At 39.2% G+C, this 70,777-nt stretch overlaps 7 protein-coding genes and 2 long non-coding RNA genes across 24 annotated transcripts in view; 2 read left to right on the top strand and 7 right to left on the bottom strand.

Annotated features, from left to right (window-relative positions):
* Positions 1 to 374, bottom strand: part of LOC129776923 (peripheral plasma membrane protein CASK) — an 858,562-nt gene extending 858,188 nt beyond the window's left edge. For 4 of the 15 annotated variants that reach the window (XM_055782870.1, XM_055782878.1, XM_055782933.1 and 1 more), the window contains exon 1: positions 1 to 374. This exon is cut by the window's left edge and continues 2,101 nt beyond it. The gene's annotated coding sequence lies outside the window, so the exon portion shown is untranslated. The other 11 variants (XM_055782906.1, XM_055782888.1, XM_055782942.1 and 8 more) reach the window with 4 other exon arrangements.
* Positions 375 to 7,122: 6,748 nt separating this feature from the next.
* LOC129767900 (nuclear pore complex protein Nup107) lies at positions 7,123 to 10,249 on the bottom strand. Of its 2 annotated transcripts, none has more exons than XM_055769174.1 (4): positions 10,070 to 10,249; positions 8,711 to 10,006; positions 8,053 to 8,653; positions 7,123 to 7,993 (listed from the first exon to the last, which is right to left on the bottom strand). In XM_055769174.1, the coding sequence occupies exons 2-4, from the start codon at positions 9,926 to 9,928 to the stop codon at positions 7,188 to 7,190; spliced, it is 2,625 nt and encodes an 874-aa protein (XP_055625149.1). In that variant the 5' UTR covers positions 9,929 to 10,006; positions 10,070 to 10,249; the 3' UTR covers positions 7,123 to 7,187. The 2 variants fall into 2 exon arrangements, with proteins under 2 accessions (XP_055625149.1, XP_055625158.1); XM_055769183.1 differs by having other exon boundaries at positions 8,711 to 9,993.
* Positions 10,250 to 12,328: 2,079 nt separating this feature from the next.
* Positions 12,329 to 12,799, bottom strand: LOC129771938 (uncharacterized). The gene is made up of 2 exons (XR_008742508.1): positions 12,701 to 12,799; positions 12,329 to 12,641 (listed from the first exon to the last, which is right to left on the bottom strand). It is a non-coding gene; the product is annotated as an uncharacterized LOC129771938 (long non-coding RNA).
* A 6,540-nt stretch (positions 12,800 to 19,339) lies between these two features.
* LOC129763014 (cold-inducible RNA-binding protein B) lies at positions 19,340 to 21,336 on the top strand. The gene is made up of 5 exons (XM_055761715.1): positions 19,340 to 19,533; positions 19,619 to 19,961; positions 20,023 to 20,428; positions 20,484 to 20,582; positions 20,643 to 21,336. The coding sequence occupies exons 1-5, from the start codon at positions 19,525 to 19,527 to the stop codon at positions 20,689 to 20,691; spliced, it is 906 nt and encodes a 301-aa protein (XP_055617690.1). The 5' UTR covers positions 19,340 to 19,524; the 3' UTR covers positions 20,692 to 21,336.
* Positions 21,337 to 32,024: 10,688 nt separating this feature from the next.
* Positions 32,025 to 40,386, top strand: LOC129761760 (endonuclease III-like protein 1). Its single transcript, XM_055759509.1, has 3 exons — positions 32,025 to 32,151; positions 32,212 to 32,877; positions 39,848 to 40,386. Exons 1-3 carry the CDS (start codon positions 32,149 to 32,151, stop codon positions 40,289 to 40,291), a joined length of 1,113 nt encoding a protein of 370 aa, XP_055615484.1. The 5' UTR covers positions 32,025 to 32,148; the 3' UTR covers positions 40,292 to 40,386.
* On the bottom strand, positions 32,916 to 33,551 carry LOC129761761 (ubiquitin-like protein 4A). The gene is made up of 2 exons (XM_055759511.1): positions 33,373 to 33,551; positions 32,916 to 33,308 (listed from the first exon to the last, which is right to left on the bottom strand). Exons 1-2 carry the CDS (start codon positions 33,418 to 33,420, stop codon positions 32,955 to 32,957), a joined length of 402 nt encoding a protein of 133 aa, XP_055615486.1. The 5' UTR covers positions 33,421 to 33,551; the 3' UTR covers positions 32,916 to 32,954.
* On the bottom strand, positions 33,891 to 36,301 carry LOC129761762 (uncharacterized). The gene is made up of 4 exons (XR_008740464.1): positions 36,185 to 36,301; positions 35,155 to 35,207; positions 34,596 to 35,098; positions 33,891 to 34,411 (listed from the first exon to the last, which is right to left on the bottom strand). It is a non-coding gene; the product is annotated as an uncharacterized LOC129761762 (long non-coding RNA).
* Positions 40,387 to 48,393: 8,007 nt separating the features above from the next.
* Positions 48,394 to 49,997, bottom strand: LOC129779991 (testicular acid phosphatase homolog). Its single transcript, XM_055787816.1, has 3 exons — positions 49,846 to 49,997; positions 49,692 to 49,790; positions 48,394 to 49,293 (listed from the first exon to the last, which is right to left on the bottom strand). The coding sequence occupies exons 1-3, from the start codon at positions 49,960 to 49,962 to the stop codon at positions 48,394 to 48,396; spliced, it is 1,116 nt and encodes a 371-aa protein (XP_055643791.1). The 5' UTR covers positions 49,963 to 49,997.
* A 5,048-nt stretch (positions 49,998 to 55,045) lies between these two features.
* Positions 55,046 to 56,890, bottom strand: LOC129761759 (testicular acid phosphatase homolog). The gene is made up of 3 exons (XM_055759508.1): positions 56,742 to 56,890; positions 56,584 to 56,682; positions 55,046 to 56,150 (listed from the first exon to the last, which is right to left on the bottom strand). Exons 1-3 carry the CDS (start codon positions 56,856 to 56,858, stop codon positions 55,251 to 55,253), a joined length of 1,116 nt encoding a protein of 371 aa, XP_055615483.1. The 5' UTR covers positions 56,859 to 56,890; the 3' UTR covers positions 55,046 to 55,250.
* Between the last annotated feature and the right edge of the window lie 13,887 nt (positions 56,891 to 70,777).

Genomic DNA, 70,777 nt, shown 5'->3' with positions numbered 1-70,777 from the left:
TGCTATTGGCCACTAACTGGTCACTCATTTCCACACATTTGGGGCGTTGTGCAGCAGTGGTAGTAGTAGTAGTAGTGGTAGAAGTAATGGTGGTGGCGGTGGTAGTAACGCGTGTGGAAGTATCCTCACCGGTGGGAGGGAGTGGCTCTCACGCTTTTCCAACCTCTACCGATTCGGGAACAGTTGAAAATCTCTCACACACACACCACAACCAATTGTCAACAACCACTTTGCACCACGGGTTGAACAGGTGAGACCGCTGCTGTTCCTTTGAAAACTGCAGTGTTTAAAAGCCACATAAAACACTCAATTCTTGTAAGAATCCAATCAGAATATAGAATGGGTGTAATGGAAATGACACCAAAACAAGTTCAACTGCTCGCCGACAGTACGAAACACTGGATGTAAATAAAGCATATCGAAAACAAGAGTCGGAGTGAGATGATAAATACAACAGATCGTATGCGGACGAATGGGAGAATGAGATAGCAACGATGGGGACGTCAAATTGAAAACAGATGTTTGACGTGAGCGGATCAGTGTACAGTGCTACCGAATTATCGGATTGTAGAAGCTGTTGCTTTGTGTGCATTGCGTTCGTTTACGTAAAATTTAAGTGAGTATATTTTCAACGCACCAATCTCGGATCTTTTCTAAATCATCATTTATTTTCTGAGATATATAGATAATAGAGGTACTTGTGCTCCCGTGGCCGAGTGGTTAGCGTCACACCTAACATGCCGGGAGTTGGTGTTCGTTCTGGTCGGGGGAATTTTTCGTCAAAGGAGTTTCCTCCGACTTGCGCTGTGGTCTCGCGTGTTCTTCAGCTTGCCACTCAGAATGCATTCAAGGCGTGTTATTTGGAATAGAAATCTCAACTAAGTAGGGTAAATGATCTTGGTTTGACCAATTTGGGGTGTTTTTACGCAACTAGTACATGCAAAACGTTTTTTCTTCATGAAAATTACATATAATCGATACGAGTTCGGGTTTGTTGAAAAGCCCCAAGTCTCTAGTTGCTAACACTACAATAAGGCGTTGAAATTATTGAAATTTCTATGTTTTTTAACAATTTTCCTCAAAGAGGAATTATGATCATGGTTTGACCACCTCTGATTATGGTTTTTCCAAAAAATGATCATGGTTTGTCCAGCTTTAGAAATCACCATTTTTGAATGAAAACATTCGAATTCTCAAGTAGATGTTGCATTTATCATTGCTTGAGTTTACTGTCTTCATATTGATCCATTCATAATTTAGGCTTTCTTCAGATATCGCATTTTTTCTTGGGCATTTTAAAAGTGTTCACCTCAAGACACTCAACATAAAGAAACTTTGGGCCCTATTATAGAAATCGAATCGAGGATTCGATACAATCACTATCACTATCACACCGAGTAAAATCTGGAATTATAGAAATCGAGGAAAACTCGATTCGTTAGCAAGCTCGAATGTCAGCGGTTGTGATGAAATATTTTGAAACAAGCTTGAAATGTTTCACGAAGCACTATAGAAAGGATGCCAAATCTTTTTTTGAGGTATCTGCTATGAAAATGTATTTCCAAAAGTGTTAATATGGTTGTGTTTTGGAGAAAACTTATATTCCCTCAACGAATGAAGCTTAATAGGCGTAATGCATGCATGGATGTGTAATAAAAACGATATCATGGAACAATTTGCTTTACAAAAATATAATTATTAGAAAATGAATCTTTTCATTTTTTTTCACAACTGCAATCTATGGAATTCCGTAAGGAGTCACACATAAATTCCACTTTTTTAAGGAAAACGTTTTTTTTATGTAATTCTCTTTTATTGTCGATTTCTTGTTGTAGCGGCGTCAATAGCATTATTGTATTGGGCCACCACCTTTGGCCCTGAATTCTCGCTTGTTGTGTGCTAGTGTTTATTTACTTTTCACCTCATGTCAATCCAAATCTGTAATTTTAAAAAATCATTATTGTTTTGCAAGACATTTCAGCTTTAGCATATGGTATAGAAAGTTCGGTATAGTATAGCAATAACAAAGAAAATTGCTGACAAAAGTAACACGTACTAACGTACGCTAGCAGGAATGAGACATTTTTAGGTAGGAAATTCGTTTGATAGTAATTCAAATAATATGATAAAATTTACTTATGAAGTTGTATGTATCGTAGAAGAAACACTTACTTTCTGGCATTCTGAACCAAGACGTATTGATGGTCTCAGCGCATTAAGCTCCTCACTGAATTCCTCCCACGTTTCCTTAACCGGGATTTTATTTGAACTTCCTCCACAAATACCTCGAGCAATGTTTACATTCGCTTCCATTGGTTCAACAAGTCGTTCAAACAGGTGGTGATTTGTCTGTTCACTCGTTTTCAGCCACTGAAATATGTGCTGAAAGTAAGTTCTGCATTGTAAATTATAACATAATTAATATGAATAATGTTGGATTGAACAATTACCTTGTATAGACTATTCTGGCAGCACCGTAAAACAAATACTGATCAAAACAAACGAACATGTGTTGAAAATTGCATATATTCAAGCGTTTCTGAAATGTTTCCTAAAGGAAAATATCAGGGACGCAAACCAAAACAAAATAATTCTCTGAAGATATGCAACAAGTGAACCAAACAACTCGAAAAGTTCTGACACTTGCATCGATAGCTATCACTCGCTTGGTGCTATCGAATTGCTCGATTTCTATAATAGTAAAATAGGTCTAACGAGCAAAATTCTTATCGTCTCGATTTCTATAATAGAGCCCTTTATTTCTGCTATACGCGAAGGACACAATAAACAAACTGCAGCGCACCAAGCGGTTGCCATATAAATCATGTGGACAAAACAACATTATTGAATTGGACAACTCATGATCAGAATTGAGTTCATTAAAATGCGTTAATTTAATGGTTTGGCTATGTAAATCTGATACAAATGGTGTACAAGAATGATTTTTACAATATTCGTAAGTGTTATAATCCAGAATCGGTCTGAATACATGCCAAATAATCATCTGTTGGTTGATTAAAAGTTAGCTCAATTGGTTGATTAAAAGTTAGCTCAATTAATTTGACACAGGTGCGCTGAACTAGAGCATTCAAAACAGTGGACAAACCATGATCACATTTTCGACTGGACAAACCAAAATCATTTACGTTACTAATAAAAATGACGCAAGTAATACTACGTTGCGACGGCGAAGCTCCTCTAGGAACGTTAGTGCCATTTAAGAAGAAGAAGAAGAAGGTACTATTGCAATCAAAATAAAATTTTATATCGCCAGCAAAAAACAGAAAGATGTTGCATTCATTTATCAGTTCCGAGCCGGCATATACACAGTGCATTCAAAAAGTTCCGGGACTATTTTTTGGAACAATGAAAAAACGAGATACTCAAAAGATTAGATTAGTTTTCTACATATAGGCCTTCTCTTTCCACACAAATTTTTTAACATTCGTAGAGGTGTCGGAAGGCGTGTTTGAACTGCTTAGCCGGTATGGAGTTCATAATACGCGTCACATTTCGTCACATTGTCTGGAACAACGTCAAAACGGTTTCCTTTCATAGCGTTCTTTAGCTACACTGAGAGAAATAATTAGTAAATATAACGAATTTTTTGGTAAATACTACCAATCTATAGTCATTTTCGACCGTACTAATAAACACATATGTCAAGCAGAACCATGATTCGGAAGCCCAATATCGGCTACATTTTCTCGCCGAAAATGCACGTATCAGAATTATATCCTTATTATACCTCCGTATAGCCTTATGGGAACAATGAAAATGGTTAATACGCGCTTTTCTCACCAGTTTTCAGATATGACAATATCCAAGCTTACTAATGTTATCGAGTAAAATATACTAATCTCTGGTAGGGATGCGGGTTTGTTGACAATATGTACAAAACATTTGTACATTCTACTAATTTTGCATTACCAAATGTATTTAATAGTTTTCGACCGAGGTTTTTTCTAAGGGTAGGGAAACAAGAAAAAGTCTCTCAGAGCGAGGTCCAGAGAATAGAGGGGATAGTTGATGACCGCCACCTTTCGTTTGGCTAGAAACTGCGCTACCAAAATCGGGGTGTGCGCAGGCGCATTGTCACGAAGCAAAAACAATTCTCCGAATCGGTACTGCTCGGGCCACACGCGCCCTATCCGTGCCAATAATCATTCCAGGACACTTTTGTAGAAGATCGCATTCACTGTTTGGCCTGGAAATTTGATGGCGGCTCTCTGCTCCATAATTAAAATTGTGAAGCGACAAAAAATCACTGCGTTAAGTGCGATTCACATACAACATCCACGTCACGTTACGTCAGTTATTCTACCATGTAATTCTTATGAAAACATTCACATATACCGGCGGCATATCAACCCGTCAGCGACCGTTCATCGAATACGACCAGCCGGATTTGTAGAAAAGAATATTTGACAGAGACGGACGGTTCGTTGGGGTTTTGTCTGGGCTTTTTGTCTCGGCTTTTGTTTTGATTTTGGTTGTATTCTTTATATCAACATATCTCTTAGTTCCAAATTTCGGAGCCAAAATCATTCGCGACTAGCTGAGAAAAATAGCCTATATATTATTATTGTTGAATAAGGCTGTTTTAGGGAATACATTTCGGTGGGAAGAAAAGCTCCCCCAACTTGTACTTGTACATGTATTTGCAATGCCAATTTCTACAGTCACCTTGATTTTGATGGCTGTATTAGGTAACACATAAAAGTGGGAACAAAAGTTTCCCCAACTTGCGTGTATTTGCAATGCCAATTTCCCCAGGAAAAATAATATTTTATTAATTGTGATAAATGCGTAGAAATATTTCCTATCAATTGATGCAAACATCTTTCCGATCTATTAAGAAATGTTCGAGTTATAAGCATACAGAATCTTTCATTTTTTCCTGCATGTTCTGTGTTTTCATTTTACCCCCCATATATTCCTGTTAGACATAGTCCCACGTCAAAAAATAATCCAGTTCAAATAGATCAATATATCCTGTTTGATAAGTGGACAATGATTGAAGTAGTTATAATTTATGAGATAAAAATGTATAACAAAGAATCCGTGCCAGTTGCAAATCAGAAGGTGCAGATGTTTACAGAGATAGGAAAAGATTTTTTAGAGTGTAAGAATTTGTGAAGCCAAAATGTGAGTACGCCTGCTGGCATACCTCACATCCTTCCACATCGTCATTTTCATTACTCTCATTGAATACGGTTCGAACTCAAACGAAATTTTTATAAGACACTCCCACTTTAATTTTCATATCACGATTTGATATCATTGCTTCAGTGTTGAAAATGAAACAAATGAGCGTGAAACGAAAGTGATATTCTTTGAATTGGACGTGAAGAGAAAGTAGCATCATTTTTAGCCTGCGTGAGTTTGCAGCAAATTGAAAGGCAATAGACCTATTAGTGAGTGCGAATGTGTCAGTTGAAGCGAAATTGCAAGTCCCTGATTATAATTCGTCAATAAAATCTGGAAAAATGCTAGAATATGAAACCTACCTTAGGGTGGCAATGGATGTATGGAGAAAATTTCATCATCGGATTTCAAAAACCGACCTGTACAATTTGTTCATTGGCCCCAAAAAAATTACCTGTCCAAAGTTTCAGCTCAATCGGACGAGTTTTATTGCAATAAACAAAATGTGCATGGTCGGTTTCTGAAATTTGACATGACCATTGTCACTGTCACCCTACCCTATCGATTATAGAAATCGAGTCGATAAGAATTTTGCTCTTTAGTTTTAGTATTATAGATACCGAGCAAGTCGATAGCATCGACCGAGTGAAAGCTATCAGTGCAACTGTCAGAATTTTTCAAGTAGTTTGATTTGTTTGTCACATGTGTTTAGAGACTTATTTTGTTTTGATTTGTGTCGCTGACACACTGGATTTGTTATGCATTTTTTTCCGTGATTTTATTTTAAGCGATTATCTCGAAATTACACAATTTTTTTTACATGATTTTCTTAAAATTACACGATTTGACACTGGCTACCGTCGCTTCGTTGTGTATATGCCAACTTGTAAGCAGGCTTCGAAAATGATGTGCGATGTTTGGTACAGTTCGGATATGCAATCAATAGTCTTCGTTTCTCTCTTGGTTTAATCATTTAGTAACACAACTTTAGTAACACAACTGACTACTGTCATTCATACAAGTATCTGAATGATCCACTCATATTTGGTTGCATGTTCGAGAGAGGTTACTTGCATAACACATTTTGTATCATTCGATATTGATCGAAATCCAAACACTGCTCTTACGCCTAAAAATGGTAACAGTGTAATATACAAAAAAAGTTATCTTAAGCTAAAAATGTACACGAATGAATGTACGATACCCGCGTAAAAAAACCCCGCGTTAATTGGAAAATCTGCGTAAAAAAAACCTGGGTGTATAGTGTTATTCATAGGGCCCTATTATATAAATCGAATCGAGGATTCGATACAATCACTATCACACCGAGCAAAATCTCGGATTTTGTAAATCGAGATAATGGGCCCTATTAAAGAAATCGAGGCGATAAGAATTTTATTTGTTAGCTCAATTTCACTATTATAGAAATCGTGCAATTCGATAGCAACGAGCGAGTGAAAGCTATCGATGCAAGTGTCAGAACTTTTCGAGTTGTTTGGTTCACTTATTGCATATCTTCAGAGAATTATTTTGTTTTGGTTTGCGTCCTTGATATTTTCTTTTGGGAAACATTTCAGAAACGCTTAAATATATGCAATTTTCAATAGGGCTAACGAGCAAAATTCTTATCGCCTCGATTTCTATAATAGGGCCCATAATACCACCGAGTTCATCAAAGTTGTCACGACGAATGAACTCTTCCGTATTCTACACACAAGGTGACAGCTGTAATAAGGTTGTATACAATTCATTTCGTTTCCACCGTGAAGTGACGTTTGTAATCAGGCCCTAAGTAACGAAACCTCCCCCTTCCCCACTTCTAGCGTTACGTAATTTGTGCACGACGCCAAATAAGGTTGCGTATTCTTCACTTCGTTTTCACTGTAAAGTGGCGTTCGTGATCAGGCCCTATGTCCAGTGAAGCCTGGCAACAACGGTTGATAAAAGCTCTAATGTATTGAAATAAAAACATGCTTTTCTCAACAAACATCATCATTTATTCAAAACTGAAGCAGACATTTTCACCGTACCATTGTTATTTATTTTTTCGCTTCATTCCCCACAAAAGGATCATGTTTCTCGTTCATCAGTGCCAGTGACGACTCGGCGATCTTTGTCATAACTTCCGCCAGCTTGTGCTTCGAATAAACTGCGTACAGTTGCCGTTCCTCTGAGCTAATAGTATCGGCCAGCTGCAGGCTTTCGCTGTATCTCTCGGAAAGTGTAAAAATCTGGTGCAACAGCAGGACAACATCCGGAATGCACAATTTTCTAAGATTTTCCATCTGAACCGCACGATTGTGCCATTCCGATTCCTCCTCTGGAGGAGTGACGAGTTCCGGATCAACCAGCCAGCCCTTCTCGGGAAAGAGCAAAATGTTGTACAGCAGATCTCTCGTTACCGTGGTTTGCTCCTGCAGCTGGGAATGCCACCGCTCCAGATCCATCCGGTAGCTTTGCTCCCGATGATCCGAGGCAACTCTCTCCGTAAAATTGCTTGATTTAACCACCTGCGGTGGCTTTGGTTTCATATTGTAGTAATACTCAACCCAATCGTTGTAACCATCGATGGCAGCCAAATACGTTTGATGGCAGAGGTACTCCTTGATGCTGACCTCCTCCTTTTGGGGGAGATCATCCTTCGAACCGTAGTTGTTGATAATCTGCTGGATTGTGTCCACTGGAACCATAGCGAACGCCTTGCGGGCAGCTTCGACATTACGTTTCGCGAGGTAAGCCCTGATTAGTGCGTTGGTTTGCCATAGCAGTTCGCCCCGCTGATCCGGATAGAAGACTAGCCACTCCAACGAGGAAATTTTCGCATGATCCAACGGAGTTATGTCACCTGGAAGTGGTTTGAGCTGTATAACCTAAGGAAGCTTTGTTTGTTTCAATTGGTCTTACCTTCCTGAGGTTTTTCGTCAGTCTCCTCCTCACGATTCCTTATCTTCTCCACCGTGTAGACTGTGATTGCTGGAACATCCAGGCCAAAGTTGTACGCCTCTTCAAGAGCTCGCTTCCTCGCCTGCGTCTCGCTGAGGGTTTCCAAGTAGTTGGAAAACATCAACAGCTGCATGTCTGCAGGAAGTGCCGCCGAATAGAACGCCACCAGTTGAGGATCTCCGTGCTTGATCAAACACTCAACGTATCGCTTGATAACCTTATCGCCGATATCCTCCTGGCACTGCTTCCCAATCTGTCGCATGAAGAGTACCAAGTGCGTCAGAAATCGCAACATTTGGGCAGTCAACAGGAACGAACCATCGGCCAGCCAATCATCTATTTGACGCATCAACTCTGGGATATCATCCAGAATGATATACTTCTGGATAACACGGTCCACATCCTTGGCGGTTGTCTTTATGCGGACATTTTTGTGCGCTTCCAACTCTTCGAAAATCTGCTCCAGTGACATTTTGCTGTTCCAGTACTTTTCCGGCATCGGCAGGTAGCTTTTAACGCAGTGCGAACGGATTTCACTCTCCACTCGTATATCGATTTGAACCTGGAATTATGTTTAACGTTATTTTTATTTTTTGTGAACAGAAAGTTACAAACGTACCTTCAAATAACCCCATAACACATCCGTCCAACTGTGCTCCCCTAGCACACCCAGGATGGTGTCCAAATGTCCACACAGGACCCCAATCGTTGCCCGAGTGTACTCATCGACGTTCCGATTCTCCGCCATCTTCCAAGCGAACTTTTTCCACAAATCCCTCCTCGGATTACCCTCGATCGATTGTTTCATATTCGGCGCTAGGGCACTACCCGACGTTGACGCAATTGGTTCATAGTTGGGATCATGGTGCAATCGCCAACCCTCGAGAATCGCCGCCCTCCACGGTTGCCCACAGTGTTCGCAAAGATTCTGGGCCTCCTCGATTCGGCCGAATCGAAGTTCTTGGAAAATTTGTCGCGACAAACGGGCCTGATCTTCGACATCCAGATCGTGCAGTGGACGTCGCTCACGAGCCGGCGCATCCGGATCCAAACTCTTGACGATTTCCCGCGTTCCTCCGAAAGCGGTAAGTCCGACATTCTGCAGCTGGTGCAAGGTATTTTCCCAGGCAATTGTCCGGTCGGTGAAGTGTCCTATCTGCACCCTGTTTTGCTCCAGTGCCGTTTGCTCCAACCAATCCACAATCAGCTGATACTCTCTCAGATTTGCATTGGCCGCGTAAAGATGCTCCACGATAGTTCGCTCACTGTTGATCAACAGCAAATCGTCCATCTCCATAGTCTCCTGCTGGAACACCATCCGATCCTTATACAGCGCGAAAAGCAACTTCCAGGTGTCACGTTCCACGTTCAACCAGGACTCCCCGGCCATCATTTTTCTCTCCCTACCGAGCGCTGCCTGCGAGGTAACCTTCTCGATCCCATTCAGCGCATCATCCAGGGTCTCAATCAGATCCTCAACCGTCTCGAACACCTCCGCCTCGCTGGATCTTCTCTGAAGCACCTCCAAAAACTGACCGAATAAATCATCGACCTGATTTCTCACATTAGCCCCAGTGGCACTCATTTGACTTCCCGCAAAGCTCAGCCGACTCGCGGACAAATTCCCGAGCTGCTGTTGACTGTCCAGCAGAAAACTTCTCATCTCTTGTGGTCCAACCGTGAGCGACAGCTCGAAGTCCATTGCGGTGGTTTCATCGCCGAAAGATTGTTGCTGCGAGCTGCGGAAGTCGACTCGATCCTTCGATCTGAGCAGACCACGCTTTGACTTGACGACCGATTCGTCCAGCAGGAGCAGCGACCGCTCCAGTTGACTCATGATGAGGATTTATCGGGAATATTCAATGCAGTTTAGATGTTTGGCGGTAGCGGCAAAAACATAACCTAAATACAGAAGCTGCAATTATGAACCGATTTGCACGTATAGTACACATGAAACTCTCATTTTCAATCATTTTACCTCCAACAGACTGCTATGTCATAGTTTTCTAGTGTGATATATATGCAATATCGTTAGCAATTCACTGTTTATAATATACAACTAATAAATGCACATTAAGAAAAATTTATTCCACAATCAGTTTGCGGCTCAGATATTCGGTTGAAAGTTGAAGCGAGTTATGACAGTTGTTTATGAACAGCTTGAAGTCGTTGAAGCATGGATGCCAGGCGATTTTTTTCAGATATCTTCAAATGGTTCACAAGGCGCCTAGAAGTATATCCTAAGGTGAGGCCGTTTCGTCACTAAGTTGGTTAGGGGAGCGGTATATGAAAACAGTGCGGAAGAAAGCAGAAGGGGAATTATTTGCTTGAAGCGTGAAAGAGACAGACTGATCACAAGCGAACTTGAGCACAAGCGTATTGTGTTTTGTTTACAAACAAAAAACAGTAGACTTCCAATATGGCTGAAGAATGGTTTCAGCATGTTGGCCCACCTTAGGATATACTTCTAGGCGTCTTGATGGTTCGAAAAAATCAGGGGTTATACTTATCAAGGCGCGTAGAAGTATATCCTAAGGTGGGCCAACTTGCTAAAACCACTCTTCAGCCATCTTGGAAATCTACTGTGTTTTGTTTGTAAACAAAACACAATACGCTTGTGCCGGAGCTCGCTCGTGATCAGTCTGTCTCTTTCACGCTTCAAGGAAATAATTCCCCTTCTGCTTTCTTCCGTACTGTTTTCATATACCGCTCCCCTAACCAACTTAGTGACGAAACGGCCTCACCTAGTACCATAGACCCGTCTTGATACTTATGACAGACATACAGCTGTACTTGCGTTGTACTTTGAAAATTGTATGTCTGTCACCATGTACAGCGCTAGAACCATGCAAGCAACTCGGTACAATCGCTGTACCTGTACCGACCTGTTTTACCGCTGTACATGGCTACAGTTGTACTGTGCGCAGCGCCATAGACGGTTAGTGGTGGGTAGCATGAACAAGCAGAATCAAATCACTTGATAAACGTTCTTTTCATTGACTTTCTTTTAAGTTAATAACTCAGATTGGAACTTTTTTGTTGTGTTTGATAGTTTAGACACTAAATAAAAACCTTTTTCATTGAAATATGTGGTGGAAATTGGAAAAATATCTGATTGTCAGTTTGACATACGGTACAATGTACAACCAAAGTATGTCTGTCATGGTACGATGGTACCTGTACAACGCTGTACACGTACAACGCAAGTACAGCTGTATGTCTGTCCCTGGTATTAGACATCAATGGGCTACCCAAAATCAAAATCAATATGCCGTCATTTGTTTACCAACATATCATTTGCGAGGATTGAAATCGTTGAAATCACGGAGAAATGCGCTGCTGTATTTCTAACTGCATGAGCCATTTTCATATTTCGGTTTCACATGGAGGTGTTCACATTTAACATGGAGTTTAAAGTTAGCCTCTATTCGACTATATGAACGGTCCGAGTTGTAAACAACAGTAATTGACAGAACCAAAATGTCAGTGAACCGCAGCCATATTGGGTACATTGGCAATATGAGGGATTTGACGTTTTAGTCACCTCCAGAAAAAAATGCAAAAAGTGTCTTCAAAATGAAGGCATGTCTTCAAACCTGGTATCTCTACGTTGATGTCAAATCAGAGTTGACAGGAAGCCGAATATTTGACTCTTTTCGACAGATAAAATCTGATCAACGTGTACTGTTCAAATATATTTAATGCGACATTTAGCAAATTAGATAGACCAGTAATGCGACATATTTAATCGCACATTTTTGTAACCACTCTCATCACCAATATCCAATTACAGGTCAAAAGCGCCTCCAATGGGACACATAGACCGAGGACATAGTGAATGCGATGCGATGTGGGCGAGGGCGCGGACTCGTTTGCGGGAAAGCTCATTCGTTCACGAATGCGGAAATCAAATGCAAACCGCCCGGACCTGACACAGTAAACGCGATGCGAGCGTGATTTTTGTTCGTTTCGACCACTTTTGCCATTATGAATCTCGAAGCAATCTCGAAACGAGCGAAATGAATAAGGCAGTAGTAGAGTTCCGAGCAAAGTTTGACATTAAGTAACATTGTGTTCGAGCATTTTTCGATTCTGAACGAGAACAAATGTCTCGTCAAGAAATGGTTGATCGTCGTATGGGAAAATGCTAGTGAAACGTTGATTTAATGCTAAACCTAACATCAAAGAAAAATTCAATTGCATTTCCTTTGATTTGACGTCAATTTGTACAAGTATGTGAGTGTAAATAAAATACTTTTATTTCAGCACTATGGAATCACAAAGGAATTGTTCATTTTCCGTAGACCTTAAAATGGGTGTATGAGAACCATCAATACACCGGGTATCTTGAATTTGTCGAAGAAATATTGCTTTATTTCATTAAACGATGTTGTATCCAATTCGATCCATTTTTCGCATAAGCTTCTTTCCAGAAGTGGCATCATTGTATTGAACACTGATGAAACAGTTGGTTGAGCCATGTTTGGAACACGGTTGTATCCAAAATATTATGGAATGCTTCTCGACTAAGTATGATATACTGCCGAAACCTTGAAACAAAAGAATAATTATTATCATTTATATCGGAATCGTATTAAGACAAACTCACTCATTTTCACTTAGCGAAAAAGAGTCACTTTTATCCCTCAACTCTCGCCTCTGTGGAATAAGCGTGCTCTCTTCTTCACTATCGCTATCGTAAAAAAAATTGGCGATCTTTTCTTTTTAATCACAATATCAAATAAAATTTATTTTCCGACATTGATATTCGCAATAGCCGTGAAGTTTGCTTTGTTTACAAACCCCAAATCTTGACATTTCTCTTCGAGACAAATTTCGGTCGGAATCTAGTACACTGAAAATAATAACTCGAAAAAGATACATAATACTAAAATCGATTCGATTCGAGTTTGAATTATCTCGAAACGAGTTACTCGTTTCGAAATGCGCAATGTTACCTTTGGTTTTTCGACATTAGTTTGTATGAGGCCAACTCTTCTCTATCAGATTAGTTGACCCCAAGGAAAGTGAAGTGGAAGGTAAAACGTAATATCAGAATTGCTGTTCGGACGTATCCCGTATGTTTGAACTTACGTTTGAACACGGTTGATTGTCGTGATTCAGCACAAAACAAAAAGCAAACAAAGCTGCAAATTATGCGGCAGTGGCGGTACCACGATCAAAGCACTCCCTGAATCACATTAGCCGAGCCAGCTGGCGAAAGCATATGCATAAAGGTTACTAGGTTACTATTTTCAACGACAACTGTTTATTTATTATACTGCTTCAAATACCTTCGACGAAATCAAATGTAACCATACCAACGTAAGTAATAACATAAACAAATCCAATCTTTTCGTCTTGCCATTCCTCATACGTCTTTTCTAAATAGTGTAAATTACGAGTCACCTGTTAACTCCACCATCTTGGTTGACCCTAAGGCAATTTTAAATTACTAAAATTTATATGATTTTTTTTTCTTGGCGTTATTTACCTACTAGAAGTACGTTGTTCTGCCCCTTATTCCAACTATTTTCTATGAATTTTCAGCTATTCTTACAAAAACTTACCATTATAATATAAAATTATCTCTAGACACAACTTAATAATATTCAAAAAACATATAGTTTTAGTAAGATCTTCGACTGATCTTACATCGCATTCAATTGGTTTCCAGAGAAGTCTCCATTTAGCGTTGATGGCACCGATAGCACATTCGATCTTTCCTATGGATAGTCTGGAGCAAGACGGGTCTATGGTACTAGGTGAGGCCGTTTCGTCACTAAGTTGGTTAGGGGAGCGGTATATGGAAACAGTACGGAAGAAAGCAGAAGGGGAATTATTTCCTTGAAGCGTGAAAGAGACAGACTGATCACGAGCGAGCTTGGGCGCAAGCGTATTGTGTTTTGTTTACAAACAAAAACAGTAGACTTCCAAGATGGCTGAAGAGTGGTTTTAGCAAGTTGGCCCACCTTAGGATATTCTTCTACGCGCCTTGGTCTGGAGTTGAAATGTTCTTCTGGAGCTGTGCAATCTCGTCGAGCATATGGTCTCAAAATCTAAGTGGTGCGGACTCAATTCACTTCATTTTCAAGCAAAATAATGCATGCTTTCAAGCGATTTCTTGCAATAAATTCTCAGACCACCAGAGATGCTAGATTTACAAATATGTTTGTAAATTTACAGACATATCTGTAAAACACTTTATTTTTTGTTGTAGACTTTTTGGGTATAACAATATTTCACAGGTTTTTAAAAATAAGAGGCTATTCATCACATCAAAGACATTTGACTCACCATACGACATTTTTGTATAGTTTTAATACAGAAATGTTTTTTTAATTTTTTATTAATTCGTTTATTTTTACAGGCACAGTTACATAAGTTTAAAGGAGCTGAATTCTTAACTAAACATATTAACTATATCTATATATCTATGAACAATTTTCCTTAATTCTATTGTTTATAAGGTAGAAAACCGATTACTCGCGGTAGACTCGAGTTTAGAAGGGTGACATATTTTTATCAGGAATACCCAGCAAACATTAAATCGCATAACAAGCGTATATATAACATCATATGCCCTAAAATTTGGTTGGCATATAATGCGCCAAACTGGCATATGCATGCAAAAGTGGAGGCCATATACATACATGGCAAATGCTTACCGAATTTGTTTGGATGAATATGCAACTTTAACCGGCTATAATAGCGATTATGTTGGAATTGAATTGCGATCTAATATGAATATATTCATGAATTGTCAAAGCACCAAATACGACTTTTGCCATACTCATATACGATTTATTACAGACATAGAAAAAAAACAAATGGCGCAAAATATTTTCGTGAAATGTTTATTATAACCTCACGAATCGCCATTTTAATATATGAGTATTTATGTTCGTACAAATAATAATTGATTGATTGACTTATGTGAGTGGAATATGAATGTTTAAAATGACACAGATTGATGTTTGGTGAAAACTGCTCTGATGTGGGTTCGAACTCCGGTCGTCTGGATTATCATCCACCAGCTATCTCGCGCGGCTATCTGAAATTTAATTCAACAGCAGTTAAAACTTTCGAGTGCATCAGCATTTCATTGACATTTCAATATGATGTAATATGTTCTGTATTAGGATCTAATATGATTACTGTTTCATGATTTTCTTCAGCATGCAACACGATTTACTACAGTACTGAATCGATTTAAATTATACGCTTATACGACACATAAACTGCATCAGCGTAATATACGCATATGATGCGGATTAAATATATTTTACGACAATATACATTATAAAATTGATGTTTCTTATACCGAATTGCGACTTAATTTGATAATGGTATATAAAATCGAGTTTTTACATTTTATGCAATTTCAAATATACACGATACATACTTTGATTTATATTATATGCGATTCTGATTTATTCGGATTTCTTGTAAGACTTGGCACGTGCAAAATTATACGATTTAATGTTTGCTGGGTAGGATGGGATATAAGGATATGTTGGGAATGTTCACACTCCCACTCTCACTCACACTCATCACACTCAATTCTTAAACCTATTTTATAACTACTATGTATTTACATTTCAACTAAATACAGAAAAGTTATTATATTTAGTTTAGATTAATACACATGACGTTAGACCAGCGATACTCAACCTGCGGCCCGGCAGACTTTCTGGTTGGCCCATCTGGTGTGTATGAAGTTTGGAGCTCATACACATAAGTACTTTTGCCCTGACATCATTGCAGACGAAAGAGAGGATATGATTATTCACAATTAATGAAAAATTGCTTCCTCAGCAGGTAGGGAAAAATCTTGAACGAAAATTGTCTCTGATAATTATGTTCTGTTCTGGATAAGATTGTTTTGCTGAAATTCAAGGAGATTTATAGAAAAATAGTTAAGTTAGGTACAGGACTATGTCTTCTAAGTATTTAAACAACATCGAATAACAATTTTTATTCTATTTTCAACAACTTGCATTTGCTTTCGGGTCTGCTTATGACGAAATATGGATTACTGTTCGATACTGTTACCACAGACATGGTTCATGGCCGTGTGGTGATCTAAAGCATGTATAGCTTTTCATGGCGGATGGAAAATATACACTGCATTTTCTTATAAATTTCACCAACGACAAGATCGCAAGCCTTGGTGGATGTCCAACATATCAACGAAGAAGTACTGATTTTTATAAAAATTAACAACGCGTATGTATGTGTATGTATGTATGTGTAGATCGTTGAAACATTTAAACACACTTACAACACATAAGTTATTTTTTATTTTACAATTAACATATAGTGGTTCTCAGATTTTCGTCAAAAGTGGTAATTTTGTTTTTTATCGCAAAACATTAGACCCGTATTTTTTTATTTTTTCAGTAGAATGCCCATTCCCATTATAGTGTGGTCCGAAAAATCATTTTTTCCGCTTTTTCCCAAAAATGACAAATGAATATTAATAACTTTTGAATCACTGAACCGATTTTTATAATCGACATATAAAATTGAAACTAATGACCTGCCCTTTCATTAAAAAATACTTAACTTGCGAAAAAAATAATTTTATTTTAGTAATTATTGATTGCAGTGAAAATATTGAATTTCAGAATTACATTGTAATTAGCACTATAAGCCGTGGAATTTACGCCATACCACTTCCAGAAAACATTTATACACCAAATTTGTAAGATAAAACCTAAGGCCTAAAAATTATTTGAATTAACTAAATATACGTATTATTGTAGCTTAAAGCTTCACATACTAAAACGTGGTGCTCAATTAGAGTTGGTGACCCTAACCCAACATTTCTTTAAGAAATTTGGTGTATAAATGTTTTCTGGAAGTGGTATGGCGTAAATTCCACGGCTTATAGTGCTAATTACAATGTAATTAATAGCTAGGATGTAAGTATAATATCTAGTCCTGTACAGCAGAGTATAGATTTAGTTAGATTTAAGATTTTATAATAAATTTGATCACAAGCCACGACTCAACAATGCCTATTGATCTACACAATGCTCCATTCTTTTATGACCCAGTAGCGTTACATGGCATTCTTCTATCGCCATGTCACTTGTTGACAGCTGACGCCACGTCGTAGCGTGAGGCGTTGCTGCGATGAGGGGTCTCGTCGTAACAGCAGTGGTTTTTTTTATGACTTTGGACTAGAGGGCGCTATATTTTTTTATATTTTTTCTTGAAAGCTGTGATTTTTTACATAACATATCTCGATATCAGAGATGCTATTTTTTCGTTTTTTAGATATGATTTGAAAAATCATTTTCCCCTTTTGTCCAAATATAACTTTCTGCAAAAAATCATAACATTTGAATTACTGAACCGATTTAGATGATCGATATATTACATTGAAGCCAATAAGCAAAATTTGAAAAAAATGTCACACTTGCAGGAAGATTGGATTCTAGTCGCATAGGTCTAGTTTAGTCACATAGGAATATTGATCGAAGACTTAAAACATGTTAAATTTACAAAATTATAGTTTAAAAACGATAATTATAGCATCTCTGATATCGAGATATGTTAGGTAAATAATCCTCAGCTTTCCATAAGAAATATACAAAAATATAGCGCTCCTATCTTTAACCGAGAAAACTATGAAAAACTAACTCAATCAATAATTACAAAAACAAATTTCATTCGCAAAAGTAATATGTTTTTTTAAAGAAAAATAACTCGTAAGCTTCAATTTGATATGTCGATGATATGAATCGGTCCAATAGTTCAAAAGTTATGACTTTTTGTAGTGGGAAAAATGGGGAAAATTGGTTTTTCGAACCATCGATTAGTTTTGAAAAATCATACACCCATACCTCGCTTTACGGCCTAGATACGTTCCATGAAACTTGGCCGCAAAGCGAAAAGCCGTATAAAAAATCAGTTGTGTTTCGACGTCGAAAATTGTTTTTTTGCCGTTATAGCGAAACATTTTAGACCGCAAAACGAAAACATGCCTAAGTTGAAGAGGGCCGTTATAGTGAAAAGCCGTATGAAGAGCGGCCGTGTAGCGAGGTATGAGTGTATTTCAAAAACGAAAAAAAATAGCATCTCTGATATCGAGATATTTTATGAAAAAAATTCTCAGCTTTCATGAAAAAATATTTAAAAAGAGCTATATAAATACACCCCTAGTCTAAAGCCATGAGAACATTAAAAAACGACTACAATCAATAATTACGAAAATAGGATCCATATTCTCTGCAATTTCAATGTTTTTCGATTAAAGTTCATTGGCTTCAATTTGATATGTCGATCATCTGAATCGGTTAAGTGGTTCGAAAGTTATAAATTTTTGAAAAAAGTCATTTTGGGAAAAAGTGGAAAGGAATTGATTTTTTGGATCACCCTAAAATGGAAATGGGCACCCTAATGAAAAAATAAAAAATACGAGTCTAATGTTTTGCGATAAAGAACAAAATAACAAAATTACCACTTTTGACGAAGATCTGAGAACCACTATAATGGTTTGGCATGGAAAGACATTTCTATAGATCTGCACACTTTTACAGACTTTTTCACATTTTTTATAAACATTCACATGTTTTTACAGACTTTTTTTTTAAATCATCTGGCATCTCTTCCTTCCACTTTTTATCGAATATTTTCAAATCGCAGGTGTAAACATTTACGTGACTCTGACTTCGTTTGTTTTTAATTCGTTCGGGAAAACGTTACGTCAAAGAAAGGGGACATGAAAAATGCGTTGCTCAGTGAAAGGCTGAGATGCTCTTTCAGAGATGCAATGGTTAATTAAACAATTGACGGAAAAATGTAGTTCGTTCATTTTATAATTTTAATTATTTTTGCCCTTGACAACAATACCTCTTTTACAGTGTTCATTATTATAAGAAAAATAACACTCCTGATCGTTGGATCTCTTTTGACATTTTAATTGGATCTTTTTTGACAGCCGTTTTGATTCAGTCCGCACTACCTAGCTCAAAATATGTGCCAATACAGTAATTCACATTTAATGCGACATGTCGATGCACCACTCATTGGAGGCGATTTTTGGACATTTTCGATGATAGTGGTACAATGTCGACGTCTGGTGGCGACTTCCAATGTGGGGCCATAATTTGGGCCCCGAACTCGATGTTTACAAAAATGTCCAATTAAACGTGCCGCATAACAGGTCTGTCCAATTAGCAAAATGTCGTGTTAAATGTAAATTACTGTATGTACCACTCCTTTGGCAGCACTGCCCCGAACTGTCACTACTACCACTTGCGGCGGCATCGTGCGCTTTCTTCGCAGTTTTTTCGGGAGAATAGCGCAAAAAATAGAAATAAAATTTGTTTGCTCGCCATTTCACAGGCTTCTGGATTGTTGTTTACATTTGGTTAGAGCTACTTTTGGTAAAGCTGTTCCTCAGACATCATCAAGCTGGCTATGATACCGGTGAGTGAAGATAAAACGGTGAGTTGCCCCGCAGTTCATCGTGCTGAAGTTTGTTTTTTTTGTGTTTTTCGTTTGTCAAAAACAGCGGAACAAGATTTTCGTGGGCAGCCTTCCGCCGTCAACGAAACCGGAGGAAATCCGGCGCCTGTTCGAGAACTATGGCGTAGTAACGGAGTGCGACGTGATGAACCGGTGCGCTTTCGTTCACATGCAGAGTCCCGATATGGCGGAAAACGCAATCCAAGCACTTCACAATTCCAACTTTAAAGGAGTAACAATCAACGTGGAGCACGGCAGGTCCAAGGAGCGATCCAATCAGTCTGGCGGCAGTGGTGAAGGAAGAGGTCGTGGTTCCGGCAGAGGTGGATCGAGGGGCGGTCAGCAAGGAGGTGATGGGTTCCGCGATCAAAATAGATCAAATTATAATGGTATATAGATTGTTAATCTTCAAGGGGTAACAATAATTTTTGTTTTTTTGGTATTGGACAGACGGTGGGGATCGTAGCGGAGGGCCGATGAGAAAGAATTCCAATCGTGGCAATTTCCGTAGTCAGCCATACCAAGGAGGTCCGAGCCGCGGTAATGATTTTGACAGGCAAAACCAAAGCGGGGGCAGTTCTCGAGGTGGATTCAATCGTGGCGGTGGCCGTGGCAATGATTTTAACGATCGGAATAGCGGTGGACGAGGTGGTTTCAACGGAGGTGGAAGTAGATTCTCGGGTGGACAGCAGTTTAACAGCGAGGATCGCCGAGGCTTCGCACTTCCTAATGATGGGGCCGGCGGTGGTCATTTCGGCGGCAGGGGAGCTGGCCATGTGTCACTGGCAATCAGCGCTCAGAATGATCCATTTACACGCAGAAGTGCGGTGGACAGCGGTGGAATGCAGTCTGGATAGTGAGCAAATTCAACTGTAACATGAGAATTTATGATGAAACGTTCAACATTGCAGCTCTAACCGAGGCGGATTCAGCCAGGGTAATGGAACAGGAAACTACCAAGCATCTAACTATAACCAGGCTTTTCCACCGCTAGGCAGTGAACCAGGACGGTAAGTTCTCTGGTTTCGCTTAAAGGTCAAGAATGCCCACTAATTAATACTTTCTAACAGTACGAATCGTGGACCGCCGCCGTCGCAGTCAAAGCCTTGGATGCAATAATTTTAGTGTGCAGTTACGGGTCTTTTCTACGGGTGTTATCTGCGGCAAGGATCTTTTTTTTTAAGATGACAACATACGCTGACATTCGCGCGTGTTTGTAAACTTTGTATAAACAAATAACCAACGTTGAATTCGAAACAGTTAGTATAGCGGACAGAATGCTGTACTGTTACACGAAACCAAGCCCACTGAATACTATTATTATTACCATTATTAGTATTAATCGAGCAACTCACTTTATTTCCCTCCATCGAACCCGTTCCTTCTTTACTTTTCTCATCCGGTGCAGTGCACCTATACCAACTGTGAATCTCTCTCACAATAGAACTGGAGTTATAATTTGACGTAGATTCACTTTGATGTCAACATATTCCAGAGAAATCATTTTTTAAACGAATAATAAGAAAAATCATCAGACTTACAACGTGCCGAATTTAAATCGTCTGTAGTTTTATTGAGATATCTAATTTCTCAAGACACGAGTTCGATTTATTTTACTGTATTGGGTGTTCTTGGTTTTGAATCAGTGAGAAGATGGTTTGCCCTATTCCAGTCAAGAGTTCGACCATATGACTGTTGTAGGAGCGGTAGACTGAGCAAAACTTTTGTGTGATGCTAGAGCTCGGGCTTCTTTTCCTAGATCACTTGTAATTAGCAAAAAAAAAATCCCGATGTATGGCTGCAACAGTTTGTCTCCTGCGTCTTCTCAACCAGTTACGCCTTTGCGGTCATCGTTACACTTTGACGTAACTCAGCGGCCGAAACTCAACGTAAGCCTCAACGTTTGCGTAACTCAACCGAAAGCCCTTTCTCAAATTCGTATATTTTCACAGATTCAGACTTCAAACAACCGCATATAGGGTATCACGGGGTGATTTGGACCTCCCGTTTATCTCAAAAAGTACGGCTCAACTTGGATTTTTTATAAGGTCATCTATTGCCTTTGTTGAACTGTATGTACCTAATGTAAAAAAAACTTTGGTAAAATTTCACAAGTAGAGGGAAACGGTAGCATGAACACAGTAAGCGCTTTGATTGGCAGGAAATGTGATTTTTTCGATCGTGATTTTAGGATTTTTTCCGCCGATTAAACAAACTTTTCGTGTATTGTGCAGTTGGTTCTGTTCGCCTACAAAGGAGGAACAATTTGATGCAGCGAAATTGTAAGTTTGATAACAATAAATGAAATTAATTGCATTTTAATTTTTGCATGTTGTGTGGGGTGAACTGGTCCTACAGGTTTGTGGCTTTTCTTTGGTCTAATTGATTCCAGATGTCGCGAAATCACAAAAATAAGGATGGGTAGACAACGTAGAAGGAGCAGCGTGAAAGAGCAACGCAGGCCATCAAGGATGGTTTTTTTTACCAAGCATCGAAAGTGTTTGAAAATGCTCGAAAAACAGTGAAAAGATTCATGCAGAATTCGAAATGGCCTCAATGAAATTTTTCTGGTCTGGAATCTGGCCAAGACACCTGATATCGATGCCAAAACACTATTACTATTTGTAATATTATCCCAAAATACTTTACATAAACGTAAGTATGCTTTTTTCGATGAAACACACACTGGACCAAATCACCCTGCATCAAATTTTAAAGTCCAAAAATCATCTCTTTAATTTAAGACTTTAAACGGTCGAGTGACGTTTACAAAAGACTAATTGCCGACCTTTATAAGTCACACGTGCTAAGGGTGCAGTTTGGACTTCGCCGGAATCCAAAATCATTCTGGGGCTTCGTAAACAGCAAGCGGAAAAACAAGCCACTTCCGATGAATGTGGTTTTTGATGGAAAAGAATCTGAAAACGAAGCAGAAGCGTGTAATTTCTTCGCGAAGCACTTCGCCTCAGTTTTTCAAACAGTGCCAACGTCCGATAGAGAGGCAGAAAATGATGCATCAAATGTTCCACTAAATGCAGTAGCTATTGATTGACACGTTCGAAATATCCCCCGCAATAATTATCGAAGCGTCCAAAAAGCTGATGAGTTCCTATGCTCCTGGTCCAGATGGCATACCCGCTGTTGTTCTTCGTCACTGCGCAAGAGCAATAGCCGAAGTTCTAGCGTTCATATTCAATCGTTCATTCGAGAGAGGAGAGTTCCCTGTATGTTGGAAAACGTCTTATATGTTTCCTGTGCACAAAAGTGGCGACCGACGTGATGTTAAAAATTATCGTGGGATAACCAGTCTCTCTGCAGCATCTAAACTTTTTGAAATAATAGTCAGCGATCAAATTCAACGTGCCACGAAGACACATATTTCATCTGATCAACATGGATTCATCCCTGGCAGATCCGTAACTACCAATTTGCTGGATTTAACAACTACCTGTTTGGTGGCGATGGAAAGGAAAGCCCAGGTTGATGTTATTTACACGGATCTAAAAGCAGCATTTGACTCAATAGATCACAAAATTTTACTCGGCAGACTATGTCGATTGGGAGCCTCTCACAGACTAGTATCATGGCTTTCATCATACTTAATTGGCAGAACGCTGCACGTTAAGCACGGAACATGCATTTCATCACCATTCACTAATACGACCGGTGTCCCTGGGACCGCTAATGTTCGTGATATTTTTCAATGATGCTGCGTCTTCACTTGGTCATAGATGTAAACTTGTATATGCCGACGAGTTTTCTTTCAACTCACATTATGCATCAATAATTTCGAAGGCGAATCGTCATCTCGGCTTCATCTCTAAAATTGCTAAGGACTTTACAGACCCACACTGCATGAAGGTGTTATATTGCTCCATCGTACGATCAATTCTGGAAAATGCTTCAATTGTATGGGCACCAAACGATGTAACGTGGAATCTAAGGATCGATCGAGTCCAAAAGAGGTTCATACGTATGGCGCTGCAAAATCTACCATGGCGCGATCCTTTGAACCTTCCAGCGTATCCAGATCGATGTCAACTGCTTGGTCTTGAAACGCTCGAACGGAGATGCGAGACACAACTGGCTCTTTATGTTTGCAAACTACTCGCCGGAGAAGTTGATTGCCCTCATCTTCTATCGCTGCTTAACTTTCGTGCTTCAAGCAGGATGCTGAGACAGCGGTCCCTGATGCAACCAAGTTTCCATCGTACTCATTACGGATATAACCAACCTATAAGTTCAATGGTTCGTGTGTTTGCGTCTGTCGAATCCGCGTTCCATTTTAATATCTCCACAAATGAATTTCTACGTAAAATAAGAAGACTGAACTTCAGTTGAGTGACGGGTGTTTATTAAGACAATTTATGTCAGATAAACTTGATTGTAAACAATAAAACAATAAGACTAGCTGATCCGGCAAACTTCGTCCCACCCAAAATTTACTTTTTTGACGTAGGACTACGTCTTTCATTTCTATACCGGGGTGTAAAATCAAAGTTTCGAAAACGAAAGCGTTACGCCGGAGACCGAGATTTTGAGCGTTAATAGCTCCTAAACAACTGAACGAAATGGTATGATAAACACTTCATTCGAAAGATAAAATGTCTACGCGTTCTATACTTGTTACTTTTTGATCCAAAAACTTGTTGCAATAGTCTTAAAATTTCTTTCAAAACAGGCTATTGAAATCACCAATCGGTGTATAAGCGAGCGCCGCTCGGAAATCCACTCAGTTCTAATTGAACAGCGATTGGAGCATGTTGTCGCTGTTGTGGTGAAGCTCTTCGTTTATCATGAAAGCGCGGATGAACGGTGTCACCAAGAGCCTGTTGTGCACCCTAGGCCAGAAGGGAATCCATCAGGAGGAGAGTGATGCCACAAACAGTTCCCCGGGAAAACATCGCTACACACACATACACGCGCGGAATTCTTTCCGTTTGGATGCCATTCAGCATTGAGAAAGTTCCGGAAAGATCTAATCTTTTCTGGAAAATAATCTGCCAGTTCTGTTCTGTGTTCTGTTTTCTATCCATGTAACACTGTGACCAAATATTTTTCAGTCAAGTACTATTAACAGGTGGTTATCGAGTTAGTATTAACCACTAGTGGGCTTCCAGTATCGAGGAAAATGTGGAAATATCTAATCGTTACTGAAAATAATCTGCCAGTTCCTCTGGGAATTTCAAAATACATTCATGTGAAAGAGTTTATTTTAATGTTTTCTATCCATGTAACACTGTGACCAAATATTTTTCAATCAAGTACTATTAACAGGTGGTTATCGAGTTAGTATTAACCACTGGTGGGCTTCCAGTATCGAGGAAAATGTGGAAATATCTAATCGTTGCTGGAAAATAATCTGCCAGTTCCCCTTGGAATTGAAAATTACATTCAAGCGAAAGAGTTTATTTTAATGTTTTCTATCCATAAAATATCCATATAATATATTTGGGTTTGTGATTTGTCAATCAAGTACAGTTAGCAGGTTAGCTTCTGAAGATTATTCTTCAGAACAAGGTTTTTCGTATCCTATATTGGATGCATAAAACCTTGTGCCTCCAACGTAACGCTCTCGTTTTCGAAGTCCCCCAAATATTCATTATTTCATTCATTCAGAATGGATTTAGATTCAACTTCGAACAAATGATCTCTAAATCAACGATAGTCCTACGTCACCCTTGCGGTTATACCATAGATATAACCCACTTCCTGTTTTTTAAATTTACTTTTTTTTACTAAGCGCACATTCATAGGTCCAGTCGCAGAACTGTTCATTGATTGATTTTCTAATCTACCCTTCCGAATTACCTTTTACAATAAAATTCCTATTATGTCTACCGAAACTCGTCATTATAATATCAGATTATTTTCAGACACAATTCTCGTTCAAGATTTTTCAACCACTTGCAAATAACATGTTTCTCCGTTCCATGGAATGAATGTTGGATTCAGAAAATATGATAGAACAAAGACAGCCCTAAATCGGACAATTCCTTTCTCGAGTTTTGCTCGTATCAACACATTCGGTGATCCATTTTAATTTATATAGATAGAAGAAGATATAGGAGTGCGTTTTATCCCACTAAAAATAATCAATTGTCATGTTTGGTTGAAATATGTGTATTATTTTCTCGGGACCCCCGCTTCATTTCAGAAGAGGGAGGGGTGTCATACCACCATAGAAACATTTCTCATATTCAAAAACCTTTACATGCCATATTTGGCTTCATTTGATTTATTAGTTTTCGAGTTATGCAGAAATTTGTGTTTCATTTGTATGGTAGTCTTCCCTTAGAGAAGAGGCAGAAATTTGTGTCTCATTTCTATGGCAATCAAGAAATCAATAATTCGTTCATTTCTCAGAAAATATCAACACTACGACTTTCCAATTCTCTCTAGCTTCGTTATTCGTCGTTCGTCATCGTTTAGCGTATCGGGGACGTATATCACTATTTTAACACTTTCGGTCTGAGACACCGACGCGACGAATTATTAGTTTACCAAGAACACAGAGACAAATTATATTTTTAGGTGTACCGGTAAGTTTCATCGGTTTTACAACAGATGGCGTAACTTGATTATTATTCGAGTGAATCAAATTTCCAGACATTCGTTGGAAAGCTACTGTCATTGCGCGTCTTTTTTCGTATATGTCAAAAAGTTGAAGCGTAAATAATATAGTTTTCTGCCACTTCGAATATGTCGAATTTCGTACCAACGAGAGTGTTTTTGAGGGGAGTGTAACTTCATTATTTCAATATGGAGAAAAAAGCTGCGGAAAGTCATCGTATTTTGGTGGAAGTTTATGGTGACCATACTCCAACTGAGCGAACACGGTTGCACGGTTTAAAAGTGGAAGACGAAGAACGTTCCGGGCCGCCAAAAAAGTTTGAAGATGAAGAATTGGAGGCTTTACTCGATCAAGATCCGACACAAACGCAACAAGAACTTGCAGATACAATTGGAGTAGCTCAGCAAACCATATCCGATCGTTTGAAAGCAATGGGAATGATCCGAAAGATAGGACATTGGGTGCCGTATGAATTGAAGCTACGAGACGTCGAACGTCGTTTTTCACGTGCGAACAACTGCTCCAACGGCATAAAAAAGGGTTTTTTGCATCGAATCGTTACTGGCGATGAACTGGCGAAAAAAAGCGCGTTCTTTCGAACTTTCAAACAAACAATTTTTGCTCCTAACACAGCCAATTTTCCAGCAATTTTCCAGATGTGGCAACAAACCTGTCTATTTTCGAAGCATTTTTCGACCTATATTTCCGTTTCAGATGAAACCTTCAAACCAGCAGCAGATTCGTTACAAATCATATAAACCATTTTCTGATTTATGCAAGTAAAAAAGTATACTTCAGATAATTTTGCCTGGAAAACACGTCTTTCGTCAGCCACTCTTCTTTGTTTTACCAGTGCAGGCTTCCATTTTGCACTACACACGCCACAGCGATAAAAAAGCGATTGCCAATAGACACTGAAATGGTGAATGAACTCGACTGCCCTCTACTGGCGAGAGCACAGCAAAATCGTATGAATTTTCTCCCATACTTTCTCTCTCTCTTATGTATTCACGCGTACACAGGGTTGCCAATGATATTTTTCAAAAAATTTGGAAGATTGCTGTTTAAAAAACTGGAAGAAAACTGGATCATGCAAAACCGTCTTATTTTAAAAAGATCGGCTTCAAAATGATTTTTTGCCCATTCCAATGATTGAGAGACAGAATTTCCTTCGAAGCGTCGTGTAGTATTTATATGTAGTTCATTAAACGGCGAAATGAACAATTACTTAATCATATCATTCGAGCAGATCAAAATGCCGTTTCCCTTTACTCGAACTTTACTGTGAGACAATATTTGAAGTTATTTTTTGATTTCTGTAGTGTTCCTTTTGACCATATTTGATCTTCGGTTTGTCGCTTTTGCGTAGTTGGTTCCAGCTCCCACTCGTTAACATTTGAAAGCGGTTCTATCATGCATCGAATAGGAGAGTTTAGATCATGCGTAATGTCAATGCTATTTAGAACTGAAAATCCTTTGGGAGACCATCAGAAACTAATATCCCTTTGATGTAAATGGAAACAAGATTACTTGGGTTTTATGTTCATATCAATGTTCAAAATCTCAACCCCTATCCTAACAGAAACATTCACAAATCGACATTGCAAATACATGAAAGTAGGGGGAGCTTTTGTTCCTACCGGAAAGTATTCCCTAACAGAGAGATCAAAACCAAGGTGCTCAGCGGAAATCGGCATTGCAAATATATGCAAGTCGGGGGCATTTTTATATTGCAAGTAAGGTGAGTGATACGATTAATTCTAGCAAATAAAATTTAAATATGAGCTTGAGCTTGAGCTTGGGTAGACTGTACAATTCGTAGTTGCTCTCCATGATTGACCTGAACCAACCAAATTGCACACAGAACACACAGAATGACGCTTGGGACTAGCAAATCATTCTCGTTGTGCAATTCTCGGTGATTCGCTTTAAATGGTCAATAACGACGCCGGCCACGTCCTTACAGTCACCAGGGGAAGGGAAGGAGCGTTAGTATGATAATCACCGCCCGAAGGCCAGAAGGGTCGCCTCTATAGCGTGGTTCCCTAGCGAAAATCATGGAAGGGATAGTTGTTAGTGGGAGAGGTAAGAATCAGGATTCACTGTGGTAAGTGATGTGATTATGTGAACGCGAACTATCGACCACTCAACGAAGCGAAATTCTCTTGCGTTACAACGCGCGACATAAATTATTTTTAGGTAACCTAAAACGGTAGACCTGTTAAATCAATTCGACCGGCTATATATTCTACTATTCAACTCACATACTATTTTGTTGAAATCCTTACTGTCTGAGTTAACTGTAGGAAACCTGAGAAGGTAACGAGAAAACTCCGCTAAACCAATCATCCCAGCGATATGTTGGAGAACTATATATTTTGGAAACCTGAAAAGGTAACCGAGAAAGCTCCTCTAAAATCAATCGGCCCAATGATACTTATCTGAAGATAGATATTTGATTAGCCTTTTTTTCTTTTTTTTTTATCAGCAAGCAATTATTAGAATTCACGCATAAACAAATTTAAAAAAAAAACTAATTTCTTTGCACTTTCTATATACCCTAACAAAGAAAATAAAGTTTCCAAAATTGAACTAACGATACTATAATGGCGCAATATTTCAATTATTTGCAAGTTCAAACTAATTTCAAGCCTAAACTATACTGGTACCACAGTACCATCTCTAGGTATATTTCAATTCAGCTACATCATTAAACCAGCTTAAATTAAAACCAAACCTTCCGAGAAAGCAACACTCAAAACAATTACACTCGGTTGAATCCATCAATCTAACAATCATTTAAAAATTTAAAATCAAACCAACTAAAATTCAAATTTTTGGATTTTTTGACACTCCACTTTCATGCTCATCTTTCCATGAGAAGGTAACAGTTTTTCATCACATGATCGCCATTTTTACTTAATCTATAACAAGTATTTTGAGGCAACACTGCACACACCACAAGCTCATGAATTGGTAGTCGTCACAGCCGTAGCATAATGCAATATTCTCACTATGTACCTATCTTCCTCCCTCTTCTACACAAGATAGCAGAGCAAACACACACAATAAAATTTTCGTTTCCTGCATTGAGCATACGAGCGCAGCCATTTTCTTTTTCATTGCTACTGCTATTGAATTTGGTGCCACGGAGTATGCACACAAGAAAAAAAAACAGAAACGGCACACCGTCAGAACACACTTCTAACAGGAATTTCATCAACACGATTACACTTTGATGATCGCAATTCTTCTAAAACTCCTCTCAATTCAGTGATTCGACGAATAGGAGCGAAATTTGATTGCACTTGATAGATACGCGATGGCACAAGAAACAAGTCGTAACACGAGATCGACCGAACACACTCACAACCGCACTAAACATCAAAACATTTTTTCCGCCGAACAAATTATTTTATGGTTGCATTTTTGTGTAAATTATCAATGGAATTTAAACGAAATGCACTGGGTTTCAATGAACCGATGCAGGAAGCACACTTAGCCATGCAATTAACGCAATTTCATCCGAAACAACAAATGAAACACCGCAATTCTAAAAAAAGAAACCGTGCGCAAACGAGCACGTCTGATCCACACCATCGCTCTACCCGACCTCCGTGTTTCGTTTTTTTCCAGGAATCACTTTACTTCCTCACTGTATCTAAATATATGCACACACACTAGTACCATAGCACACACGGGCACCCTTCGAAAGGCGAAGGCAGAGAGGTACGAAATCTCCCGATAGAAAGGAGGTAAACGGAACATTTTCACCACCACATGAGCATACGCTGGCTTAAACTAAAAATGGCTTCGAAGCAGAAATAATATTCTGATGAAGCTCTTTTCGATTTCATTCTATTTGATAGTGGCATTTCACAACACTTATACTATCTACCATTCTTCACGCTATAAAACTCCATTTCTAAGATAACTCCGATATAAAGACGAAATACACGGAGCAATAAAAAAACACGTCTGAACGCGACGACTGTCCGATCCTCTCTCTCTAGCAAATAAAATTTAAATATGGAACTTTAATGTTGGCTGCTTCGTGAAATTTCATATCAATGACCGATCGTGTATTGTGAAAAATTGTATATGGTAGCAGTTGTGTTAAAAATGGCTTGATATATTAAACGATTTATTTCAATTTTCATAAATAAAAACCAAAGTGTGTTCCCGCTCGAAAACTGGTCGTTTGGTTTAAGCTGTCTGTTTTGTTGTGTTCATTTTCACACAAGGAAAGTTTTTACGGCGAGAAAAATTGGAAAAGTGAAGAAATATTAGAAAAAATGATTTTCCATATGCTCTACATATGTAATAGGTGTTGTTAGTCCAATTAAAATTCGCATTGGGTTCAATAAACACTCAGAAAATAAAAATTATAAATGAAAATTACCTTTTCCATTTCAAATATGTTTTCTCTATATTGAAGTAACATGTTTTTACTGATGAGAAAAATTGATAATTGTGTTCGGTGTTGGTAAATGTCTTATATTACATTGGTGAGTTTGTTTTCTTCATTTCATCCATACATATCACAGGAGGCATCTCATCTAGGATCACTGAGGGCGACTTTCACCATATCTCGTTCCACTTCGGTATCTTTTATCTGATACACACCATCCAACGACTGTTTATCATCCTTCTGTCATCATCACTCGGTAAATACTGGTGGAGTGGACAAACAATACTCAACAACCAAACAAAACGGCCCTTTTAAGAGTCGCCAAATCATTATCAAAGAGTTTAATGATGTAATTCTTCAAACATATCCAAAACCAACAGATAGCCTAACGAAATCCTACGTCAACTATGCGGTCGTGTCTCGGACACAACCCTCCTGTGACTTTTTTTTGCGAAGTACAGCGACATTCAACATCTGATGAAATATGTACCTCCTGTAAACCAGAATTTTTCATGAAGATGGTTTCCGATGATCAAAACATTGTTGATATTTATTACGACCTGATCAGCGACGATGGATCTTCTTAACTATTTTAATAGTATTATTTTGTTAATGATTCCGACTAAAATACATCCAAGAACACTCAACTGAAAACTATATTCTTTAATTTGCATTGTGCCAAAGTGAACTGAGTGCATGCATACCAAAATTAAAAGACATTTTTTTCAATATTTATGTGTTATTTACAGATATTCATAGTATCAGTGCTTTGAAGACATCCTGCTTGTAACACGTGAGCGATAAAAAAATAGATTTGATCAGCCACGGTCAATTAGTGGGAGCACAAACTTCAAATTGAAATATCTCAAAATAACCCTGACCATATAGAAAAAAATGTTTTTCTCGCTGCACTAGAAATATTGTTTTGATTTTTGCATAACCAAAGGCGCAATAAAACGTTTTCACAAGGCAGTGGCAAACAGTGTTTTTGGGGTTAACGGGCAGTGGGAACTGTATTGCAACCAATTTTATCAACTGTTCCAATAGTTGAAATTTGATCAAAGGTAAAAATGTGTTCTTGCTCATGTTAGGATTGTTCTCTGAAGTTGAAGTAGATCCCATGCCTAGTTACCACGGCCTCATAAGGGGTTACATCTACGAAACCAAGACGGGTCTATGGTACTAGGTGAGGCCGTTTCGTCACTAAGTTGGTTAGGGGAGCGGTATATGAAAACAGTACGGAAGAAAGCAGAAGGGGAATTATTTGTTTGTAGCGTGAAAGAGACAGACTGATCACGAGCGAGCTTCGGCACTAGCGTATTGTGTTTTGTTTACAAACAAAACACAGTAGACTTCCAAGATGGCTGAAGAGTGGTTTTAGAAGTTGGCCCACCTTAGGATATACTTCTAGGCGCCTTGTACGAAACCTCCGAAAAATCGAGGGGCGCGATAGGTTTTGATTTCTCTCGCAATAGAGAATCCATCTCTGCAGGATAGCCACAAACCATAACCTCAGCAATATTTGTTTACAAACAAAAGGACCTTGGAGCGTGAATGTTTCGGTTTGTTAATTCGTTTTATTTTTGTGAAAATGGTACAATCTGTTAGGTGAAGCTGTTTTGGTTATTACTATTCATATTTGTACTTTCAACAGGAAACTAAATCGCCCTATTTCTCCCCGAAGAAAACGCGTAACTTCGTGAAACAACACCAACAGAACCTCCATACTACCCTTCTTCAGAAAACCGTCGATCAAGCTAAAACCAGCACATCAGTTGCCTCAAAATTATCCAGAAAAGGATCTGCACAAGATGTACCTCAGATCAAAATAGAACCTACATTGAAGAGGAAAACAGCGCGCCCGCGGAAGCACGTTAAAATTGAGACGAATGAGGATAAACTAACACCCCATCATACCGCAGAAAAGACACCGGAGAAACAGAGGACCGTACCTCTCTCGCCTGGGAAAGGATCCCTCGTTAAAATCAAACAGGAACCAAAAACGGAAGAATGTGATGATTCAAAATGGGAGCCAAACAATTGGCGCCTAATGTTGGAAAACATCCGCGAAATGAGACAATCGAAGTCGGCACCCGTCGATACCATGGGTTGCGACCAATTCAGAAATGATGATAAAGTGCTACCTAAAACTAGTCGCTTCTACACGTTGGTCTCATTGATGCTTTCCAGTCAAACCAAGGACCAGGTTAACTTTGAATGCATGCAGCGCCTCAAGAAGCATGGACTCACACCGGAGCATGTTGTAGCTACGGACACAGAGGTGCTAGAGAAGCTCATCTATCCAGTCAGCTTCTACAAGGTGAGTACGTTACCAGTCCGGCTGTTTGAAAGAACGTATTCCCTAGTAATAATTTATTTTGTCATATCTAACCCCGATCACACATTCTGGCCCTTTTTCGCCAATATATCGCTTGCTATTTTCTCCAAATCATCTAAACTAAGTTGCTGTATTTTGCTATCGAAATCCTTCATGAATTCGTTCGTTAATCGCTGCGATTGCTCTTCCTGAAGATATTTCTTGAACTGCCGCAGGATAACTTCCCGCAGGGGATCTGGCTTTTTGACGACCAACGTTAGCTTGGTTCCGTCCTTGATGGTTCCATAGGAGGCGACAGTTTTCTCGTCCGACAACGTTTTACCCACTAGCAGTAGCTTTTGGTGTTCCACCGGTATCATGCTTTTACGCTCCAGGTCTTGTTTGATGTCCAGGATGGTTGATTCTTCCGAGGTCTGTGAGATTGGAAAATTATGCATGAGTAGCTACTTTTTTCGGATAGGATTGCTATGTACTAACCTCAACGTTATATTCGTCTCCTTTGAGTATTTTAATCGTGAGCTTCATACTGAAGAATAATTTTGCGAAACAATTTGAGTGGATTGCAAAAAAATGTCGAAGACAAATTACAATATGATATCAAAATCTGAACACAACAAATCCTACTATCTGAAGGAATCGTTTTGACGTTTGTACTATAGGGTAAACAGCCATATGATGCACTGAGAGGAATAATTAGTATATATGACCAATTTTTTGGTAAATATTACCAATTCGTTAGTCATTTTCTACCTACTAATCATTGGTACATCCTACGAATAAAAATTGGTAGGCATAAATGTCAAACAAAACTACAGTTTGTAAGTCCAATATTGGCTCAATTTCGAACTTAGTAATGGCTGATTTGTTGGCCCTCCATTGGATGGATAATGACGATATTTTTCAAATAATTATTTTGTATTGCGAATATTTTTATTCTTATTAATATTCTTATTCTATTCTTAATTTCATAAATTATTGAAAAAGCTTTTTCCTGTAGGTTTTCCTTTCTCTTTCCTGCTTCCTCAAATCGGCATTACGTCGTACGTACTCGGATGGGACATCAAAACAGTAATCCTCGATAATGCATGTTGCACGCTCTTCTGTTACGCAATTCGTTCTATTTTGTAGAAATATCGCTACTCTGTGTGGTTGTCATATTTGACAACGTATTCGCATAAGAGCCCCCGCAGATTGCAGACTGTTATACGGCCGATAGTTTGATCGGCCAACTTGATCAGTATGGAGAGATATGCATATGCGCACGTTATACCGATTCAGTTGGGTCGGTTTTTGCACTAACAGGCCAACTCGATCAAATTTTCTGCCGATAAAAAGTATGCAGTTTGCGGGAGCTCTTATGCGAATACGTTGTCAAATATGACAACCACACAGAGTAGCGATATTTCTACAAAATAGAACGAATTGCGTAACAAAGTGGCAAACATTTTAAAAATAATCAAGCATTTACCTATTTTCACTGGAAATCCCAATCGAAACTGACAGCGGAACATCAAATCTGCCGTAAAAAAAAACTTTGTTATTAATAATATTCCAAACATCTTTCACACATCTAACTACACAGAAAAGTCGAAATTTATCTAAAATAGCCACGTTCGTAGCACTGTCAACCGGTTTCGAAACCAGCGCCAAATCTTTTTCATTCTTGCCACTATCGATCGCCTTCGCCGATGGATCTTTACCTTTGTCTATTTCCCTTGGCGGATTGATTGATTGCCGACGCCTCCGCCTCGGTCGAATTATCTGGTTGCGCATCCAATGATGTCCTCCGCGCTTCGACCAGAATTAGGAATGTTACTGCTTGATGTGACGCTCCATATCCGAGCGAAGGCAGCATGTACCGATCCAGCAATGAAGCGCCACACAAACTTACTCTCCCCATTATCCTTGGACACGGTTTTTTGTTGTTGTTGAGCGACCGGACGTGAAGTCGTGATTTGCGAAGGAAACTATATCGCAGATGGGACACATATCGCTTTCCCTCCGTCCGAAGTTATGGGCTGCTGTCGGTGGTAATGATGGTTATGATTTTCGCTGGGTATCGTCGCCAAGTACTGCTGTAGAATCATTGTTTTTGTGACGATGTGTTTAAGATTGTGGAACTTCCGCCGTCGCATATTGTTCATCAGCTAGTGCAGTTTTTACGACTGCGTGAAACCTTGCTATTGTTTTCTATAAATAAAAGCTGAAAAAATGATAATATTTAGTTAAAATGAATCATAACAAAAGAAAAATGTTTACCTCCGAATCGTTTCGCTTCCACTAGACAAATGGCGATTGCACACACACAGTTGCTAGGAATGAAAATACTCAAGGTTACTTATGCCATGAAGTAAAATGTACGAATCATTGGTAGGGATGTGTATTGCATTGACATCAGTTTAACAAAGTTTTGGTAAGATGTACAAAAAATGTGTACATTTTACCAATGTTTCGACTACTAAAGATTTGGTAGCTGCACTTACTAATGTTTTCCTCCAGTGTGGTTGGGAAATTAAAAAAAATAGGAACATTTTTCTACATAGATCTATATTTTTCAAATAATTCATACAGAACGGAAAACTGACAATATTTGTCGAATCAAAATATTTAAAAAGAAAATTCACATTCAGATTTGTCTTGGTAAAAGGAGTAAATCTAAATGGGAAATATCAGCACATTCAACGTACGCATAACATAAGGCGGCGGTTTGTACAAAAATATGGCCACTCGACTCGTATGCAATCGTGAGAAGTAATCAACTAGGTTCATATGATTGTATTTCTATGGTTACATTTCTTCTCCGCGCTTCGTTCGAAATCGTCTGCCTCGATCGAACAATATAGTTCGTTTCTTTTAGTCAGTCATCGTGGAATCAAGTTTTCAAATTTACTCCGCAGCAATGTCACCATCCCCTTGGATCACGCGTTTTTGGCATGCAATAATATCACAATTCAGTCCATCCGTGTTGACGGCATTGAGCTTTGTATTACGAAATGGGGGAGGGAGCATGATAATATGGGTTTGCAGAAAAAAATGAACACACTCTTAAAATAAACATCTTTATATATAAAAGAGACTTTTTCCCACGTACGTATAACTCATCATCACGGGAGAACGGCTGATCAGATCTACGTCTACAACAACTTAATCATAACCATCGCAGAACGGAAAGAATCAAAACAAAATTCCGACTTTTGCTGCAAATAGCAACCTTGCGATGAAGTAACTATTGCGTTGCCAAATTTATGAACCGGCTGCTACTTTAGGGGTGCGTTGTTATTTTACTCACCCGAATGGCAACTCCCGGTGTGGTTGCCAAGTTATGGTGAAGGGGTGCCTAATCGTTTTTAGCAACCGAATGTAGCAACTGGTGGGGATGCTCTAAACTGATAGAGAATAGTTGGCATCATACAAACTAATGTCGTATCCAGATGTCGGCACCATTCCGCCGTCAACGTGAATTCTACATGTAAATTGCAAGGCGCCTAGAAATATATCCTAAGGTGGACCAACTTGCTAAAGCCACTCTTCAGCCATCTTGGAAGTCTACTGTATTTTGTTTGTAAACAAAACACAATACGCTTGTGCCCAAGCTCGCTCGTTATTAGTCTGTCTCTTTCACGCTTCAAGCAAATAATTCCCCTTCTGCTTTCATATACCGTTCCCCTCACCAACTTAGTGACGAAACGGCCTCACCTTAGGATATACTTCTAGGCGCCTTGGTAAAGAGCTCAGTACAATGATGCCAGACATGATAACATGTCTTCATTTCGAAAATTAAAATTTGAATTGTGAAATATTTAATTTAGAGAAAAATTGTAAGTATGTATTATTTTTCTCAAAAAAACTTTAACCGATCAGCTAAAGTGGAAGTAATGATATAATTTTTTAACGGCATTTGGTTATTTTTTCTCCAGTGTCTTATTATTTTTTTTTATTTACTCAATCAACGGCAATTTCCATTTTTATGTGCATGTATTTTCCTGAACGCTTTATGATGAGCCACGGTCAACGATATTGACGATGGTTTTTTTTTCTGTAAACATGGTAAATGATAAGTATGATAAGTTTTTTAGAGCTCATTGCAATAGGTATTAAAACCCTCCTATAACTCCTATACTCGCACATACGGTCTGACAGATCGAGAATCAATGAGGTGGCTGAATTAAACTACTATTAAAACTGAATGAAGTTAAAGAAAAAATATTTTCTGGAGTTTTTGCATTTAATTATACCTTTTTTGTGAATAAACACCAATAAAGCCTATAAAGTATAGCAGAGACGCGCGCAGTCTGTGAGTACACGAGTACCGATTTCTCGCGCGAATACAGGAGGGTAAAGAGTGCTACTCTTGATATGCATTATGTAAATCGGTATAAAGTTATATGAATGTGTGCAGAGTAGGGTGCCAATGAATGTATGGGAAAAATCGATCCTAAAATTTCAAAATGTTACCCTATACAAAATGTTCACCACCTCAAAAAAACACCCTATGCAAAATATCAGCTCAATCGGACTTAAGGTAGAGTGGCACAAAGCAGTCAAAGTTTGAGTTTTTTGAAAATCGAAAAAACACCCAAGGGGACTGTAAAGGAAATCGGGGTTTTCTAAAAAAAAAATTTGATGCCAAATATCTTAAAAATGCATGAAACGTCGAGATTTAGTGTCCTCTCGAAAAAAAAAAATTTTGTCAAAAGTCGATACTATGGGACTTAAATTTTGAGACATTTGGCATCAAAAAAAAATTTAAACCCTTGATTTTCGGTGATCTCTCGTTTTTCAAAAAAAAACTCAAATTTTAACGTCTGTGACACTAATAGATGAAGTTCGAATGAGCTTTTGCATGGGGTATATTATCGTGCAAATCATCATTTCGCAGCAAGTTCCGAATGAAAAATCGATATAACTATTTTTATTAGTACTCAAAACCATACGTTTCGTCTCGTATTTCGAAAAAAAGTCCCAAATTTTTTTTCGAGATGACACTAGATCTCGAGATATTTTAAGACATTTGGCATCAAAAATTTAAATTCATGAAAACTGGAAGAGTTTCCTTTTTCCCGTACATTTGTTCAGCCGATTTGTGTACTAACCTTACCCGTATTTCAAATGCTTATAACTCGAACATTTCTTAATAGATCGGAAAGATGTTTGTATCAATTGATAGGAAATATTTCTATGCGTCTATCACAATTAATAAAATGTTATTTTTCATGAGATGAACAATTGAATAACTGTAAAATGTCAAACGTTATCTAAACGCCCTAACTGCCTCGTTTTGCTTGGCCCGATTTCCGGTTTCCCCAACACAGACCTCAAAATCAATGTATCTGTGGAAATCCGCTTTGCAAATATACATACAAGTTTTTAAAAGGATTTAAACTTTGCAGTTCATTCGCCTCTAAAATATGTTCATTTCTTGCGTCCCTATACCACTACAATCCCCTTTTTGAAGAATATTGTAGCTTATATAATTATAGTTCGAGATAGCAAAACTGTTATAAAACTAAAAGGTTGATAGTAATACAGTAGTAGTTTTATTATTAGGTTATAGTAGGTATAGTAGTTTTATTATAAGAAAAATATTTGTAAAATCGAACATTTCTTAGTGTAGTCGTCTGGTGGGGGTAAAATGGCCACTCACATACATTATCTCTCTACAACCAAACCCCGCCTTCACGGATTTTCTTTTCAAATTATTCAGACATTATTTTAAATGTTTACCCCTACTAGAACGTCTTTAGAATAATTTCTTCTATCACACATACACATAGGTTTTATGCTGGCAGCTTTCTACTAGGAGTATTTTATGTTGAAAGTCGGAAATCTATATGTATAAAAATGGATTTTAGTCTGTCTGTCTGATTCTTATGGACTCGGAAACTACTGAACCGATCGACATGAAAATTGGTATGTAGGGGTTTTTGAGGCCGGGGAAGGTTTTCATGATAGTTTGAAACCCCTTCCCCCTCTCTTAGGGGGGCTGCCATGCAAAAGAAACACAAATTTCTGCATTACTCGAGAATTAATCAAGCAAACGAAACCAAATTAGGTATATGGAGGTTTTAGGGCGCAATAAATGTTTTCACGGTGGTTAGAAACTCTACTTCCCCCTCTCTAATGGGGGGGGGGGGCAGCCATTCAAATGAAACACACATTTCTGCATTACTCGAGAATTAATCAAGCAAACGAAACCAAATTTGGCATGTGAAGGTTTTAGGGTGCAATAAATGTTTTACGGTGGTTAGATACTCCTTCCTCTTCTCTTACGGGGGGTTCCCATGCAATGGAACACAAATGTTTGTATTACTCAGGAACTAATCAAGTAAATGAAACGAAATTTGGCATGTGAAGATTTTAGGGGGACGAAACGTTTCTATGGTGAATAGACACTCCTGCCCCCTCTCTAAGAGGAGAGGAGGGGAGGGGTCTGTCTTTATTTCATTATTTGTTCTGCATCAAACATTTATTCCATGTAACGGAGGAACATGTTATTTGCAAGTGGTTGAAAAATCTTGAACGAGAATTGTGTCTGGGAATAATCTGATATTATAATGATGAGTTTTGGTAGAAGTACTAGGAATTTTATAGTAAAAGGTAAATTCAACGGGGTCGATTGGAAGATCAATCAATGAACAGTTCTGCGATTGGTCTCATGAACTTGCGCTTATTAAGAAAACGTGAATGTTTGAAGGTATTGACAACAAAAAACAAATTTTGGGTTGGACGAAGTTTGGCGGGTCAGCTAGTTCGAGATAAAAGACAAATAAAAAGTTTGGGTGTTAGATGTTTATACTAAATGGGATAGATTTATGCGTGCTTTATCTTCAGATCAAATCAATAATCAAAATAACATCAATGGCTTTCGTCAAATTATTTTTTACGGTTTGGTCGTTTATGGGTTAACTAGTTTTATGAAATGTTCAAATTTTTTTTTATTGCATCTCTTCAGAACAAGGCAAAATTTATCAAGCAAACGGCACATATCCTTCTCAATGAGCACGCTGGCGACATCCCTGACTCCCTCGAAGGACTACTAAAGCTGCCGGGTGTGGGTAAAAAAATGGCTCACCTATGTATGCGCTCGGCGTGGAACGTTGTGACCGGTATCGGAGTCGACACCCACGTTCATCGCATCTCCAACTGGCTCCGCTGGGTACCCCAAGAAACCAAAACACCCGAGGATACACGGGTTGCCCTCGAGAAGTGGCTTCCGTTCGAGCTGTGGGAAGAAGTCAACCAGCTGATGGTTGGATTCGGACAAACCGTTTGCACTTCGAACTATCCGCGATGCGACGAGTGTCTCAATGCGGATATTTGTCCCGCCAGAGGAAAACACGGCATCCGGAGGACGCCCGTTAAGAAGGAGATTAAGCCGGAACAGCTGGAGTTTTGAGTTTTGAGGATATTTTTTAGTGTAAGTTCCTCTATTATTATTAATGTTATCTTGAAAAAAAGAATAAAGCTTATAATTAGAATTTGTATGGCATTGGAAATATCACTCAGGGAAAACAACAATGGTTATTTCTTTCAAATTATTTTTATATACCATTCGTCACACTCCACTCGAGCTTCATTCCATAAACGGCACAACTAACATCTACAGCGCACAGTCTTTCTCCCAATTCTCTGAAATGAGATGCTTGTAAAGTTCGCCGAATTTCTGCAGTGGACATCTCGTGCCACAGTTGGGAATGACCATCGTCTCTGGTTCTGCGTAACTGTTTTTGTAAAACAACGATACAAACGGCTTCACATCGACCGCAGTGCTCAGTTCGATCATGACACAAGCAGCGAACGGTGGGATGTGGGTTTTCAGTACTCCTAAACCATTCAGAAGGCTCACTATTAGAGGCGAATGAACTGCAAAGTTTAAAGCCTCTTAAAAACAAAGAAAGAAAGAAAGAAGGCTCACTATGGTCGTATCGTGCCCGCTGTAGATCCAGAGCGCCCAATCTGGTTGTAGGGTTTTGTTGGTCTTCTCCTGGAATCGATTCAGCATTTCATGCAAAAGAGGACCGCCTCTTAGACGTTTCATTAAAATGGTGCTAGTGAGAAGTCTGCAGAATGTCGCCGAAATACAGGTCAGTGGTTCCGGATACACCGTTCGTGTCCACTCGGGAAGCTTGAGTTTGCTCATATGCTGAATATGCAAGGCATCGAAGACAGTCACCAGACTCACATTGGATTTGACAATCATGTTGGTGTGCTTGGTTAAGTATTCATACACGAGGCTGATGATCGATTACATGACTGGAAGAGCTCCGCCTGCAAGTATCTCTCCAGCTCCGCATCTAATCTGGGGCATGGTTTGGTATTTGCAATCATTTTGTCCAACGACCTTGGAATCTGATGAACGGGAATGGGCTGCCAATTGATTGTTTTATCCCACATGTCCTTCCCTTTCGGTGGGTACAATACGGCTAGATTAGCTAAAGCACGCATGAGCGAACGATCAAACTCGGATGACTCGACGTAGATATCCTCCTCCGAGTAAAAATCGCTGATCGCTTGAGCGTTTCCGTAACCATCGTCATAGAAGCAGTTGTATTTGTTTGCCAACCTATGAGCAAAATTTAATCATCTGGATAAAATTTCTACTATCTGAATTTTTTGTGAAACGATATATAAGTTTTTATTGTCATCGATTGCGTAAGAAATTGACTAAATTTAATAGTGGAAAAATTTCTGTTTCGATTCCAAGATAAATATAGTTCGAAACAATAATACCTATTCAGAGGAAAAGAATGCGGATCGGTGTCTATCCTAGAACGATGAATTTGGAATTTGATATAAAAGAAGCTGTTGTGTTAAAGTTCGTTCTGCATATTTGAATAGAAAATGAATAAACCTAAAATTAACAGATGAACCTGAACAAATTCAGGTGTCTGGTCGAGACAAAGCATAGAATTCGTGTAGTAAATCACTTACATTTGTCAATTCTCCCCAGCTATTCTGCCAGTTACTGGTATTCTTCCACGGATCGGTAGGATAGGTTCCGACTGGAGTTCTGTTGCCATGACGGAAAATCTGCAGAATGTATCGATCTCAATTTGATTTCTCTGACTTTTTTCGGCACTCTCCTTACAACGAACAGCAACTTATCGCCGAGGTTTTTCGCAGGATCGTTGTGTTATTCCGAACGTGTTATTCACAATTCTGTACTATATAGATAGGAATACCTCTTTATCTCACTAAATTTAACAAAAAATACGTGCATTATGCCATTATGCCATAAATTCTCGGGTTTATCGTATCATATCATAAGGCAAGGCGCAAATTGAGACGCATATAGCGCGAGTAACTTGGCGCGATATAGCGCCTGTTTTTGTGGCTAATGGAAACAGATAGAACGGCGCAAATTGGCCAGATGACGCGAGATGGTGGAGCGCTCGTGAGACACGACTCGCGCGACGCTGTGGCTGAACCACAGTTGTTTCTCGGGCTGGTCATGCCAGATGTGGTAGTTGTGTTGGTGAACAATCATATAGCGCCGTGGGTTTGACACTGTATGGCTGTACTGGTCGGGTGATTGTGTTAGTAAATAAATATATCGCGCAACTTTGTGTTAATCAGTCATTGTATGCGAGTGGCATGTTATTTACACCAAACTGCGACTCAATATGCGCTCCACCACGCTACGTTTGTGGCACGTATGAGTCGTGTTGGTAGTCTCGCGTTCGCTTACGAGCGCTATACGCTTCTCAATTTGCGCCTAGCCTAAGCGTTGAACCTAACGCACGAGCAATGTGCAAATAGGAGAACGCTGTGAAATTCACCATCATAGCTAGCGCGCAAATGAAATTATATGTGCTTTCGCCTTTCAGCTTCGTTTCTGTTCGACTGCTTCACACTCTTCTTGATAGCAACACTTCACTTCAATTTCTATTTTGCTTTGTGTTACTATTTGAGATTGCGATTAATTTGTGTGATTCAAGACCCGATGTCATAACAGAATCGCACAAACGAGGAACCACACAAAAAAGGACCGCACAAAAACAGGTTTGCCTGTATAGAGACTTGAGGCTTTAAGTTAATTCGCATCTAGCCTTGAGAATCCCTATTTGCCTTAAAATGGGCTGGCGAAAATGATAATGCTGTTGTCATTTTGCATACAGGAAACCCTTTCTTTTGCGTGCAAAACTTCACCAGAAGCTTTAAAAACCCGTGTTCGGTACACAATTTAAAAAAAAACTTTTTTTTGTGCGGTACATAGGTACCGCATGAAAGAAGTTTCCCCCAAGGAAATAACTCAAATCCATGCCATTCACCGTTCGATTTCCATGTTTTGCGATGGGACAGTTTGCCATTTCGGTTGCACGTGACTGTGTTGTGCATTTAGTTGCATGTCGAAACTTGTTGCTGTTAGAAATCATGTCATGCGCAACTAAGAGAATTTGATGGAAGGTTGGGAATGATTTGATAAGTGGATAATCTAGACGCAAACATATTTTTGACGTAGGACTACGTCTAACCGGAAGATATAGGGGGTGAAATGGAAATCTAGGCACTGAACAAGTAGGAAAAAATGCAAGATTTGGAACGCTTATAACTCGAGCATTTCTCAATAGATCGCAAAGGTTTTTGCATCAATTGATAGGAAATATATCTACGCATCTATCATAACGAATAACATTTCCTTTTTCTTGAGATAAATAATTGAATAATTGTGAAATATCAAGCATTGTCAAAATGCACTATGTGCCCATTTTTGATTGGTCCATTTTGTGCTCCTCAAATCGTACCGACCAAAACGGGCAACCAGAGCAGCAGCGAAATAGAATGAAGCACGATTGGAAAGGAAAAAGAAAAAAATGAACGAAACATTGGTCGCAGTCTCACACATGCGTAATTCTCGAGCCAGCCAGTCAGCTTAAAAATCCCCGCTTCGCTGCCGTAACGATCATTCTCATTCAAACCGTACACCACATCGGTTCGCATCACAACACATCAACAAACCAACCCAAGCAGCCATGTCTGGACATGGTAAAGGAGGAAAAGTGAAGGGAAAGGCAAAATCCCGCTCGAACCGTGTTGATCTGGAGTTCCCCGCAAGGGTAGCTAGGCCGAGCGCGTTAGTACCAGTGCACCAGTCCACCTAGCCGGCGTTATATAGTTTCGGCCGCCGAAGTGATCGAGTTAGCTGGCAAAGCTGCTCGCGACGATAAGAAAACCCGCATTCGGAACAGAACACATTCGGTTCGGTGGACATCAAGACAACAGGCAGTTGCAGCGAGTGGCGAGTGGCAAACGCAATCGCAAAACGGCATCAGGTAGCAGAAGAAAAAAGTTTGTTCTTTATACAAACTGCTTTGGTGGCAAATTCAGAACAAGGCGGCTTCGAGGGCGTTCAAAATGGTTTTTTTCAAAACCACGAGTACTAAGTTTTCTAAATTGGAACCATTCCATAAAACAAGGCGCTTTTCAGGGCCATTAAACCTTCCAAAAAAGAGTTTAGGAAATACAGTTCAATGCTTTCTAAAACAATATCCAAACTAATAATAAAACACAAATTGATTTTTTCATAATTTGTTTGCCAGGATATGATGAGTATGTGAAGTTGGCAGTTGTTCTGAGCTTATTGATTTTCACCAATTCTTAAATTGCTTCTAGATTGAAAGTACAGTAATTTACACTTATCTCGACATTTAGCTAATTGGACGGACCTGTAATGCGACATATTTAGTTGGACATTTTTGTAAATATAGAGTTCGGGTCCAAATTATGACCCCACATTGAAAGTTGACACTGTACCACTGTCATCGCAAATGTTCAATTACAGGTTAAAATTACCTCCAATCCGATACTGAGTGGTGGTAATGCGACGTGCCATTGAATGTAATTTACTGTAAAATATGTCACAAGCTGGATGGGAAGAAATTTTCCAACTGTGAAAGCTGTGGCGAGTGGCAAATGCAATCGCTAAACAGAAAGGTTTAGCCGAACAAGATGGGGATATCGAGTGATAACAAAACCATAAACTCTTTAGATTGAAGATAATTTTGTGATCCTGAAAAGGACCCTTTTTAGCCTGCATGTGAATCCAACGAGCGAACAAATCGTAATGAATGTATTTTTCTTTCTTTCTTTCTTTGTTTTTAAGAGGCTTTAAACTTTGCAGTTCATTCGCCTCTAATGTATTTTTTGCCATCGCTTCCTTTTAAAGCTCATTCGTTCGTCTCGTTGGACTCGCCCCTCTGGCTGAGTCTGCCGATTTGTCTCTATCCTGTGAGTGTGTACCGCTAGAGTATAAAACACGCGGACCCCAAAAAAATATCTTATTTTCCTTCAAACCGTAAACCCGTGTGGTTGTACGGCATCGGCATCGTGGACGTAACAAAGGAGGACAAGTTAAGGGAAAGGCAAAGTCTCACTCGAACCGTGCAGGTCTCCAGTTCCCTGTTGGTCGCATTCACTGATTGCTCCGCAAGGGTAACTAGGCCGAACGGATTGGTGCCGGAGTACCAGTATACCTAACAGCGATTATAGAGTTTCGGCCGTCGAAGTGCTCGAGTTGGCTTGCAAAGCTGCTCACGACAATCAGAAAACCCGCATCAAGAACAGAGCAGCTTCGGTTCGGCTGTCCCCTTTGTATAGTCCTATGTCACTCCGGTTATGTCCCCGACATTACCCACCCGTCTTTTTTCGCCCTGAAATGCATCGAAAAAAACTAAATGAACAATAAATTCGTCAAATATGCTTCTTTTCATATACCACACAAGAACAGAAAACCGCACAAAAATAGGTTTTCCTGTACTTATCTGAAACATCAAAACCATGTTTTATTAACAAACTTGCTGCCATATATTCTTATTCAATAGTTTGGTTGTTAAATAAAAATAATAATCAATAATACTAACTAATGTGTTTCAATGTTTTAACCATTAATAAAATTGATCGAATGTGATCGATCAAATAGAACAAATGAAACGATTTGACCGTAAGTATGTTTGATGTCTATGCTGCCGGAAATGGCGGGGTGCATTGGCATTGTCATTCGTGATTGGAACGTGAAACGTGAACGTGACTCTTGGGTTTTATTGAGAATCAAAACGTTGGAGTGCTATATCGGTTCAGCAGCAGCAGCAGTTCAGAAATATCAGTGCAATCGAGCATTTCATGGCGTTTGGACACCACCAGCGAATATACATAATCATTGATCCCATATTTTGGATGGTATACGATACACCAATACTGGAATATACATGCAAAGGTAGAGGCGATATACATACATTCGAATAAATTTGGATAAATAAACGATTGATATGTGCACCTTATACGACTATTGTCATATGAACATACGATTTCTTGCAAACATATAAAAAAACAAATGGCGAAAAATATTAACCTCGCGAATCGCCATTGGTATTTATGAGAATTTATGCAATTTACTTTTAGTGGAAGTGGAATGTAATTGCTTAAAATGAGCGGTGGTGATGGTTAAGAAAATTGCTCCGATGGAATTCGAACTCCGGTTGTTTGGATTATCGAGCAGCAGCTAGCTCGCACGGCCATCTGAAATATAATTTTAGAGTACTGAGAACTCGTACACTTGAAACGAAAGAGATGCAATCGGATATGTTCTTGCACTTGCACTGTAATCACACGTATTATAGAGCTTCCCACTCAAAATACATCCAAGGCGTGTTATTTGGCATAGAAATCTCTACAGCGTTGAAACGGCGAAGCTCCTCTAGAAACTTGCCATCTTGATCCTTCAGCATTTTCTTCAATAGAGGACATAATATGATGTGATATGTCCTTCATTACGATCTAATACTCTAAAAAATTACTGTTGAATTATTTTCCAAAGCATGTAACACGACTTTCCGTAGTAGGTAATAGGTTGTCGACTGCCTTGAAAATCGGAGAATATCAGGGACTTGAACAATGTCATGGAAAAACAGGGAATATCAGACATTTTCTTCACCAATCTGACGTTTTCGCATTAAATACGATTCTGTATATATGTATATACAAATATACATATACTATATATACAAAGTATTATTACTTTGATTGACATTATATATGATTGTGATTTGATCCCATTTTATATAGGATTTAGAATAGGCGAAGTTATAGGATTTAGTGTTTTCTGCTTAATGAGCACGACGGCGACATACCGGACTTCCTGAAGCTGCCTGGTGTAGGTAAGAAAATGGTGGATGTGGATGCGCTCGGCGTGGAACGGTGTGACTGCTATTGGCGACGATACCCACTTCTATCGCATCTCCAACTGGCTCCGCTGGGTACCTCAAGAACAGGGCTCAGCATAGTCATGGTCAACTGAGGATAGTCGGCTGACTAACCGACTGACTATATCCGTAGTCAGTTAGTGATGGCTTTTGGCTTCTTCACGCAGTTTCTCCGCCAAACCGACTGAACAGTCAGTCGGGCGTTTAGTCGCTATCTCCCTCTACCGACTTGACTATGTCAATTCATTCTTCCCAGTCGAATTGTCCTCATTGCATTTTGAAGAGACTTCCCCCTAAACGAATTCGTTCCTCTCTCTACAGGTGAGCTAGATTTTTTTGTATCGTATACGAAAATTACTCACACGTATAAAATAGCGTGCTGTGTGTGCGCTATTTTGCACGCCTAATACTAACTAATACTAACGCGGGGACCTTTATAGCATACTTGATAAATGTTCGTTGGTATGAGTTCACGATGGGTAGAAAATAAACCGTCCATTGATGGGGTAACTACTTTTTTGCATCAGGAATCAAGTTTTCGTTCCTCTTTATATGGACGTACAATAAGATTGCATACGGGGGTACAAAATTAGTGTCAGGGGGAAATGGAAATGTGGATTGAAGTCAGTTGAATGAAGAGGCATATTTGTATTCATCAGTCGAGTCAGTTAAAATAACCACTGACTGGACTAGTTCACCAGTCATCCTCGCTAGTCAACGCTAGTCAATTCATTTTCTGGTCAAGTCATTTTTTTGTTGGCGGTGACTGCCGAAGCAGATCTAGTCGAAGCGGAGCTACTGGGAGTAGAGCCGGTCTTCATTTTTCACCGTCGAAGATTTCGGGCCCTGCTCAGGAAACGAAAACACGAGAGAACACGCGGATTGCCCTCGAGAAATGGCTTCCGTTCGAGCTGTAGGAAGATGTTAACCGAAGTCAGCTGATGGTCGGATTCGGACAAACGGTTTTCACTTCTAGTTATCTGCGATGCGACGAGTATCTCAATGCGGATGATTGTTCCGTCAGAGGAAAACATGGCATTCGGAGGACGCCCATTAGGAAGGAGATCAAGCCGGAGCAGCTGTAGTTTCGAATGAATATATTGTTTATTGGAAGTTCTTTTATTATTATTGATGTTATCTTGAAAAATGAATAAAACTGATACTGAAAATTTGTATGGCATTATTAGAAATATTACTCAGGGAACAGCAATAGCGATTTCTTTCGAATTATTATTATATAATATATCATATGTGACACTACACTCAAGCTTCATTCTACAAACAGCACAACAACTAACATCTACAGCGCACACTCTTTCTCCCAATTCTCTGAAATGAGATGCTTGTAAAGTTCGCCGAATTTCTGCAGTGGACATCTCGTGCCACAGTTGGGAATGACCATCGTCTCTGGTTCGGCGTCACTGTTTTTGTAAAACAACGATACAAACGGCTTCCCATCGACCGCAGTGCTCAGTTCGATCATGACACAAGCAGCGAACGATGGGACGTGTGTTTTCAGAACTCCTAAACCATCCAGTAGGCTCAAAATGGTGATGTCGTGTCCACTGTAAATCCAGAGGGACCGATCTGGTTGCAGGGTTTTGTTGATCTTCTGTTGGAATCGATTCAGTATTTCCTTCAATAGAGGACCGCCCCTTAGACGTTTCATCAGAATGGTGCTAGTGGGAAGCCTGTAGAATGTAGCCGAAATACATGTCAGTGGTTCCGGATACACCGTCCGTGTCCACTCGGGAAGCTTGAGTTTGCTCAAATGCTGAATATGCAAGACATCGTAGATAGTGACCAGACTTGTATAGTTATCGACAGTCATGTTAGTGTGCTTGCTTAGGTATTCATACACGGAGGCTATCGATCGATTATATGACCGAAATGGCTCTCGGTGTAAATATCTCTTCAACTCTTCGTCGTATCTGGCGCAAGGTTTGCTGCTTGCAATGGTGTTGTCCAACGATCTTGGAATCTGATGAACAGGAATAGGCTGCCAGTCGATAGTTTTGTCCCAAATATCCTTACCTTTTGGCGGATAGAATCCAGCTAGATTAGCTAAAGCACTCATGATTGTTCGATCGTACTCAGATGACTGGACGTAGACATCCTCCGTCGAATAGAAATCGCTGATGAGGCTGTTATAGCGTTTCCGTAACCATCGTCCCAGAAGAAGTTGAGTTTGTTTGCCAACCTATGAGCAAAAACTTCATCTTGATAAATTTGTTTTCTCATGAAATATTTGTTATTTGTTAATATAGATATTTTTATTGACATCGATTGCGTAAGAATGTATTCTAATATTCACTGGAATAACGCGGATAGTCGAAAAATCATGTTCCGATTCTAAGAAAAATATAGTCCGAAACAATAATACCCATTCAGAGAGAATGTTCGTCACTGTGTTCCTATCCTTGAACGAGAAATTTGATATGAAAGAAGCTGTTGCTTTAAAGTTCGTTATGTTCCACATTTGAATTAAAAATCAATAAACCTAGAACAAACCGATGAACCTGAACAAATCCAAATTCTGGTCGAGACAAAACGCAGAAGTCGTGTAGTAGATTATTTCCCATACCTGATGATACTTACATTTGTCAGTTCTCCCCGGCCAGTCTGCCAGTTACTGACATCCTTCCACGGATCGGTGGGGTATGTTCCGACTGGTGTTCTGTTGCCATGACGGTAAATCTGCAAAATTTATTGATCCTAGTTTCCCTTCTTTGCTACTGTCAATTTCACTTACCACGTGAGCGAAGAGCAGCTTATCGCCGGGTCTTTTCGCCGGACCGTTGATTCCGAGCGTGGCCACCAGGTAAGTCAATTGTACGAGCACGATAGCGAAAGCTATTTGTCTCCACATACTTTTTTAAAGCCAGCAGTACAATGGACTAACGAAACCAGGAGTATGATTCCGTTGCCCAAAAGCATTTAGGGTTTGTCTACTAAGTCTTCCTATATAGATAGGAATATCTCTGTATATCTCCAAATTTAAACTAAATTGCCTACATCATGTCATTATGTCATAAAATTTCGTGTTTATCGTATCATATCACGAGCCCCGAGCCTTACCCAAGATCCATCACAGAATTCACAGATGCAAATAAGAGCATGCGGTTAAATTCAACATGATAGCTCGAAGTTAGCGTGTAAATGAAATTATAGGGGAAGTGGGGGTAAAACGGACATGTTAAAAATAACTTCAATTACATCGCTGGAAACTCATGCTTTACAAAACTGAAATGCAGTTTCTTGCAATTCAATATACTGTTTTTCGTATTATTCGACCAAATGTTTTACAAAAAAGTGTTTTTCAATGTTTTTTACTGAAATTAAACTAGACCGAAAAGTAGAACATTTATTTCGATGCGGGTATAATGGACATGTAGTGGGGGGAATATGGGCAGGCTTATAATATACGAAACGTAGAAGTAGAAGCGTAGAGTTGAATGTTCTTTCCATCATGCATTGGACATTTCACTGTCCATTTCAACCCCATCAGTATAATTATTTCAATAATTTAAATTTTCCACTTGCAAAATGATTTACTTTTCCGCTTATATCGAAGCCGCTAAAATTACATCTACAGGCGGAATCATGAATGATTTTCAGTTTTTGTTTAATTGTTCGACTTTTGATCAGTATTCATTGTCTTGGGGTGGTTTAAATATTATAGAATAACATGTAGAACATGTTCTCATTAACAGAAATTTGAAATTCAAAATGTAACTATACAAATCAACCGCCTGTCCATATTCCCCCACTGTCCGTATTACCAGCACTTCCTCTACGTGCTTTTAGCTTCTTCTCTTTTCGACTCCCATACGCCCTCCTTCTTGATAGCTGCACTCTATTTCACTGGGCGTTTGTTTTATAGAGGCTTTAAACTTTCAGTTCATTCGCCTCTAGCCTTGAAAAAACTATTTGAGAGGATTAAGTGCGATTCACATACAACATCCACGTCACGTTCATGTTCTGTCGTTGCGTCAATTAAGTGCGCTACACATACAACGTTCCGTCACCGTCCTGTCAACTATTCTCTTGGACTTATTTTGCCGACGTCAGTGTTACCGGTGATGGTGTATGTGAATGCTACCATATGATTTTCATGGGAGAATATATGACATTTCATTCCTTTACGTTGACTGCACGATGACGCGACGATGTATGTGTAGTGCACTTTATTCTCCCATGCAATTCTTATACACCAGCAACGAGAAGTCGAAGTTGGCGTTGCCGGTGTATGTAAATGTTTTCATAAGAATTGCATGGGAGAATGATTGACGTAACGTGGCGTGACGTGATCGTTACGTGGATGTTGTATGTGAATCGCACGTTAGTCTTCAGAACGACTGGCCAAAATTTTAGCAATTTAGAACGTTTGTGTTTGAGGCATGGTAAGACAGTTGACGTATGGTAACATATGTCTATTTGTTGCATATTGATTTCAAATGTCTTTGAACACACGATACGCCACAGTCACAGTTGATCACTTTTTAGGGAAACGCAGCCTACACAAATATAAAGGAAAATAGACATTCTCATTTCAACCCTAGTTTTGTATACTAACTGTTGTAAATTTTATAATTATCTACAGTGACCCGCAACGAAAAAAAAAACCACTTGAACCATCATCATGGGCCTGATCACGAACGTCACCTCACGGTGAAAACGAAATAAATTGTATGTAATTTGGATGCACTTCATTTCGTTTTCTTCAGAATTTGTACGTTAATCTCCTTCCAGACTCTCGATAATGCTGTGAAGTACGTGTCTTTGCTCGTTACTCCAGTTTTGTTCACTTCATTGTCCAGAATAGGCCACATATTTTCAATAGGTTTCAAATCTGGACTTTGAGCAGACCATTCCTAAACTTTCATCCCCTTAGACTTGGAAAATAGCCTTCGTTTGTAGGCGTCAGCTGTCATTATGCCGTTGATCTGAACCAATTTTGCTACTACGTGCTTTACCGTAGACTGTAGATAATGATCTAGTAGCACTTCAACTGATGTTCCCCAAACTCTCACTCGTCGTTTTTTAATACCGATCTTAAACTTTTATTCGTGACGTTTCCAGAAATATATTGGCTTGTTGAGATATTTTTTTGCGAACTTTAGTCGGGCGTTTTTTTTATTTTTGGGACGGATGTATGGTAGTTTACGAGCGAACTCGCTCTGCAACCGATGTTCTCTGATCCTGCGGCTGATTGTACGGTCGGATACTGAAAGCTGAAGGTTTTCCTTGTTTCCTTGATTTCTCGGATGATCATTGAATCAATGCGACGGTCTGTTTTACGCGCACCTCCTCTATGCGTTCTGTCAGTCACAGATACGAGCTTCTGGTACGTTGCCCAAATTTTTTGTACAACCCCACGACTGATACCTTATTTTGTAGCAATTTTCGGTTTTGATAGATCGTCAAAGGAATTTCCTCCGACTTGCACTGTGGTCACGCGTATTCTAGAGCTTTCCAATCATAGAAATCATAGAAATATCAACTAAGTACTAATAAAAATGACGCAAGTAATACTATGTTGAGACGGCGAAGTTCATCTAGGAACGTTAGTGCCATTTAAGATGAAGAAGAAGAAGAAGATTGTCCTTATAGTCTTTTATCACCAAATTTCGGATGGAAATTTAAATTTGTTTACCAGCCATGAATTCTGCAAGTTCCAACACTCTTTTCAACGATAAGCAACTGAAGCACAGCTTGAATCGAACGTAAATGGCACGCAAAATTGTATTAGGTTGTGCCTAGGACACGACAACATCTTCGACGTAGAACTACGAAATTATATTATTCAATCAGCATGTTTATTACTTCGGATATTATTTTAGAATGCATCGAAATTTTTGAAATATTATTTTGGTTATTTAGTTATTTTTACTACTTCAGTAGTAAAAATTTTAATTCAAAATTGTTCAATTTGTATCACGTATATGTCAGCATCTTTTGGATCTTCTACAACAAATTACTGATAAAGAGAATGGTCGAAAGCTATCAGCGCTTTTCGTTTATTTGGTTCCGTCCTCACTTTTCGATTGAACAACGCACCCAACTCGCACCCTTACGTTCTTCTCCTTTCCACTCAGATATCAACCAAAAACTATGAACACGTTTGCTTCTATATTCCGCTTAAAGAGGTACGAAATCCAGCACATGCCACAGTAAGGTTTTCTTACTGGGATTTGAATTCAAACTTTTATGAAAGATACGTTGTATCTAAATAAATGCAGTGTATAGCAATACAGTTAAACCTGCTTTTGTGCGGTTTTTTTTGTGCGATTTTAACTTGTGCGATTGTTTTTGTGCGGTTTTCTGTTCTTGTGCGGTTTTTGTGCAATTTTGATTTGTGCCGTTTTATGTTCTTGTTCGATTTTTTTTTGTGCGGTGTGTAAAAAGAAGCATATTTGACGAAGTTATCATCAATTTAGTTTTTTTTCGATGGTCTATATGCATTTCAGTGCGAAAAAAGCATATTTGCGTCCACTATTATCCACTATCATTCCCATCCTTCCATGAAATGCTCTGAGTTGCGCATGACTTGAACACAATACAGCCACGCGCAACCGAAAAGCCAAATTGTCCCATCGCAAAGTAGGGAAACAAAAGAAAATCGAACGGTGAATGGCATGGATTTGAGTTATTCCCTTGGGGGAATCTTTTTTTATGCGGTCCCTACCTACCGCACAAAAAAAGTTTTTTCAAATTGTGTACCGAACACGACTTTTTAAAGCTACTGTTGAAGTTATGCACAATTGTTTTATGCTTTTTTTTGTGCGGTCCCTATCCCCCGCACAAAAAAAGGTTTGCCTGTATTCCAAAATTCAGGATACTCTCCCATATGGGCACAGGCACGCAGCAAACTTTGATACAGAGGGCTTCCTCTTCTTCCAGGCTGTGTAGCGAATGTGAACGAAATTGCAATATCTTCCATTCATTTCATTCTTGTATCGAGCTGTGTGTGTATATGTGGGTGAAATCAGCGCTAAGAATGAATGATGTCCACTCGGTTCATTGGGCTGGTTAGCTTGCTCGGAACTGTAGTTTCATTGCATTCCATTTCTTTCCATTCCGTAGTTGAAATTAAACTCTTCAGTTCAATCACCTTTACCCCTTGTGGAAAGAAACACATGGAGAAGTCCTCCTTCAATTGTCTTAAAAAGAAATTCCATTCGTGCTCGACGCTCACCGGCAACGATGTTGCTCCGATGGCCTCCAATCGAGAAGCGGTGTGGATTCAAATCGGGACGGGCTTGTTTATGCCAAATAAGTTGAAAACGGGCAGGAACGGATGTATTAAGTGCGCTACACATACAACATCCCGTCACCGTAAAGTCAACGTAAACGAATTAAATTTCAAATATTCTCCCATGGAAATCGTATGGTCACATTCACATACACCAGCAATGGCAACTTTGACGTCGGCAAAATAAGTCCAAGAGAATGCACAATGCTACAGTGCATGCGAAAACCCTCGGTTGAGACAACGGTACCCTTATCCTAATCCCTAATCTGTCCTGTCCCACAAAAACTGTTGCCCTTTTAACCTCGAGTAAACCGCTAGTATTCGGTCGAATCCTACTAAACATAGTAATTGGTTGAAACTTTGTATAAACAAACCTTGAATTAGCGGCTCCACAAAGTTTATGCGATTGAGCCTTACAAATAAATGAATTGAAAATAAAGTTTAAATATTCATGAGGTTTTGTTTTTTTATTAGGTTATGTGAGGTTATGTACTTTCTACACATTGTTGCTTTAAACCGAATTCATTGCCCAATAAAGTTATACAAAATGAAATGAAATTGATAGTAAGTTCTGGTTAATAGACTAAGCCATCATTTGATGTCAAAAACTTACATTATGTTTGCTTTCCAAAGCCATGTAAAAACTATCAAAGTTGCTGTTCGGTTTTTCGTACGCTTGGCGTAAATGGGTTAATACCATTTATCTGTGTTTTATTTCAATTCGAAGTTTTATACATTCAAAAATATCCTGTAGCTTTCTTATTACAAAAATAATCTGTAACAAAAACGATTTGAGGCATTTTTGAGAGGAGTCAACAATGGCGTTTTCTTCCGGAAATTGTATATTCTCTAAATGTCGGCCAAGTGAAATATCATTCAAGAATTATTTCAAGCATACTATTTTACAGTTCACACTCCTTCTCCCAGTTATCAGGAATGAGGTGCTTGTAAAGTTCACCGAATTTCTCCAGCGGACATCTCGTGCCACAGTTGGGAATACTCATCGCCTCCGGTTCCGCTTCGCTGTCTCTATAATACACCGATACGAACGGCTTTCCATCGGCTGCACTTCTCAGCTCGACCATGACACACGCCGCGAAAGGTGGATTGTGGGTTTTAAACATTCCCAAACCATTGAGCAGATTCACCACGGATGTATCGTGTCCGCTGTAGATCCAGAGGGACCGATTTGGCTGGAGAGTTTTGTTGATCTTCTGCTGGAATCGGTTAACCATTTCTTTCAGTAGAGGACCGATCTTCAGACGTTTCAACGCGTCGGTGCTGGTGTGCAGCTTGAAGAATGTCGCCGAGATGTTTCTCAGCGGCTCCGGGTAGACCTTCCGTGTCCATTCGGGAAGCCTGCCTTTGCTTTCGTACTCGATATCCAAGGTGCTGTAGATGTCATACAGTTTCAGGTAGGAATCGATTTGCATGTTAGCGTTCTTGCTCAAGTATTCGTATACGGGGGCGAGCGATTTGTTATAAGACTGGAAGACCTCCCCCTGCATGTACTTGTTTAACTCCGCATCGAACTTGGGGCAAGGTCTGGTACTTGCAATGATATTGTCCAGCGATTTCGGAATCTGGTGTACGGGAATAGGTTGCCAGTCGATTTTTTTGTCCCAAATATCGTCGCCCTTTGGTGGATACAATCCGGCGAGATTAGACAGAGCACTCATGAGCACACGGTCGTACTCGGTCGACTGGACGTAGATGTCATTAGGCGAGTAGCGATCGCTGATCAGGTTGTGGTAGCGTTCTCGCATCCAGCGGCCGAGATGAAGATGGGTTCGTTTGCCAACCTAGAAGCGTCATTTTAATCATGGTTATTTTGTAGTCTCAGAAATCTTATCGGAATTTTTGTCTATAAATTTTCATTGGTCACACCTGCATATAAATATGCACAAATATTGAAGAGAAATTTCGCCCGAAACAAAAACACTCATTAATAAAAAGTGAATGCGCATTTCGCTGCAAACTGCGTCTCTCATTGAACAGGTCGTAAACTTAAATGAAAATCTAATACGAAAGAAACTTCTGTTCTCTTCCCTTGTCTTATTTACATGCAGACAGCGGTTATCCATGGAAAGTTGCATAATATCCTGAAGCTTCATCGTCTTCTAGAAAAATGCTTTTGGCCATAGAGGATGAAAGGCGTTTGAAGCAATGATCAGTATCAGAGATGTATTACATCTCGAGCAAATGTAGGAAAATATGTAGTACAAGTTGACTTACATTTGTCAGTTGGCCCCAGTCATTCGGCCAGCTGCTGATATCCTTCCAAGGATCCGTGGGATAGCTTGCGGTTGGAGTTCTGTTTCCATGGCGGAAAAGCTGCAAAAAACATCCAGTCATAATCTGCGCGAAAGTTTTCGACCAAAATATATACTTACAACGTGAGCAAACAGCAACTTATCGCCGGGTTTTTCCGCCGGATTTTGAATTCTGAATGTGGCCACCAGGTAGGCCAACTGTACAAGGACGACGGTGAAAGCAACTAGTTTCCACATTTTATTCCTGTGAACTGCTCAAACGATACTGTTTGGTCGACTCCCAGAATCGAAGATGTGCTCATGTAGCTCAAGAACACTGTTTTTATTCGCAATTTTGCGAATACCATCGCGAGCACCGATGGAGAATACAAACTATTCAGTTGGTTGGTTGCTCTATCTACAGAGCCATTTTCATCCCTTTTGATAGTATGTGGTATCAAAATTCGTTGTTCCTAAGTACATGTATCATCAACTGATTCAACAGCGGATTATTACTTAAGAGTTAAGCATCTTTCGTTATAATAAATTCATTGTTCATTTTTGATATGATATAAACAGTCTCTTTTATAAATCATTCCGATTCTGGTTGCTAACATCCGAATTCTTCCATTGGTATGTGTTTGAAAGCTTGTCAGCTCAAATGGAATCGATGAACAAATGGTTTGCCGTTTGAATACTGTTCGAAAACATGTTCAATTCATTTACAGTTGAATTTTTCTATTCAATTTTCTTTTATCTAAAACTAGCTGACCTGGCGAACGTTGTTCTGCCATATAATTTATTTCTAGAGAATATTTTGGTTGATAAAAATAACGAATATATTTCAAGAGAGTTTGTATGTTATCGTTCTGATCTGTACAATTGATCTAAATGATGATTTTCACTGCGAAACGTACATATGTGTACCTCTTATTTTCTTATTTTCTTTTAATTTAAAATATCCTTATTTTATATATATAGACTCGCTGACCCGGCAAACTTCGTCCCGCCCAAAATTTATTTTGCGTTATCACATCCACATTTTCTTACTAAGCGCACGTTCATGGGTCCAATCGAAGAACTGTTCATTGATTGATCTTCTAATCTACCCTTTAAAATTATTTATTCTATATACTATAAAATTTCAGTACTTCTACCAAATTTCGACATTTTAATATCAGATTATTTTCAGACACAATTCTTGTGCAAGATTTTTCATCCAATTGCAAATAACATGTTTCTCCGTTACATGGAATAAATGTTTTATACAGAAAATATGATAGAATGAAGACAGCCCTAAATCGAACAAATCCTTTCTCGAGCTTTGCTTTTATCAACACATTCGGCGATCCATTTTTATTTATATAGATTGAAGACGATGTAGGAGTGCGTTTGATCACATTAAAATCCATTTCCACTTTCGAACGAAGATCAATTTCGTTACCGCAAACATCAAATGGACTAACAACGCTTGTCAGTATGAATTTTTTGAATTTTCTCATTTTCCTTCAGAGTTTTCGAAAATTTTTCAATTGTCATATTTTGTTAGAATATGTTTTGTTGAAATATGTGCATTAATTTTATGAGGCCCCCTCTCCTTTCCAGAGGAGGAAGGTGTGTCATACCATCATAGAAACATTTCTCGTACCCAAAAAATCTCGCATCCCAAATTTGGCTCCATTTGCTTGATTAGTTCTCGAGTTATGCAGAAGTTTGTGTTTCATTTGTATGGGAGCCCCCCCTTTGGAGACGGGGGGAGGAGTGTCCAACTACCATAGAAACGTTTATCGATCCCTTAAACCTCAATATGCTATATTTGATTCCATTTGTTTGATTAATTCTCGAGTTATGCAGAAATTTGGGTTTCATTTGTATGGGGTAATAAAGGGAGAAAACAACAGTACATGTGCTTCTAGTGGATCAAGACCCTTTGAATAAAGGACAGTCAAATAAACAAAAATGTAAACGTTTAATGACGGTTTACACTTACCAATGTCTATATCTATATACACAACATCAAAGTTAATGAAAATAATAGTAATTATGTTTTATTAATTATATATTAAACTATCGAAAATTTTGTTCGAGTTCAAACAAAAAAATGGAATTTTCACATCGCGTGGACATGTGTAAGTGTTTTTCGGAAGACTGCTAACCACCTTAGAATCATTTATTGCACCGTAAAACCTCCACGTGCCAAATTTCGTTTCGTTTGCTTGATTGATTCTCGAGTAATGTAGACATTTGTGTTTCATTGGTATGGCAGAGCCTCAAACCACCATAAAACATTTATTGCTCCCTTAAACCTCCACATGCCAAATTTGGTTCCGTTTGCTTGATTAGTTCTTAAATTATGCAGAAATGTATGTTTCATTTGTATAGCAGTTAACCCTTCCTCCCCCTCAGAGAGAGGGAAGGAGTGTTTATTCACCATAGAAACGTTTCGTGTCCCCTAAAACCTTCGCATGCCAATTTTGGTTTCATTTGCTTGATCATTTCTCGAGTAATGCAGAAATTTGAGTTTCATTTGTATGGAAGCCCCCCTTAGAGAGGGGAGTGGAGTGTCTTACCACCATAGACACATTTATTGTACCCTAAAACCTCAGAGAGGGGGGGGTGGAGTGTCTAACCACCATAGAAATATTTATGGCACCCTAAAACTGTGGGCAGAACCACTTTGCGCGAAGCGGACTCCACCAAATAGACGGAAAAGGGATTTGACGCTAATAAAATACACGTGATACGTTGGTTTAAGAAAAGGTGTAATTCGCGTGTTCACAGTACAACGTACGGAATGGAAGAGAAAGAATAAAGTTCACTGCGCTATTTCTGTGCGCTTTGTTTTGTTTCTGCGAGGTTGGCAATCGCCCACTGGGAAAACTATGATGATAATATGCATCAAGATAAGAATGAGAAGGTAGATGTGTTGCTCATTCCTACAAAAACCTTCATATGACTAATTTGGTTTCATTTGCTTGATTAATTTTCGAGTGATGCAGAAATTTATGTTTCATTTGTATGGCATTTTGTGAACCATTATCAGGGTTTGTTCCTCACACAAACCTAAGATTGGCAATATTATGCGGGATGAGTCCGAGTATAGTCCGATCGAGAAGTATAAAAATGGCAACTTAAAAATAATTTTGAGGGACCGGCTTTGTAAAGGTTGGAGTTTCTTTAGTTTTGATTTGATAGCTCTACCTCATGTTACGATCAAATAACTCAAGTGTAGATATGGGCAATATACATAGAGAGCATGGCATATCGAGGGAGAAAAGTACTGATACGTCTTAAAATTCCACACATAGAAGCTACTTTACTTGCGACCTTGTTTATGTAGACATCCCAAGATAAGACTCCAAATCCTGTGGACTCATTCATAGAGGACCCATCAGTAAAGTACATATTATCGCAATTGATACGCCCATACTTTGCATTAAAGATCGTAGGAACGATCCCCGATAGAAGATAATCTGGAATTCCATGGATTTTCTCCTTCATGAACAGATCAAAATGTACAGAGGAATTGATGTAGTCAGGAAAACAAACACGGTTGGGAATATACGAAGAAGGAACAACCTGCATGGAGATGAACTCATGATATGAACTCATGAATCCAGAGTGAAAATTTAGCTCGATCAGTTGCTCAAAATTTCCGATCACCAATGGGTTCATAACCTTACACCGGATGAGGAACCGAAGAGATAATAAATTGAAGCGATCTTTTAGTGGGAGTACGCCTGCCAAAACATCGAGACTGATGGTATGCGTTGAGGGCATACATCCCAACGCAATACGGAGACAAAGATACTGAATTCGCTCGAGTTTAATGAGGTGTGTTTTGGCAGCTGATTGAAAACAGAAACTGCCATACTCCATCACTGGGAGAATAGTTATTCGATACAACATTATAAGATCTTCGGGGTGGGCTCCCCACCATGTGCCGGTAATTGTACGGAGAAAGTTTATTCTTTGTTGGCATTTTTTACTCAGATACCTAATATGGGCCCCCCAAGTGCATTTGGAGTCGAACCAGACCCCAAGATACTTGAATGACATAGCATGAGTGATCGGTTTACCCAAAAGTTGAAGCTTTGGTTTTGCTGGTTTATGCTTCCTAGAAAAAACCACCATCTCTGTTTTCTCCGTGGAGAATTCGATCCCTAGCCCAATGGCCCAGGTTGAAAAATTGTTCAAAGTATCTTGTAAGGGTTCTTGCAGGTCGGATTCGTTTGATCCTACGACAGACACCACTCCATCATCTGCAAGTTGTCATAAGCTGCAATTTTGTGTAAGGCAATTGTCGATGTCGCTTACATAGAAGTTGTACAAAAGGGGGCTTAAACATGAGCCCTGGGGGAGTCCCATGTAGGAGACCCGGCTTACTGTCGAATCTCCATGAGAAAAGTTCAAATGTTTCTCACAAAGCAAGTTATATAACATATTATTCAATAGAGGCGGCAGTCCCCGAGAGTGTAATTTGTCTGACAAAACCTCTATTGAAACAGAATCAAAGGCCCCCTTTATGTCCAAGAATACTGAAACCATTTGTTTTTTTTCGGCGTAAGCCATATGAATTTCTGAAGAAAGCAACGCAAGACAATCATTCGTCCCCTTGCCCCTGCGGAACCCATATTGTGTATCTGAGAGTAGGCCATTCGTTTCAACCCATCGATCAAGGCGAAACAAGATCATTTTCTCCAACAATTTCCGTATACAAGACAGCATTGCTATTGGGCGGTACGAATTGAAGTCGGACGCGGGTTTACCGGGTTTTTGAATAGCTATAACTCGTACTTGTCTCCAATCATCTGGAACAATATTATGCTCCAGAAACCGATTGAATAAATTCAACAAGCGATGTTTCGCCACATCAGGGAGGTTTTTCAACAAGTTGAACTTAATTCTATCCGATCCCGGAGCAGAATTGTTACATGAAAGGAGAGCAAGAGAGAATTCTACCATCGAAAACTTGGAATCAAGATCGCACCTATCTTGTGGTATATCTCGAACAATTTTCTGCACGGGAGCAGAATCGGGACAAACCTTCCGTGCAAAATTAAAAATCCATCGATGTGAATATTCTTCGCTTTCATTCGTTGAAGAGCGATTTCTCATGTTTCGAGCCACTTTCCATAATTTTTTCATTGACGTTTCTCGTGACAAACCTCCCACGAAATTTCGCCAATAAGCACGTTTTTTCCCTTTGATCAAATTTTTGAACTGATTCTCAAGGGCTATATACGTTTGAAAATTTTCAGGAGTTCCACGTTTCCGAAAAGCTTTAAATGCATTCGATTTTTCTATATAAAGCTTGGAACATTGGCTATCCCACCATAGATTGGGAGGCCTTCGGCAAATGGTGGAACCTGGGATGGGTTTCGTTTGAGCGCGAACTGCGCTGTCATAGATCAAACGAGAAAGGAAGTTATACTCCTCCAATGGAGGTAAACCATCTCTGGAATTGATGGCTAGAGCAATCGCGTCCGCATATTTTTTCCAGTCAATGTGTCTTGTGAGGTCATATGCCATATTTATAGATTCAGAAGAATTCGACCCAGTGGTGATGGAAATTTTGATTGGCAAGTGATCACTACCGTTGGGATCCTGTATTACATTCCACTTGCAATCTAACGATAGTGAGTTCGAGCAAAGCGAGAGGTCAAGAGCACTTGGCTTAGCAGGTGGTTTAGGTACACGTGTTGTTTCCCCAGTATTATCATATTGAAGCTGTTACAAAGGTCATATATCAACGATGAACGGTTGTCATCGTACTGTTCCCCCCAGGCGGTTCCGTGAGAATTGAAGTCTCCCAAGATCAACCGTGGCTCAGGAAGGAATGAGCACATGTCAGCAAGTTGCTTGCGGCTAACCGCAGCTCTCGGAGGCCAATACAAGCTGACAATACAGAGGTCTTTGCCTCTGATGTTTGCATGACAAGCAACATCTTCGATCCCACCAATAGGTGGAAGATCAATTCGGAAAAATGAGTGGCACTTATTGATCCCTAATAGCACCCCTCCGTATCTGTCATATCGGTCCAAGCGTATAATATTAAAATCGTGGAAAGAGAGATCATCTCGCGAAGAAAGCCAAGTTTCGGACAGAGCAAAAACATCACAATTGAACTTATGAATTAAAAATTTAAATGTATCCAATTTAGGGATAAGACTACGACAATTCCACTGTAAAACAGTGATATCTCCGACCTCTCTATTTAAATTAGACATCAAGAGAGATAATCATTGCAAGGAGGGGCCATGTTTGCATCAATTGCTGCAAAATTGTCTTTAATACTGGAAGCATTGCGGTGACAATGGTTCTGATGGAGTCGGAAACATTAAAACACGTGAAAATTTGATCCACAAGGTCGGACAACTTTATGAATCCCGATTGGGAAGTTGAACTTGACGGAAAAACAGGGACATTTGGGGTTTTTGATGTTCCCTCGAATGCTGGGTCGTTCAAAGGTGAACCATTCCCACGGAAGCCAGGAGGAACCTGATTTTGCTTGTCCGCTGCACTCGTTTTTTTAGGCAAACTAACTGGGGGTATCACCGGAGGGACTTGTCCTTGAACGTTGGGAGTGGTCACATTTTTGCGCCGGGGATTCCCTTGAGAAATAGGCGGCGTGCCCCCGTTAGCTGTATCCGCTTCCATTTCGTCAACTGGCAACGTGGCGTAAACATTATGTGTGTTGATTGGTTGTTGTTGTTGAGCCAGTGGAGAAGCGCCCTTCAAAATTTCCGCGAAAGTGCGTTTAGAGCGTTCCCTCAAAGAGCGCTTCTGTTTCTCCCAGCGACTCTTGTATGCTTCACAAGCTGAGAGCACGTGTGGGGTTCCCCCGCAATATGGACACTTTTTTACCGTCGCACTGCAGGCTTCGCCCACATATTGCTCTCCGCAAGTGGCACAGCGTTCTTTATTGGCACAATAAGCAGCCGTATGACCAACTGACTTGCACTTTTGACAAATCATTGGCTTTGGAATAAAAAGTCGCACGGCTAACCTCAATTTCTCTACCATCACGTAGTCCGGGAGAGCTGAACCAGCGAAGGTGACTCGAAACGAGTCGGACGGCGTAAATTTGGTTTCACCCCCTTCATGGGAAACTGTTCCGAGCTGGCGGCAACCCAAGATCTTAACAGTCATCGAGGGCAGTTTCTTAAAACGGCCAGTACCTTCACTCGTAATGTATTCGCACGTCAGACCCGTTTCGGTTATCACACCCTCAATTTCAACTACGTGAGAGGGAATGTAAACCCGATACTCAATTGTAAAATGCTGGTCGACAACAATCTTGTTTGCGTCCTTTCGATCAGTCACGACAACTCGCAATTTGTTTGGTCTATCCTTCGAAATTTCCGACACGGAGGTATACCTTTCCAGATCTTTCGCGATCTGCATGACTTTCAAAGCTTTTCCATTTGGTTTGGGCCGAAAGAAAACAACCCATGGGCCAGTTCCAGATGCATCTTCTGGATAGACCTTGACACGGGGAGAGGACGTACCAGAGGGGGAAGACGAGGACAAGGATTGAGTGGGAAGGGAGACAACATGGGGAGTAGGCGAAGGTAAGGATTGAGTGGTAGCGGGGATAACAGAAAGGGAACCCGAAGTGGAAGGTAGGGTGGGAGCGTCAAGAGGTGGAGAGGAGAGATTTGCGATTTTTTTATGAGGGGGCTTATTAGCATAAGCTGATTCGTCCCCAGAAGAAACATCTTGCGATTTAGGAACACGTTTAAGTGTTTTCCCTTTTTTACCTGATGGGGGGGATTCATTGGTTTCATTGTCTGAGATCTCCATATTCGGAGACCCCCCACCTTCTGCCATTATAAATGGCACTTAAATTCTATTTTTTTAAAAATATTTCACAATAATAAAATAAAAAATTATAATATTTCAAGAAAAAAAATAAAATAAAATATAATATTTATATATATTTTCTCTAAATGTATTTTTCTGCGTATTCACCTAAATGCGCACCCCGCGCAGATAATATTCGACTCGTTCTGCACCGTCCAGTTGATCACGTGTTGGCGTCTATTGCTACACTGCTGTAGGTGTATTGGTGAGCGAGCGCACCTACGTCGGCGGTGGAAATGGCGATGATTCGGCGATCAAAAGTGTCTCTCTATAGACCTTCACCAGTATCTGCTGTGAGAAGCTATTCACTCCAGCTGGTGGGAATTGTTGAGCGCACTTCACTGTTCCCACAATTAACACGCGATGGAAGAAGCACACTTGGTTGAGGAAAAAACACCAGCCAATAACAATAGCTGTTACCGAAACGCGAGCACAATAGCACAAAGCGTCCGATCGCTTCAAGCTGAACTATGTGAATGTGAGGCTTATTTGATTTAAATCATTTATATAAAGAAGAATGAGTAAAGGGCCAATGTTGCTTCTTTGTGGAACTCCAATACTTATTTTCTTTCTAGAGCTAATTTCTCCATCATATGCAACATATTGACTTCTGTCCTTCAAATAGCTACGAATAATACAGCTATCAATACCTCTTCTGCCATATTTATCTAATTTTTTTTAGTAAAATGTCATGATTGATAGTGTCGAAGGCCTTCTTTAAATCAAGGAACAAGGCACCCACTTTTTTTTTCGAATCTGTTTCTTCCAGAATCTGATTTACAAGTTCGACTACAGCCACAGTTGTACTACTGCCGTTACGAAACCCATATTGCAGGTTGTACAGTATGCTATGTCTATCCAAGAAATTTACGATACGTTTCATAAGCAACTTCTCAAAAATTTTGTTGAAACCGACAAAGTCGATATGGGTCGATAATTGTCGATTTGGCCTGATTTAAATATTGGTATTACTTTAGCCGTTTTGAGACATTCTGGATACGAACCTGTTTGAATCATCAAATTGAAAGATTCACTGAGAATTCGCCATAAAGGAACAACATTATTTTTAACAATTTTGGTCGGAATATTGTCAGAACCTGGGCTTTTTCAAAGATGTTGGTTGTAGGAAAATTGAATCGGATACAGGGTTTATATGACGTAACGGATTACCCCTTCCAGTAACTATATTCGCAGCTAAGTTATGTCCAACATTTGCAAAATTATGATTGAATACTTCACAAATAGATTTACTGTCAGTAATCGGAACACTATTAATAGTTAATGAGTTTTAATTTAGAATGAGTTGTATTGATCAGTAGATTTTTAAAATAATTTCGCATGGTTTGTTTTTTGGCTGAATCTAATTTTTTGAGACGTGTTTCAAAAGCTCAGCAGCTCGCACATTATTTGCTCAAATACATTTGCACAAATAAAACATTTCCTCAAATAATTAGTTTTAATTTTCATAAGTCGCCATAAGTACAAGTTCATCCAAGGGCACTGTGTGTCTTTGGTGTTAACAGTTTTAGTCACAGTTTTACAACAATATATCCAGATAGTGTTGTACTGCCCATGATTGCATAGGAGACGTAATCGACAACACCATTAGTATTGGAAAAACGCATTTTTGTTGTTTTTTGGCCTACAGGCATAACCATGCAAAATTCCGAAGAAATGATCTGTCCAGTTGAAGGATATTATCGGCAAAAAGATGGACTACGTGATTTTGCGAATTATAACATATTTTTGACGTTGGACTACGTCTTTCATTTCTATACTGGGGTGTAAGTTCAAAGTTTCTAAAACGAAAGCGTTACGGCGGAGAACGTAATATCTCCTAAACAACTGAACGAAATGGTAAGATAAACACTTAATTCGAAAGATAAAATGTCTACGCGTTATATGTTTGTTACTTTTTGATCCAAAAACTTGTTTTAATAGCCCTAAAATTGTTTTCAAAACAGTCTTTTGAAATCACACCAATCGGTATATAAGCGAGTGCCACTCGGAAGTCCACTCAGTTATGCTTGCGAAACGGTTGAGGTACGATCGCTGGAATGGATGGATGTGTCCCTAACACAGATTTCAAAACCATGGAGCCTGAGGAAATCGGCATTTCAAAATAGATGCAAGCTGTGGGTGCTTTTGTACTCGCTTGCATTTTTGCAAACCGGAATGTGTATTCCTAATACAGATTCCGAAGCCAGGAAATCGGGAATATCGGCATTGCAGATACATTCAAGTCGGCAATACTTTTATACCCCCCAGCGGGTTTACACTCCTGAATTCGTTTTGCTATTACGGTCTACAAAAGCGGGTACAAATGCAACGCTTTGGCTCGATTATTCAAGACTGCATTGGAATATATCTCTTCATGTCGCCAGCTCACTGAACTTCTACGCATACCGTTTGATGATTAGGCAAAATGTTGATAACTATTTTCTGCGATAACTTCGACCATAATGCATGAATTGACTTAAATTGGGATTTGTTTGCAATTGAATTCGAAAATAGTTTCATTCATTTACTAGTTTAATCAATAATTTAATCAATACACACAAAAGATAGCTCTGCGCAGCGGCGATATCGTACTCAATGAAGAACATCCGAGGTGAGATTATTGCTTATTGAAGAAATACAATTGATTACTAAGCCAACGGCAGTCCTGCGTCAACCTTGCGGTTATATCATAGGTATAACCCATTCATAGTTTTTTCATTTGGGAAACGCATGCGTCTATTTATGCGGACAATCAATTGTTTCAATGAACATTTGTCCGCATAGCTAGACGTGATCACCAGGTTGCTCTGTTTGTAGCGTTAGTAGCGTTAGTTCTTGTTTGAATGAAACAATTCCCAAATTCAAATGAATTCAATATATTTGCTTTGTCATGTAAGGGCAATTCATGCATTGTGATAGATTATGTTCTTCGTTACAAGTAAATTTAATGATAGTCCTTTTACATTTGGTATGATGCCTAGGACAAAATTTGTGAACGGATTATCGAACGATTATTTTATTTAGCGTTTCCCTCTGAAGTTTGCATCTCTCAAGTGTACGTACTTCTCGAAGCGAATTCGCGAATTTGAATGAACATGAAAGTTCATTCGCATCTAGCGTCTGCACGATTTTTTCAGGTTCCTAAGCTTAGAAGATCGCGTTAGGGAAACATATTCTAGTCTACACAAAGTCAAGCGAGTACAAAAGTACTCGCAGTTTGCTTTGAGTTGCAAAGCCCATTTTCCCAGAAACCTTGGTTTTGAACTCTGTGCTCAGTGGGAACAAAAATGCCCCTGACTTGCATGAATTTGCAATGCCAATTTCCCCACGCTCCGTGGATTAGAAGTCTGTGTTAGGGAAACACATTTCAGTCGGAACAAAAATTCTCCCGACTTGCATGAATTTGCAATGCCGATTTCCTCCTGGCAACTTGCTTTTGAAATCTCTGTTAGGGAACACATTTCGGTGGGAATAAATGCTCCCCCTACTTTCATGTGTTTCTTCTTTTTCTTTTTGGCTTTAAGAGGATTTAAACTTTTCAGTTCATTCGCCTCTAAAATTTAATGACATTTTAAATTTCATGGGCATTTTGCAATGTCGATTTCTCCACCTAGGTTTTGAACTCTGTGTTGGGGAAGCACATTTCAGTGGGAACAAAAATGGCCCCGACTTGCATGAATTTGCAATGCCAATTTCCCCACGCTACATGGTTTTGCAGTCTGTGTTAGGGAATATTTTTCGGTGAGAACAAAAGTCCCCCTACTTCCATGTATTTGTAATGCCGATTTCCCCGATTTTTGATGGCTGTGTTGGGGAATCCGTAAATCGGGCCAATCAAAACGAGGCAGTTAGGGCGTTTAGATAACGCTTAACATTTTACAGTTATTCAATTGTTTATCTAATGGAAAACAACATTTTATTAATTGCAATATATGCGTGGAAATATCCCCTATCAATTGATGCAAACATCCTTCCGATACAGTAAGAAATGTTCGAGTTATAAGCATTCGAAATCTTTCATTTTTTCCTGCATGTTCTGTGTTTAGGTTTTCATTTTACCCCCCATATATTCCGGTTAGACGTAGTCCCACGTCAAAAGGTGGTTGTTGCATAGTGAATGAAACCCTTCACTACAACCCTGGAAACAATCAGCTGCTGTCTGGTGCGAACAACGACCTTTTACGCAACAACAATATTCGTCCAGATAGCAATACCATACACAGAAACAAGCAAAAGCAGCAAACAAAGCACTATGTGTGTAAGAGGGACTAACGAAGTGAAACAGGACATCCCGCTTCCTCTGCAGTGAGCCCGAACAAACAGCAAAGCAGAGAACAAATTTCACCACACCCGAAGTTGATTCGGGTGAAAACATAGCGTAGTGAGGGAACATCAACAACAACATCAGCGAGAGGAAAAAATGTAATGTGGCGGAGCGATAACAGTCGCAGTTGGTCCACCGCAGGATACGTTTTATCATATAATTGACGGAGATTGTGTCGTTTATTCTGGATATTAATTATTGTGAAATTGTGGAATTATTGTATATAAATGTCATTTAACTATAAAGGGCTCATTGTGAATTTAAATATACGTGTTGTAATCTATTGTACAATTGTGAAATAAATTACTGTGAAAGGTCTGCAAATACATAATCGTTCTACGTTGTCGATATACCCAAAGTGACTGAAAATTGCATCTGGGGAATAAAGTGATTTACTGTCGGCCCTAGTATTGTAATTCAAGACATTTTCGAGCAATTGGTTAGTCGTGGATCTTTGTGTGTTTCAACGGTGTTTCTAATGTTGGCATCTGGTAGGTGGCTATCGGAGAAGGCCAGATAGCCAACAGTGGTCTTGATTTGTTCCGAGTCTATGATAGTATTTTTTTTTTCCTGAAGAATGTTCTGGGATATGATAAGAACAGCAGGTTCGTGTTTTTTTCAATCAATTGAATCGGTAAAGGCAATCTGCAACGTTGGTAATTTTAGCAACATGATTTACCGATATCACGATCAATCGCATAAAGATGGTGGAGTGACTTACTCCAACGGTATGAGTAAATGCTCGGTATGTGGAATAATTCAATGTTGAATCCGAGGAGTTATAATGCTAACAACCAATATTATTTTGATTTTACTACTGATCTGATAGTTTCATTTTCTACTTGAAGATTCAAATGCGGAAATTTAGGTAACTATAACATTAAAAAACACAATTGCTTCCCTTTGTTCATCATGTACAGAAAATAGTAATTTTATAAGCAGCATTTCAATGGTTTCTTATATTCATCTATTAGGAAACACTAAGTAATAAGTCACTATCGTGACATACATGTTTGGACTTGTATGATTCAAATGTAGATTTAGCTTATAGCACATAATACTGTTAATTGTTGATTTTCGAACGATCTACGTCCGTTATGCGGACATACAGTGATTTTTTGAAAACGTTTTCTCAAAATTGCTCAAATGTTTTCGAACAAAAAATGTTTGTTTGCATGTTGAGCAAACGTATTACATTGTGTAGAATGCGAAACAGCGAAAACGTCGATTTTGTTCATTTTGTCGTTTACGTCTCCTATACAAACATGGGCAGTGTAGCTTATAATAAATTGAAAAAATTTTCTAAGCATCACATCACGAATTGTATCTATGCTATGCAAAAATTTTTTGAATTCGTTCTCAAGTTTATCATGATTAATTATGTTTTTCCGATAGAAGAATCCGGTTGGAGCCAGCATTTAACTTGAATTCTGATATGATATGAGGTAACTAAAAAGAGTATGATTGCAAAGCCGATGAGCATCAGCCATTTTACAAAGAACAAGATCCAAAACATTAGAGCTAAAAGATATATATATATATATATATATATATATATATATATATATATATATATATATATATATATATATATATATATATATAATATGTTGCTAGGTCCGCATAGAGGTAGCGGCATTTGTTAACTACTGTAGGGAAATCAACAAGGACTTCATCATCAGATGTGATGCCAATGCTCATCTCACAATGTGGCATTAACTACCGAGGTGAGTGTAAATGAACCAACATTACCAGTATTCCCTTGAACTCGAGTCAAAAACTCTAAACTCAAAAATAAGGTCTATTCAGCAGCTTCAAGCAGCTTCCAAAGAATTAAACGAAACGATAGTCTCTGCCTACAACATCGATTGCCCTTTAAGAAGAGTTTCTTCAACCAGAAACGTTTTGGTGGAATAAAAGGCTTGAACAGCTTCACAAAACAGCGCGGAAACTGTTCAACAGAGAAAAAATTACTTCGGACTGATCT

The sequence above is a fragment of the Toxorhynchites rutilus genome, chromosome 1 (genome assembly GCF_029784135.1).
Source record: "Toxorhynchites rutilus septentrionalis strain SRP chromosome 1, ASM2978413v1, whole genome shotgun sequence".
Classification (NCBI taxonomy): Eukaryota; Metazoa; Arthropoda; class Insecta; order Diptera; family Culicidae; genus Toxorhynchites; species Toxorhynchites rutilus.
Note: the sequence above shows the minus strand (reverse complement) of the source record. Positions and strands in the feature narration are given on the sequence as shown.

What these genes read in the sequence shown, in the direction of transcription:
- LOC129779991 (XM_055787816.1), bottom strand. Translation starts at nt 49,962, where the DNA reads ATGTGGAGACAAATAGCTTTCGCTATCGTGCTCGTACAATTGACTTAC. An exon ending in AGCTGCTCTTCGCTCACGTG is followed by an intron (nt 49,791 to 49,845) that starts GTAAGTGAAATT and finishes TAAATTTTGCAG; the next exon opens with ATTTACCGTCATGGCAACAG. An exon ending in GCCGGGGAGAACTGACAAAT is followed by an intron (nt 49,294 to 49,691) that starts GTAAGTATCATC and finishes TTTTGCTCATAG; the next exon opens with GTTGGCAAACAAACTCAACT.
- LOC129763014 (XM_055761715.1), top strand. An exon ending in AAATAGATCAAATTATAATG is followed by an intron (nt 19,962 to 20,022) that starts GTATATAGATTG and finishes GGTATTGGACAG; the next exon opens with ACGGTGGGGATCGTAGCGGA. An exon ending in CTAGGCAGTGAACCAGGACG is followed by an intron (nt 20,583 to 20,642) that starts GTAAGTTCTCTG and finishes ACTTTCTAACAG; the next exon opens with TACGAATCGTGGACCGCCGC.
- LOC129767900 (XM_055769174.1), bottom strand. Translation starts at nt 9,928, where the DNA reads ATGAGTCAACTGGAGCGGTCGCTGCTCCTGCTGGACGAATCGGTCGTC. An exon ending in TGTTATGGGGTTATTTGAAG is followed by an intron (nt 8,654 to 8,710) that starts GTACGTTTGTAA and finishes ACATAATTCCAG; the next exon opens with GTTCAAATCGATATACGAGT. An exon ending in TGACGAAAAACCTCAGGAAG is followed by an intron (nt 7,994 to 8,052) that starts GTAAGACCAATT and finishes AACCACTTCCAG; the next exon opens with GTGACATAACTCCGTTGGAT.
- LOC129761759 (XM_055759508.1), bottom strand. Translation starts at nt 56,858, where the DNA reads ATGTGGAAACTAGTTGCTTTCACCGTCGTCCTTGTACAGTTGGCCTAC. An exon ending in AGTTGCTGTTTGCTCACGTT is followed by an intron (nt 56,683 to 56,741) that starts GTAAGTATATAT and finishes TGTTTTTTGCAG; the next exon opens with CTTTTCCGCCATGGAAACAG. An exon ending in ACTGGGGCCAACTGACAAAT is followed by an intron (nt 56,151 to 56,583) that starts GTAAGTCAACTT and finishes TGACGCTTCTAG; the next exon opens with GTTGGCAAACGAACCCATCT.
- LOC129761761 (XM_055759511.1), bottom strand. Translation starts at nt 33,420, where the DNA reads ATGAAGCTCACGATTAAAATACTCAAAGGAGACGAATATAACGTTGAG. An exon ending in GAGACGAATATAACGTTGAG is followed by an intron (nt 33,309 to 33,372) that starts GTTAGTACATAG and finishes CCAATCTCACAG; the next exon opens with ACCTCGGAAGAATCAACCAT.
- LOC129761760 (XM_055759509.1), top strand. An exon ending in ATCCAGTCAGCTTCTACAAG is followed by an intron (nt 32,878 to 39,847) that starts GTGAGTACGTTA and finishes GCATCTCTTCAG; the next exon opens with AACAAGGCAAAATTTATCAA.